This window comes from Diospyros lotus, chromosome 9, assembly GCF_014633365.1.
Source record: "Diospyros lotus cultivar Yz01 chromosome 9, ASM1463336v1, whole genome shotgun sequence".
Lineage (NCBI taxonomy): Eukaryota > Viridiplantae > Streptophyta > Magnoliopsida > Ericales > Ebenaceae > Diospyros > Diospyros lotus.
The window spans coordinates 22,752,711-22,824,799 of NC_068346.1; the positions used below are offsets into that span (position 1 = coordinate 22,752,711).

Genomic DNA, 72,089 nt, shown 5'->3' on the forward strand with positions numbered 1-72,089 from the left:
AATGGTGCCTTCCTTAGCCTGAAAACATCACCGGAAGGCTTCTAACCCACCGATTAAAGTCTCGATTCTTTGATGAACTTACATTTTCCAGCCATCCCTCGAAACACCCTTAAACCATCACGAAACCTCACCAAACTTACTAGAATTGATCCATAACACTTCTAGAATCAAAGCCCTCTAGCAATTCTCCCCAAAACACTACAAAACATGGGAAATTTAATGCCCAAAACTCGAAAACCCTCAGCCCCTATTTATAGCAAAACCCCGTAACCCTCCGGTCAATCAACGGCCAAGCTTGGTCCCCAAGCTTCGGCATAGGCCTTGCTGGCCCTAGGTGGTCCCCACTGGAAGAGATAAGGCCTCCCTCGATGGTGGCAGTGCGACCAGTCGGCCATGGTAGGTTTCATAACTGCAGTTCTGAAAATTGGACTTTAACCCTCTTTTATTTTCCAATCTCATTTTGGACCTTTCCTCGAAACCTTTGAGTTTTCTAACTATCCCATTAAGACCCATAAGTTCTAAACTTTTCATTTCACCCCCGAAGATTCAGAAAAAAAAAAAAAAATCTTTTTTACCTGCCTCGCGTAAGATTAAGAAATTACACTTAGGTCCGAATGTATGTTTTGATCACGAATCCTTTTGTTTATCCCAAAACCAATTCAGGGTTGTTCCTTATGCAAAACTTAAATCCTTTCAGGGATTCCATTGGCTTTTCGAAAGTCCCTTTCAATCATTTAATTTTTTAGGCTGGGTCATAATTGTACCAAAAATTGTTTCTATTTTGATTGCTTTTAGTGTCATAAATATCGTCTCGAAATGCTCGTCAACGACATACATTTTTGCTTAGATATTTATGTTCCTGAGCATTCCTGTAACGCTCTACTCCCATTTACGGGTGTTACTCATGAACAATTACCCGAATTGTCCACCTGCCCGACCTTTGGCGAATGGTGGACCATGTTTCAAGACGAAACGCCCTAGGTGGGAACTAGGCTCGTCCTTCCCTTCCCTCAACCCCAGGATTCACTAGCAGAATTGGGCTTTAACCACACCGCATTGACTATAAAGAAAATCTCCTTAAGATGCCCAATTTCAATTTTTCCATTTATTTTTAATTCTTTTCCATCCAAGAATTTCACCGGGCTCCAAAATCCTCCATTTCAATCCATACATTGATTAATTACCAATTTTGGAGGAAAAACTCAAAATTTTTCATTTTTTGAATTTCGGCATTTATCTCCAAAATGCCCAAAAAAATCCCTTTATTTTGAAAATTCCTCCGGGGCCCAAAATCAACTTAGAAATTCCCCAAATTTCAGAATTTTTAAAAAAATTCGGCAGACGGGGCTCGCGGCGCGCGCGGGGCCCCGCTGGGCACTGGCTGTGCGGGCTGGCCAAGCACTGCGCACGCTGGCCACGCATGCCGCGCGCAGCTGCGCGGGCTGGCCAAGCACCGCGTGCGCTGGCCACGCGCCTACGCAGCCCAGCACGCCCCCAGGGCCTGCTGCTGCTGCTTGCTGCCCCTGCTACTCCTTCACTTCTTTTTCTTTTTTTTTTCTTGGTCTTTTAAATCCCAAATTTTTCAGAAATTTGAACACCCCAAATTTGCATCAAAATCTCCACTTTTCTCATTCCAAAGCCTCATTTCACAAACAAACCATCTTATTTTTATTTGTTACAACATACCTCAAACATATCAAAATTTTTCCCTCTCTTAGCTACCATACATAACATGGAAGCTTCATACACATGAAACCAAAATGAAATATAATTTATTTACATTACCAACCAAAATACATAGGTTACACAACTTTAGCCTTCAACACTCATAGCCATTTCTCTCCCATTTTCACATTTTCCATGAGGCTTTCAACACCTACAAAGAGGTCCAACAAACCTCATGAGCTCAAAAGCTCAATAAGGGTGCATATGCAAAGTAAATACAAGCATAACAAGTCTATGTAATGGCAAATGCATGCAAGCATGGTTAAGTCATTCTATCCTCACAACCCAACATGGTTTGAGGCATCAACATACCATTTCTTTCCCACCCCCATGGCCATAGGTCTCATGTACAAGTAAAGCATGCAAAGAGATACATAAAAATTTATGCAATCTACTTACAATGCAATGCAAGGCCTCCTCCACATGGGGCCATCCCTTACCTCTTCTTGAATCTTTAAATCTTCATTTCAAGAGAGCTTTCATCTTCATTTTCTCCCATTTAAGATGGCATCCCAAAAGAAACTTACTTTGCATACAAAGCACACTAAAATAAAGAGAAGAAGGAACAAAGCTTACCTTGATTCCCTTCTCTTCTTCTTCCTTTCCTCTCATCTCTTCTTTCTTTCATTCTTTCTACAAATGGCCAAAGGGAGACAAGTCTTCCACACTTGCCATTTTATACTAGGCCTCCATATTTCAAGAATGAATCTAGGCATTTGGATCTTTATGGATTTGAGAGAACAAATCATAGCCTTCCAACAAAAGCACAATCCATGTGCTTTAGCCTTCTAAAATCCCAACCATTGGATTTCTTTCCATTTTTCAAGGCCAAATCTCAACCATTGAATCTCTCTTGAAAATTCCATTTCTTTCTCATTTACTTTAATGAGACAATTTTATGCCATTTTCAAGACTTAATACAAGCCATTGGATATATTTCACCTTTTCAAGACTTGATTCTAACCCTTGGATCAATTTAGTCTTCCAATACCAAAATTAGCCATTTTCTCGACTAATTTCAACACATCAACTTGAGTGACTAATTTCACTCATTTTCATTTAAATAATCCTCCCATTTTCACTCATAAATGAGTGACTAATTTCCATTTCTTTTTGCATTTTTCTTTAAGCAACCTAATGATTACACTCACATGGGCAAAAAATGACCCCTTTTCCATTTTCTTTTTGATTTATATAAATCATTCTCCAACTCATAAATCCACATATATATATATATGCCCCCATATTTCTAATATATAATTTCTCTCAAATTTTCAAGATTATGCCAAGAGTCACTCTATGACACAAACTAGGCTTCCAAGATCTCATCTCATCCCTCCATGTGGCACCACCACATTTATTCACCAATTTTAGGGAAAATTAATTATTTTCTCAAATAATTGCATATTCTTCATTTTCCCTATTTTTCATAATTAAATTCCTCTATGGAATTAATTCCAAAATACCAAAATACCCTTTCATGAATTATTAATCCCTTATCTCCACATAAATACAAAATTGGGATTTAATTCACTTGCTCACCTAATTCCACATAAGAACTATTTTTAATTTATCAAAATACCCTTTATTGGACTTCATTGTCCAAATTATCAAAATGCCCCTCTCATAGGGCACCAATACTCTCAAGGATCTAACACCTTCTCAAGGGTATTTTTGAAAGTTTTCCTACTTCCTTTCTCATTCTCATAACACTAGGATTACTGGGTGTTACAATTCCCTGCAATTGATTTAGTCACCCACAACTCTAAGAAATTACACTTTAACCCTAAAGCTTTTGAAAATTCAACTTACACCCCAAGATAAATTATATTAAAGACCTCAAGAAATTCTTAGGTGTTATAGGTATGCTCACAACGAAGCACTTGAATGATTTCAACCCATGTTTCTCAAGGGCTTTCCTTAAACTAATTCGGATAACGAGGATTCTGAGGAGTTGGACGTGATCCTCTTATTGGAAATGCAAGTTGGAGGCCTTTAACGATCACGTTATGTTCTGAATGTGTTTTAGTCTTTCCTTGATCCATCATATTTGGTGGGAAAAACTATTGGCAACAATTTAACAAGGACCTTGGGGCGAACATAGCCACTTAAGGATCTCATGTTTGGGTTGTCGAGGGTTAATGGAAACTCGTATGCGACCTTTGATAGCATACTAGGAGACCCTATCAACGCACAAGCCCCCTAGACGAGGCGTGTTGGTTGGTGTCCCTTTTTGTACCCAATTGAGTTCTGACAGGAGCAGACCTAGTTGTTCTCATCATCAAACTTAGCTTCTTGTCAGTTTCTCACAGATAGCGCCAAATTATTGTTACTAAAAATACAACAATCGAAATTTGTAATGCGAGAATGTTGAAGTTGTTGTAGGGCGAGGCGAACAGCTGGCAGGTGTTTGCTTATGAAAATGTACGTTGGGTAGCTTCAGTCTCTGATTATCTGGTTGAGGTCTCGAATAAGCCCTCGGGGGCATTTTTGGTAGCGGATCGATCCATTGGAAAGTACCATCCGGTGTGTTCGGGACATAACTATACTCGCATGAACAAGTTAGAAGGCACGTAGGGATTCCTCACCTATGTAGGCCCTCAAATGCTTAAGTCAATACATGTAGGAAAATAGTTGCAATAAACGACGGATGCAATTGATGAATATGAAAATGTACCTTTCCCGGCAAGAGGGGGTTTAATCATAGTACATTTACCAGGTGTTGGGGACGAGCACACATGTCATGAACACTCGAATAGGCTTGAGAGGAATCCCCCCCGAAGGACTGAATAGCCTAGGGAGTCCTCCAGAAGAAGGTGGGCCTTACGGCGAGCTGCAGAAGCAGGTTCTTGACCTCTAGGGCGCCTATCTGAATAAAACTCTGGGTTATCAAAAGATGTCGCTAGACCTCACCGAGGTCTTTCCCAGGAAGACACGGCCGACGAAAAGAGTTGGATGCAAAAAGATGGACCTTATTGAGAAAAGAACTGCGATGCGAAGAGCTACCGTCAGAAGGAACTCAAGTGGTTGTTGAGGGGCCAGCGGCCAACGCCTAGAGATTTGTAGCCACCGTCGAGAGTTGGGACTACTGCTGTCAAGAAAGGCGTAGCTACTGCCGAAAGCTTCTCATCCCTTGCCGAGAGAGAGAGAGGTCGCGACAGCCGAGAGGCTTGTTACCCCTTGCCGAGAAGAGGAGTCCTCTCTCCAAGAGAGAGAGGGAAGTCTTTTCCCGAGAGACTTTGACAAAACACTCTAGAAGTTGCCGGCCCAAAAATCTCTTTTTGTCCTTTTCCCAACTCCTTTATAGCCCCTTTATACCTTAGACTATTTTGCCCTCCTAGCCCTTATCAATATTCTTTAGCCCCTTTATTCATAGTTCCTCCTTGGGAAAACGTTTTGCCCCAAGATTACTCATGAACTCGCCCACTTTGGCTTTATTAGCTAAAAATATACTCGGGTGGACGCTCGAAAATTTTATGGCACAACAATACTTAGGAACTCGAGGGCGATTCGAGACCCTCATTGAGATTACAAATATGGCTTAATTGGATTTAATGTTTCAGGCCAAATAAATAAACCGGATTAGACTACTCAATATCGAAGATGATAGTGCAAGAAGAGCTTACGACAAGAGCTTACAACCAAAACCAAACTAAGGAATAACTCAGAATCTACAAGAGAGTTAGGAGCTTGCCTCTTAATAGCGGATCCGACAGTTTTCTATAGAAAACACGTATTTTCGTAAAATAAAACCCAAATATTTTTATAGAAACTTGTTGTAAATAATTTATACTATTTTTTTGGAAATTTGTAGGTAAAAAGGAGGTCCCATGGGCCCTCACGTGCCCCAAGAAAACTGGTCACGCGCCTATATGCGCAGCCTTCTCAGACGCATGTAGTACACGTGATGCTCCTTCTCTAGCGACAACGAATAGTTGCCTCCATTTTTCGGCCATGACTTCCTCATTTTAACTCCGATTAAACCTCCATTTGAACCTACGACTCCCTCCCCTCCCCCTCTATATAAATATAACAAAAAATCGAGCTTACCTCGTTGTTTTCCTACAATTTTGGCCCAAATTTCAGTGAAGCTTCAAACTTTCCGACGAAGCCCATTTCTCCCTCATTTCTGCTCATTTTTGCAGAATTTCCCCCTTGCTCTCAAGAAGATCCTCACTTTTGATTCCCTCAATTTGGCATAAAATTGCCTCAAACTCACTTGGTATGCTTTGTGAACAACCTAAGGCCCTTATTTATAAAAGGCCACTCTTGTTACGCCACTTATCATACCACCTCAGGGTCATTAGCCAATCATTTTATGCCACCTCAGGGGTCATTAATAAAGGGTCATCATGACTCAGCACTTATCCCAAACTATATTGAAATAAGTTTTGAAATCCAAAGCTATATTTAGATGAGATTTGAAATCCAAATTATTTAAGTCCCTATGTTATCCTTGAATCTCCCAAATGCCCCTAGGAAAAAGGTTTCTTACACCAATTCCCAAGTCTTTTGGTAAATTACACTTGTTCTCGGGTTTTTCAAAAACTACACTTTTACTCGAACTTCAATAATTATGATTTTATCCCCGAACTTCCATGATTCCTTGGAGATATTCTATTTCCTTGAACATGAAAAATCTCGGGTATTACAAGTTCACTCAGGGTATTTGGGTGGTAGATTTAAATCTCAAGGGCATGAATCCAAGGGGTATTTATAGGCTTTGAGGATTAGGCCACGTCGTCAAACATGACACATGGCATATGCGGGTGGCCCGACCCTTTGGGAGAGAAGTCTGCAAATGTGGCTAGAAGGCCTAAATGTATCTTCGAGTCTTTGGGGTTATCGGATAAACTTACCCAAAAGACTTTTCGAGGTCTTCTAGGTCTTAGGACTTCTTTGATGACTCTTAGGGCATGATTGGCTAAGGTCTACTCAGTTATCCCACAACAAGATGGTGGTGATTGCTAATGAGATCAATTAACCTCCGACGTAAGGTGAACATCCCATGCGATCAATTATGGTTTGTGATTGCTTAAACCCCTAGCTAGGGTGCACGTGATCAAAAAAGAGTTTTCGATATCATAAAGAGTTCTGATGTGTCATCTTAATCACACCATGCTAGATCTTGACATAGCTATCGAGTCTTATGAGTTTTATTAGTCCATGGCTCTAACTCAATTGGGAAGTTATTCGATGGAATGATTGTATGAAACGATAATCAAAAGCCATAATAAGCTCACTTGAAATTATTACTTTATTATTGATAGGATCATCTTGACATAATGCTAGTTGTCATTCAAGACCTTTCAAGATGCATTGAGGAAATAAAGAGATCTTTATTGTAGATCAAATCGTCTTATCAGCATTAAGGTTGTTGGCGTATCTCAATTGCTACTCATAGTGAACCTAGAAGATTATACGCAAATTCGAGCATGGCATTGGATTTATGATGTATTGCTGTAATGAGTTCTTAATCATCATTAAGGGTTAACAAAATTGATTTGATCAATGAAACCAATGTTAAGAGTCAATGTTCATGCCATTAAGAGTTAACAGGAGGTCTCAGTTCCATTAAAAGTTAGTGGAAGGGCTATTAAAAGTTAATGGCAGGCCTAGATGCAATTAAATAAAAGTTGGAACAAGAGAATTAAAACTATGGACTTGTGTCTGAAATGGTCAACTGTTATTTGCTGAATGATTCTGACACGATCAACTTCTTTATGAAATAGTTGACCATTTCTTGTTGATTCACTCTGAAATAGTCGACCATTTCTTGTAATTATTAACCGTTTTTAATAGCGAGATTTAAACTCACAAACATTCTTTTGTCGTTTTCTGCAACAGAGCAATTAATGCTCTTTTGCAGCCTTCAAATAGATGACAAAAGAGGGATGAGCGAGAGATAGAAGGCATGTGAGAATCATTTTCCCCTTTGCATGCCACTCATCTTTCTCACTTTTTCTCTCGTCAAAAGTTAGTTTAACCGAGCACAAGAAGAAAATGAAGGAGTTTATATTAGCAAAGATAGAAAGAAGAGAAGCAAGCTACTCTTTTGCTCTTTCTCTCTCTCTCTGGTTGTCTTCTTCTTCTTTTTCCTTTGAAAACCCTCCCTTCTTCTTGCTCCTTTTTGCTTATGGATTTCTTGCATCCTGCACCAAATAGTGAGATTGTTGGTTCTTTCGTTCAAGAATCTAACCACAGCATCTTATCACCTACATAGAAGCTTGACTAGCATAGAAGCTTCTAGTAGGATTCCAACGTCGCTTGGAGCATGAACTAACTTGGTCCCTCATGTTAGTAGGGGTGGACTAGTCATCCAAGGAAGCAAGCTTGGAGTTATTCGTGATTTCTCATGAGACTATTTCGGGAGCTTGCAGTAAGGACGAGAGCCACACATCCGAGGAGTTTTAGCACAACCAACATCCCCTTATTAATTCAGTGAGGTATACCTTTCTTACCCCCTATGGATGGTTTTGTTAGTTGCATATGGATGTTATATACCAAGTCTTGCAAGGTGATCTTGTTTTCCTTTCCACTGCCATGTATCATTGTTTTTGAAAAAGTTTCAAAAACCGGCTAAAACTATTACATGACCACCAAGTCGTGGCATTGTCTTTCATTCGCAGCCTACTTCGTGGGGCATCAAAACATAATGTAGTGATGCAGGCATTAACCATGCTAATGATGATGATGATGACGACAACGATGATAATGATGATGATGATGTTGATGAGTATCTTCTAAGACCGTTGGACGCATCCTTGGAGAAAAATGGAACTTGACCGAAAGAAAGATGTCCTAAAGAGGCAATGCAGAAGAAGTCTTCGAGAGAGTTTAAAGCGCATCTAGAGAAGATTCTTCGAGTTCCAAGGGTTGATTGTAGAGGTTCAAAGAACCTCCTCTAGATGGGCTTTAAAGTCTCTCGAAGACTTCTTCTGCACTGCCTCTTCAGGACATCTTTCTTTCGGTCAAGTTCCAGTGCACCTTGCATACACAATTGAGTTTTACTTTTTGTTCATTTCCCACAAACAACACTAAATTTTTGTTTTTAGACTACAACAATTAACATTTATTTTGGAAAAACTCAACAAACAGTCGGTACATCCAAGTGCAAGTTTAAGAGCCTAACCAAGGGAGGCCAATACAGTTGTAAATGGTGCTCAATCCGCTGTTCAGGAGAGCATAGAGATGTCCCAAAGGAGATAGCCCGAAAATGTTGCTCTGAAAAGTTGGTATGCAAGGCAGAAAGCACACAGGAATTTCTCTCATGTGAGTCCTCCGATGCTCAAGTCAAACATTGCTATGGTGGAGAAAGCATGTAGATGCAGTGTGTATGATGGATGCAGTAGGTGGTCTAGTTCTATAAGTTATGTCTTGGAGGAATTACTTAAGCTACCCGAAGGGTCAGGCAATCAAAGCTAGAAGTGAAAGATTTGAATTAGATGTAAGGGATTCAAATTAGAAGTGAAGTCCCAACCATGAGAGGTCGAAAGGTATTTTTTAGGCATTGTCTAGTGATTGGGACATGTGGTGCACATGCAGGAAAGGCTAACTCCTCGAATTCTGGGTTGTGTAACTTTTTTGACCATACACGATTGTCCCAAGGTTAAGCTTGGAGGACCCTAGTGAAGACCCCCCCCCCTCACCCGGCGCGCGCGCGCGCGCGAGAAAATGATCTCCTGAAGAAAGAAGGCTCGAGGACAGGCAAGCCACGTTGTGTGACACACATAGGGTCAATCAGTGCAGGAGACAAGTCTCCCCAAAGGTTTGCCCAAAAGAATTGCTTGACCAAGTCAACATATGCAAGATAAATTCTAAGCATCTCTTCCTGGGATTACCGCCCCCCCCCCCCCCCCCCCAAAAAAAAAAAAAAAGACTTCCCCAGGGGAATTGCCCCATAGGATAGGTTACAATAAGAATAAAATCTATCTTTTGCATAAAATATTTTCACATGAAAAGCATTTTTCACTAGAAAACATTTTACTTGCAAACAAAATGAACCAACATGAAAAATTTTACCAGGACATATTTTTGTTAAGAGAACCGTAGATTCCTTTATGCTATGATGTCACATATCACCTTATTGACAAATTGAACTAACAAATGAAGGACGTCCAGAGTATACATACCATATCCAGTCTGAGATACAGCAATAGTGCAATCCAAATACCCTTGTCTTTTACACGCATATACGCAATTTCCAAGACTAAAGAAGAATGAAAGATGACGACTACATACAAAGATATATGTGTGTATATATATATACACCCATTTATGGGTATAATATTTACAAGCCCCAATCTATATTCTTGTTCTTTAACTTAGACACAACTACCTTGATCCTCAAACTTGGATTGCCATCAGCTCTCGACTTGTTGAGACACCCAGCGCACTTGATAACTTTGTACATAACTGCACACCAAATCACATGTTAGAAACCGCCGGCAAAGGTGACCCAAGGCATTAACTTTGCCGGTGACACCACTTGTACTAAGACTTGGAGATCAAAAGCCCGAGTCCAGTGGCCAGCGATTGTTTGGGTAGTTGTTCACTATACAGTTCACGAATTTAAGAATAAATTAATAAGGATTTTCAACAGCCCCCCCCCCCCCCCCCCCCCCCCCAATCACCTAAGTCCCCTTTTCTCCAAGTGGAATAAGGAAAAAAAAAAAAAAGATATCGTAGAAAGAGAGAGAGAGAGCACTAACCTGTCTATAAACCGTAGAATCTCCGTATGATTTTCTCAATTCAACAACATATAATGATGGGCTTATCTCCAACACCTGCCAGATTCACAGATAGGGCAGTGAATACATATACTACTGGAAATTCGAATTACATAAAATCTCTAGCAATAACTTATTTATGCATTTCAGTAAAAAAGAAAAAAAAAATATGTAGTAAAAATTGCTCACTTCTGCCGCAACTGAGAGGCTGCCCAACCTCTTCTGACCTTTGTGCTCTTGCATCACCTTAAGCTGGAAAGACGACCACCATATATCGTTAAATTCTCAGCAAGATTGGCACAAAGAATATATATTATATTAGTAATAGCTGATTGATTCTTCAAAAAAAACAGCATTTATAGCCTTTTCTTGGTGTGTTGAAAACCAGATTTTAGCATATTTTTATTTCTGCTCTATGAAAGGAAAGATTATGAGGATTACTTCCAATAAAATGGTCATATGGAGAGAAACTTGATGATCTTGCGCAGGCCTAGAGCCATACCTTTCCGTATTTCTTCTGGACAACAAATCCCATCTGAGTTACAATATCCTCAATCCTCTCATACAATTCTTTTGGGGAATAGTTGGAGGTAAATCTGATCTTTCTTTCAGAAACATCCTAAAATAACCCAAACATTATTTGTATATTTGACTAACAGATTTCATTGATAGGTAATGGAAACCATACACAATGATGAAGTGTTATATATAGCTGATAGTGCTGTTATTCACCTCATTTTCAAAGAAACCAGAGAGATCTAGGCATGAGGACATTCCTATCAGCTGAAAGGCATTGATAAGGTTAGGTGATTGGGGACTTTTCTCTGCTTCCAATGGCTACAACATACAGGCAAAACAAAGCACTGAAATATATATAATCAACCAACACTAAGGAATAAAGGGTATATATCCAAATATACCTCCTCATGCATTCTCAAGGCCTCATCATCTATGTATATACTCTCTTCTTCATCATCAGGATTTGCAGGACTATAGTCTTGTTCGAACCATTCATGAGTCTTAATATCTGACATTGTTATCCGTGTTGCAGGGTTGGGATCTAGAATCCTTCTTATAAGGTTTTGAGCTCCTGGGGATAGCCATTTCGGTATTTGAGCATCACCCTTGAAAATCTGAAATCACCAGAGAGAATCAAAGAAAGGAACGACTTGAAAAATCATCTATCTTAAGTGGATGTCTCATTTGAAAAGTTGTTAGTACCTTCTGATAAAGAACAGCAAGATTTCTCTCATCAAATGGCAGATAGCCTGTGAGAATTACATACAAGATGACACCACATGACCACGTATCAGATGTAGCTCCATCGTAACCCTTATTGGCAAGGATCTCCGGGGCAACGTAGTTGGGACTTCCACAGGTTGTATGCAGTAAACCGTCCTCCTAATGGTTAGACATGAATGGATGGAATTAAACTGAACCATAAACATGTGTATAGGAGGAAGCTCGTTTTGTAGGTTCCATACCCTTAGATGTTGGGGCAATGCACTGAGGCCAAAATCAGAGATCTTTATGTTTCCTTTAGCATCAACCAGTACGTTCTCTAGCTGCATGTCAATACAGCTGGAACATTTGAAGGGGTGATAGGCAAGAAAATTTTCAAAACAAATGCATGTGTAAAACCAGCTTTTGTAAATCAAGATTGACGGGGATTCTCAAGTTTTGTGCTATAATGTTCCTTAAGAGTGTAATAGATAACCTTGAGATCCCGGTGGTAAATGCCCTTATCGTGGCAGTAGCTAACTCCGTCAAGTAACTGCTGGAAGAGCTTCCTTCCTTCAGCCTCTGGGAGCTTGCCCCTGGATGACTGGAATGCACCCAGAAGAGCAGAAAAATCATAACATTGCCAAAGTAAACATGAAAGCCCAAAAAGTGCAGCAGATTAATGGAATTTGTATTAATTTATGGAATAATATCCTTACAATTTTGTCAAACAATTCACCACCAGTCACGTATTCTAGGACCATGTAGATTTTGGTTTTGCTCGCCAAGACCTGGATATTTATCATTACAAATGAGAAGCCTAATAAAAATAATTGCAAGGAATATGCCTATCTTTTGTCAGTAAGTATTTATACAATGCCGCAGCACCTCATGAAGCCAAACCCTTAACATGAACCATTTACCACTTTATTGAAGGCTATGATGGAGGATAAACAAACTTGACTGAGAACCCTGAACTATTTGCAAGATGCGTTCAATAGAAGCTATTTTGGGTATTCCTTTATCTTGTTTTATTTTATTTCTTCGGGGTTCTTCAGAGAGAAAGAGAAGAAAATAACAGAATATTAAACTCAAGAAGTAAGTGAAGTTCTGCATATCATCGACAAACTGCTTGGTCAATGGAGTCCTGTAAAAATTGGGTCACAACAAGAAATTGTATCGAGTTTGTACAGGAATTACTAGGGAGAGTCAATACCATGCCACATATACCACCAGTTAATAAATATCTTTTATATGAATTTCCACTAAGTGAACATATAAATTTCATTATTTTTCTCATATAAATCACGGAAAATGCTATTTCGCCCGAATTAATTGACCCACACGATGACTAAAAAACATCAAATAACAAATATATCATCACCTTGAAATTGCAACTTCGTCTTGAACATACCGCACGCACATCAAATAAAATCTGGGCGGACTTCACTTCAAGTGAAGTCCGCCCAGCAGCTTGGCGGACTTCATCCATGATGAAGCCCGCCCGCACACACTGCTGGGCAGCTTTGTCAGTGATGAAGCTCGCCCGGCAGTCTTAGCAGACTTCAATTGATTTTTTTGATAAATTTGTGCGTCAATTTTTTCGGGCACTGTAGCACGACTCATAAATCACTAGCCCATAATTTGTATGCGTACATGCCACAAGCTGCTTACCTATTAATTTCTGGAGTTTCGAAGTATTTTTTGTCATTTTTTTTTTTCTTTCCTTCACCTATTTTGGGTCTTTATGTTCTGTTTCCATGTTTTGTTTTGTATATGTACATTTATTTGTCCTTCCCGTAATTAATTAGACGACTTGGATAAGATTGTATATGGACCACTCCATTTTGCAGATTTATATTTGTTTGGTGGAGAGGAGAGTAAGGTGATTAGGCGTACAACAAAAGCGATATTATCACCATTCACCACATGTATGTGGGTGGAGCAAATGGAAAAGAGCAAAAAGACGCAAAAAAAAAAAAAAAGAAAGGGCTGGCCTGGTGGGATAGCGACTCTGGTCAACCTCATCCGATCGACCCCACTCTGCATGATTGTATTTACGGCCGGCCCCTCATGCGTATGGACAAATCAACTACACATATATCACTGGTTGGTTGTTTCCATTGGCGATGCACCACATAACACTGGCCGTGAGGGTCGACCTGCACCTCCCCCATGTGCATCTCACGTTTACAACACAATGACCAAATGCATGACGAAAACTTTTCGGTTATGATTATGCAGTTTTCATTTTTTATTTTCATTAGTTTTAGGACTACAAATTTTGAAAACATCTTGGACTTCATACAAACAGTTTTTTGACCAACAGAGAGAGTTTTAAGTATTTCTTAAATTATTTTGACATACCAAACAGTTTTTGAGTTTTTTTTTTTTTTTATTGTTGTTGCTCGGACATACCAATGAATTTATTTGTTAGAGAAAACTCATCTCCAAATGTCAAGTAATATACAAGGGAGAAAACAATCAAAGGGCACAAAATATTTGCTCTGCAAACACTCTGATGCTTAAGTTAGATTTTTTAAAACTACAAAAGAGATTGTAGAGTTTTTGACTCAATAAAAGTGACAAACCTTGAGGAATGAGAGCTCAGCTATTTATAGTTGAGCTAAGAGAGTTATGATAATTATCCCTGATTTTTCAAGATTAATATTGATCTAGCCAATCATTATCTCACACAATTTTCAAAGAAGATAATGGAGCATATTTACACATCTCTATCATAGGAAATGCCCTGCGAGAAGGTCTTTGGGAGACTCTCAAGACTCTCCCGAAGGCTTCAATCCTTCCCTAGGGAGGTGTCTCGTCTTTTCTTGTTGGTGCCTTCCAAGAGGCTTTCTCGAGGACCCTTTATTTGGGAGGGTCTCTCAAAGACTCCTTTTTTAGGGGGCTTAAGCCCATGTGTACCTCAATACCTCTCCACTTTTTCCCAAAGATACAATCAGATTTTTCAATGGCACTTCCTTTGCGGACTTCGGTGCAATTACTCATCCAAGGAAAAAAACTATCATACAAGTTTTATTTCTCTCTCTTTTGGTGATCTTACGACTATAGTCTTTTGGAGGCTCCTCATCAGACAATCCAAATTGCTTCCTTTGTGACCTTTAGCGTTTCATCTTTCGAGGCCTCCCTCTATATAAAGGGACCTCAGTCATTTTCTTTTTTCACTATCGTTAGAGTGGAAAACCTCCAAGTTTCTCCAAGGCTTCTCAAAAGAATCTCTTGCTCTCCCATAAGTCTCCCACAAACTCTCTCAATCGCTACTAGTCTCTCGAAAGTTTTCTCGATCACATCTAGTCTCTTGAAGATTATCATGTTCCTTCTACCAAAACTTATTTGCTAAGTCAAATTTCTCTACCTCCTATTAATGGTGAGAGTGAAACAAACAAAGAGACCTCCCACTCCTAGGGAAATAGAGATAATTCTAAGCAATAGGTCTCGTTTCTTAGTGGTAGACCTTTCTAGGGTTCATATGTTGTACCACTTCCCCGAGGATTATTAGTTAAGACTCCTTGAGGAGATAAATGGGTGTATTGCATATGCCAACGAACACTGCATAGAAGTCCATGAGGCTTCGTTAGTAGCCAATCTTCGATTCCTCCTTTCTAAATTTGGAATGAACTTTTTAAGGGAGAGTTGTCTAGTTCCTGCCCAACTTCACCCAAATGGATGGGCCTAACTGGTGGCATTTTTAATCTTATGTCATCAGAGAGATGTGGTGCCTACTCTTGAACTCTTCAGTTGTTTCTACCCAATAAGGGGGATAGATCACGGACTTGGGTTTTTTTACCCTACAAAGGTCATTGGGGATTGGGAAATTATTTGTTGGTCTCCCAAGTAAGGTTAACAACTCCAAGGCTGGATGGTTTGTAGTGAAGCCACTAGGGAGTTAGAACATGCCTCTTCAACAATGTTGGGACAAAGAGCGAGAGGTGTAGGTAGCTCTAGCGCCTCCTCTCAAGGATGTATGTGCACATTATCACGAACTTATTGAGAAGCTAGTCCCCTCTCCAACTTCGCTAATTGTTGATCCACAAAAACATAGTCTCCATAGGATAAGGGCTTCCAGTAACACAACCAGTAGGGTCTTTAAGCCTTTTGAGCGAGGGAGAGGCTTCCCCTAGTTAACCCTCCAATTGAGGGGTGACTCTCCTCAAGTTGAAGAAGAAGTGGAATTCTTTTTTTAGGATACATTTGAGGATGATGTTCCGTTAGAATCCTCTTGTTCTTCTTTTGCTGGTGCCCCCTCTTCTAATGATGAGTGAAGGGAGAGGAGGAGAAAAAGAAGGGAAAAGGGTTAATCAGCCACCTCCACAACCTTACAAGAGCAAACTTCTCCATTTCCCCTTTCTTCTGTAGTTTTCTTTATTTTTTAGATGCTCTAATGTTGGTGTCTCCTTGTTTCATTTTCTTTGCAAAGATGGGTCATTTTAAAGGTGCCAAGCACAAGAGGAGATGGGCTGTTAAGGCAAGGAAGCATAAGGTTGTTCAAACTACTGAGGTGAACAAACATCGTCTTTCCCATGACACTTCAGCTCTAACTACTTGAGCCGAGGTAGTTAAGGGATCTTCACCTCCCCCTCCTCCCTTGAGTGTTCGTACTTCCACATCTACTCAAGTGGCGATTATGGGAAGCTCCCTAGAAATAGCCTAATTCCTCCCCTTGGCGCCAATTTAGCACGGATAAGGCCAAGGGGGTCTTGGCTTCTAATCTCACTCCTAATCAAGCTGCCTAGACGAGTGTCACTACTTTAGGAGTGCAGAATGAAATCATCCCTAGTCCCTTTATGCCAAGGACTAAAAGACATGGGCGGCTGAGAGTCATTTGCGTACCCCGCCTATGCTTCCAAACGACAACTCTTTTAGCTCGCATTCGATCCATCTTATAATGGGTAAAGGTTAAAAGGGAACCACTTCCAAGTTTACCTTAGAGTGGTAGACACCAAATTTGTCAAAGACCCAACTATTGGTGCTCGCTTGATATATTCCACAATTTTACCCTGGGATGAGAAAAGGATCTTTGGCAACTTCCCCTTCATGCTGGGCGAGCCTGAGCAGGAGCTTATCAAGGTAAGGATTTTTACACTTTAATTTTACGCCTTTTAGTGTTTGGCGGGAGTTCTTTTTTCTAATGTTTTTCTTTCTTACTTAAGTCAAGGTGTTCAAAGGATGGTAGCTACGCTGCAAATGCTTAAGGCCAAGGGTACTATCATTGCATCTAGAAAGAACTGGACGGCTGGAGGAAAAAGAAAGAGAAGTGGGATCAAGAGGCCCAACTCCACAAGTCTCTCCAACATTCTTATTGATAGCTGGAGAGAGATCACGAGTTGTTACAAAGAGAGTGTGAGGCTCTCTAAGATCAATTGGCTGATATCAACACTGATCACACTACCAAGATTAATGTTCTTAAATACAAGATCCAGAGCTTGAAGAAGGCGAATAAGGAGCCCAAGGAGGATAACAATGAGCTTAAGTTATTCCACCATTTTTAATAAAGGGATCAAAAGGTAGAGGAATTAGCCTCTTGTCGTGTTTATCACTTGGAGCTTTAGGAAGACCTCAAGGGTATGAAGCGGTGACTAGAGCAGGATTGCGCGATGATTCAGGGTAAGGTTATTTGCAAATGTAGGTTGTCCCAAGATTGTTATGATAGGATGGGAACTACATGTGGGCAATTTTGCTAAGTATGGTTTCTACTCAGCCTGCTCTTTCCTTGAGTCTAAGAGGTCGGATCAATCTTTCAATGAATAGTCTTCATTCTTAAAGTTGAAAACTTTAACACTCAATGCACATCTATGATCCCAAATCTGAGAGCCTGGACACTTATCTCAATTCGTGTTTAGTGGAAGCCTTAGAGAATCTCTCAAGACCTTGGAAGCTATATTCATGTGGCTAGAGAAATCCTGAGATGATTGAAGCTCTCGTGGATATGGATATTGATGCTCAGGACACAACAGAGGATCCCAGGCCTACTATAGGGATCTCGGCTCTAGCTACCCCTTTGTCTTGATGGTCCTTTTTAACGCTCCTCCCCAACTTTTGGTGCCTTGAGTGGAGATTCCTCCAAGCTCAACAATGCCATAGGACTTTTAAGTTTTGCTTTTTCTGATGTATTTTTTCTTTTTTGTTGTTTGTATATTCTTCTTTCTCGGAATAAAATAAGAGTGCCTGCCTTTCTCTTTATCTCATTGCTTCATTCTAGCATACTGCATTATATTGTCGTGTCTTTCCAACATACTGCATAACATGTTAGCATTTTTAGAATAACATTTCAAGTGTTTAATTCAGAAACAAAATTTCAAGTGTTTAACTCAAAATTCAAAAACACAACTAGTAAAGGTACTTAGTGTCGAATCATAAACTGTTTGACTTGAAAACATTTAAGGATTACTTGCCTCGACACTTACACTTCACTTTTTCTTAAGAGAGGGGTATTAGGGTTGCTCCCCACTCCTTTGAGAGAACTTGCTCTGTCAAAGGATTCTTGTTTCGTCTTGTTTGTTAAATAACAGCGTACATCCAGAGCAAGTCCTTGATTTCTATAACCCATTGGTTCAATAGAAACTCGAGTTTTTAAAACTCCGATATATCTTAATAATTCCTCAACGCTTTTCCCTACGACTGAGACTGAAGCGATCCTAAGCCGTGTTAAACTCGATCAGTGTTTAAGTCCAAGTTTCAAGGTTTTTCACTGTTGATCTCTCAATTCTTCAAGCTTTTTACTGCAGGCATCTACCATGAGCTCTAGTGTTTCCCCTTCGAAACCTTGGCTTAAGATTGTCAAGTAAAACCATGAATCGCCCACCGTGTGTCAGGTCCATCATGGCGAAGGACACGTGAATCTTGAAGCCAGAATATGAAGAGAACCAGCAAATAAACGAAAAGACTGGCTAATAAATATCTCTATATAAAAATTATAGAAGATTATTTTATTATAAAAGAAAAAAGATTATCTGTAATATTTTCAGAGGAAGGAGTTCCTCTTGTCACGGCACGAAATCGCAATAGTCCCACAATCTAGAAGAAACAGAGAGAATAGAGGAAAATTCTTACCTCGTGTAATCTGACCACGTTTGGATGTTTGAGGAGCTTCAATGTCCCAATCTCTCTCTTTATCTGCAGTTCCCAAACGCGCAAATCATTCTCTATTGTAGGCGTTTTGTCTTTTTCGTTTCTGATCATGATTAGTTAAAAAATAACGAAGGAAATGGAAAATCACTCATCGCTTTGTTGTTATGAATGTATGATGGTAAGGAAAGACGTCTGGATTCAGAATATGAAACAAACCAGAAGAGCAGAACAAAAGAAAAGCACAAATTTTGTGGTATAATCAATCTGTCAAATTGAGAGGAAGAAAAGTATTCTTCGAGACGAGTCATCCATACATATTAACTATTTCATTCGCTCCAAGCCGATTCCGAAACTCTTTCAATTTTTCCGTTTTGCAAGGAGCATCAACGTAAGAAACGGGATAAGAGAAGATGCTCGAAAGAAGAGTTTTCGTTTCGAAACAAACAAATCAAAACAGAACCTGAATTAAAACTCAAGGAGACCTGATCGGTGATGTTGAGGTCGAGAATTTTGGACTTGTCGAGGATCTTGAGGGCGAATGATTGACCGGAATCCAAGTTCTTGGCGTACTTCACCTTGCCGAAATTGCCTTCTCCGAGCGTCCTCCCGATCTCATACTTGCCGCCTAGTCGCATTCCCAGTACTTAATACAATAATAATGTTGACTTCACCTTCCTCTTTCTCTCCGATCTGTTGATGCGGCGTGATGAGGAAATCGAAGCAGGTATCTGCTGCTTCTGCTTATGAAACCGTTGAAACTATCGGAGGAGAAGGGAGCAAATGAGAGGGAAGAGACGCCAATCTAATTGGAATTGGAAGCGTTTTTGCCTGTTTCCGCATATGCAATACGTGTGTGTGTATATATATATATATATATGTGTGTGTGTGTGTGTGAATTGGTATTCCATCTGGACCCTGTCCATGATTCCTTGGACCACCCACCTCTCCATTTCGTAGCCATAATATCCACGTCACCCAGGTGTCACTTTTGGATGTTTAATTTAAAAAAATTCTTTTTATAATTTTGTGATAATGGCGAGGTTCCCTCTCTACAACACAATGACACATGGACTTAGTTGCCGTAAAATTGACACAACAAAACACAAGCAGCCGCTAGATCTATCCCGTTGGCCCATTGTCCATCATGCCTCGGCGAAAATTCTGCGATTGATGAAGCTTACGATTTGGCTGTGCCCACCAACCAAGAGAACACTACAACAAAAAACACTTATTGAGGCATTTTTTTTAAGATATTTTTTAAAAAATGCCCTATAAAATACTATTTTGAGGCATAATTTAAAAAAATGCCTTAATAAAATAATTCTAATGAGGCATAGCGATAAAGTGCCCTAATAGAAAACCCTATTAGGGCATAATTTTTGAAGTGCCTCAATAAAATAACTCTAATGAAACACTTTTAATGAAATGCCCTAATAAAAAAATCTAATGGGGCAAAATTTTTAGAGTGCCTCTATAAAATAATTCTAATGAGACACTTTAATAAAGTGCCCTAATAGAAAAATCTAATAGGGCAAAATTTTTAAAGTGTCTCTATAAAATAATTCTAATGAGACACTTTAATGAAGTGCCCTAATAGAAAAATCTAATAGGGCAAAATTTTTAAAGTGCCTCTATAAAATAATTCTAATGAGACACTTTAATGAAGTGCCCTAATAAAAAAATCTAATAGGGCAAAATTTTTAAAGTGACTCTATAAAATAATTCTAATGAGACACTTTAATAAAGTGTCCTAATAGAAAAATCTAATAGGGCAGAATTTTTAAAGTGCCCCTATAAAATAATTGTAATGAGACTTTGATGAAGTGCCCTAATAGAAAAATAATGAGACACTTTGATAAAATACCCTAAAGGAAAAATCTAATAGGACAAAATTTTTAAAATGCCCAATAAAATAATTCTAATGAGACACTTTTATGAAGTGCCCTAGTAAAGAAATCTAATAAAATAATTCTAATAAGCTAAAATTTGAAGTGTGGAACTAGTAAATTGAACTAATTGAACCGACCGACCAGCCGGTTTGGTTTAGTTAAATTAGGTGTCGATTAGTGGTTCAATTATTTTTGTCAAAAATTTTGGGTTAATTTTTATTGATTCGGTCTTCGTTGGTCGGTTAATAAAACAAATCGAATTGCTAACCATTAGAATATGAACCACTGTGGTTAGGGGCACTTCGTTCGTCTCCGATTCGCTCGTCCTTTCGTCTTCGTCTCCGTCTAACCATTAGATCATTTTGATTTTTGGATATATGAACCACTGTGGTTAGGGGAAATCCACTGATCAGTTCTAATCATTGGAATCACCACCCCGTTAGGTGGCCGACAACAACAATAAGGCTGAACTTTAGGTCAGTTTGTTTGGTTATTATGTGAGAAAGTTCAATTCTTGGTCCGGTTCAGTTTTTATAAATTTTGTTTAGTTAATTATTCGATTTTGGTTAGTTTGATTATTTGGGGTTTGTCGGTTGATTTGATTTGATTAATTATTACATACAGTTCAGTTATTTTCATTATTACTTTTCAATCGATTCAGTAATCAAACCGATCGTTTGCGCACCCTTATGTGAAACAAAGCTATATATATGGATTCAAAATTTTTAAATAAATATTAATTTAATACAATAATTTAAATTATTTTATTAACATATTTTAAATTATTATCATAAATTATTATTTAAATTATTTAATAATTGTGATAATTTAAACTATTTTAACAGTTATCATGAAATCATTTTATTTTTATCAATCAAATAATTATTAATATTATTTTCATAATTTATTTTATTTTATTTAACAACTAAATAAAAAAACAAAAAATATATATATAACAACTAAATAAAAAAACAAAAAAATATAAAAAAAATGAAAAAACCAGTGGCGGGAGATTCCCCCGCCTCTTCCCTTTCCCCTTGCAAAATCCCTAAATCCCTATTGCCCATCTTCCTCAAGCATATTGCAGCTTTCATCGACTCCCTCAACATTGCTGTCGTCGCCCGCTTGCTCCCTCAAAGTCATCGTCGTCGCATCCTTACTGCCTCAACGTCCGCCGTCGCTGCGTCTTTACTGTCTCAACGCCGACATCGCCTTGTCCTTGCTATCTCAACGCCACTATCGCAGCCTCCTGCTGCCTCAACGCGGCCGCTGCTTCCTCCGGGTAGTTCGCAGCCTCTCTGCAACACAATCAGTTTATGTTTTGCAGTTATATATGTTTATATATATATATATATGTATTGTGCGTGTGTGTGTGTGGGCAGCCTTCAATTTATGATCTAAATGTTTTTTAAGCCTTCATGTATCTTTTTTAACGTTTCCTGAAGCATTGGTAGTCAAGTATTGTGGCTCCCACTTTCAATTACTTTAGAAACCTATTCCTTGTCATGGGGCAGTGGGAAGGGGATATTTATAAAATAATATAAAATTCAACCAATTCATGCCAGGAAAATGGCAAAGAAAAATGAAAATATATATTAGATATAAAATAATATAAAATTCAATTATAAGAGAGAAAAGATGGCTGGAAGTAAAGCAACAAACTGAAAATATATATTAGATATATAACTTGGAGATTGAAAAAGTGTGTGAAAATATCATGTATTGGTTGATATAATTTGGATGAAAAATAGTTTGACAGTAAAATGGCAAAGAAAAAGTATATTTAGAAGAGAGAGAGACACTGCCACACGCTCTGCCAATGGTCTCTCCAACTAATATATATACATATACATATATATATATATTTATATAGAGAGAAAGAAGGCTGCTAGCTGAGAGCAGCCTTTCTTTTTACTTGCAAAATTGTTGCTAATATATATACATATCTCTATATATATATGTATTTTGTGTGTATCTAAATGCTTTTCTAGCCTTTCTTTTTGGTATTTTTTTATGTTTCCTGAAGCATTAGTAATGAACCTATTTAATTTCTTTGTCTTTTTTTGTAGATATCTTTTTTTGGAAATCCTTTTATTTGAAAGGGAAAATGATGGATAGAAATTGGATGAATGAACATAGAGTTAGTAGAAGGTACATTGATGGAGTGGAAGAATTCTTAAGTTTGGCATTTGCTAAAGCAAGTATCAATGGAAAAATAACATGCCCATGTAAGAAGTGTGGGAATGGACTGTGGGCAACTAGGGAAGAGGCAAAAGATCATTTGATATGCTTTGGGTTTATTAAAGGATATACAAAATGGACAGCCCATGGAGAAGGTTCATCATTTGTGGGATTTGAAACACATGCTCCTAATGACCTATTTATGAATAATGAGATGCATGAGTTATTATATGATGCATTTGGCATCCCAAATGAACATGTAAATGAAGATGACCCAATGAATATTGTAGATGAACCTAATGAAACGGCTGAGACATTTTATAAGTTACTTCATGAAGCTAAACAAGAACTTTTTCCCGGGAGTAAGTTTTCATTATTATCATTCCTTGTTCGCCTATTTCACATTAAATGTCTTGGAAATTGGTCGAACAAGTCTTTTTCAATGTTATTGGAGTTGTTAAAGGATGCATTTCCTGAGGGGGGTAAATTACCAAAATCTTACTACGAGACAAAGAAAGTGTTTAAGGGACTTGGCCTTGAGTGTAGAAAAATTCACGCATGTCCAAATGATTGCATACTTTATCACAAGGAATATGAGACAGCCACAGAATGTTATCAATGTCACACTCCTAGATACAAAATACCTACAAATAGGTTGCAAAATGATGGAGAAACGATCATAGATACAAGTGAGACAAAAATCCCTGCTAAGGTATTATTCTATTTCCCATTGAAACCAAGATTGCAAAGGCTATTCATGTCTTCAAAAATTACCTCCTTTATGAAATGGCATAAGGAGGATCGAATTAAAGATGGATACATGCGGCACCCGGCAGATTCTCCAGCTTGGCAGACTTTTGACTTCAAGCATCCTGAGTTTGCTAAAGATCCACGTAATGTTAGACTTGGATTAGCATGTGATGGATTTAACCCATTTAGGACAATGAGTAGTACTCATAGTACTTGGCCAGTTATCCTAATGCCATACAACCTCCCTCCTTGGATGTGTATGAAACAACCTTTTTTCATGTTATCATTGCTCATCCCTGGCCCTTCACCACCTGGAAATAACCTTGATGTATACTTACAACCTTTGATAGAGGAGTTAAAGGAATTATGGGATGGGGTAAACACATATGATGTATCTACTAAGGAAAATTTTAAAATGCGTGCAGCTATTATGTGGACTATTAGTGATTTGCCTGCCTATGCTAACTTATCTGGATGGAGCACAAAAGGAAAGCTTGCTTGCCCCTCATGTCATAAGTATACATGTTCTGAATGATTGCAAAAAAGTGGGAAATCATGTTACATGGGTCATCGAAGATTCTTGGATGTTGATCATGCCTTTCGTAAAGATAAGAAAAATTTTGATGGTGAGGAAGAACATAGAAAGGCACCTCCACGCTTAACTGGCTCTATGGTGTTAAATGAATTGAACGGATTCAACATAAAATTCGGAAAACAAGTGAGTGATAATCCAAAATTGCCTTACAATTGGAAAAAGAGAAGCATTTTCTTTGAGTTGCCCTATTGGAAGGACAATTTAGTGCGCCACAATCTTGATGTAATGCATATTGAGAAAAATGTGTGCGATAGTATTCTTGGGACCTTGTTGAATCTAGATGGGAAGACAAAGGATCACAAAAATGCACGTCTTGATTTACAAGCGAAGAATATTAGAAGTGAACTTCACCCGAGAGAAGATGGTTCTTTACCGCCTGCTTGTTTTTCAATGAATAAAAAAGAAAAAGAGATATTTGGCAAAGTGTTAAAGAAAGTGAAAGTTCCTGATGGGTATGCTAGAAATATTTCAAGGTGTGTACAGTTTAAACCATTCAAAATATTAGGTCTTAAGAGTCATGACAATCACATTTTGATGCAAGAATTACTTCCATTAGCATTGCGAAAGGTCTTACCCCAGCATGTTCGAAAGCCCTTGATTGAGTTATGCCAGTACTTCAAAAATCTTTGTTCGAAATCACTCAACTCTGTTGATTTGGTTCAAATGGAATACCAAATTGCATTAATACTTTTTCACCTAGAAAGGATTTTCCCTCCATCATTCTTTGATGTTATGGTGCATTTACCAATTCACTTAGCAACAGAAGCTAAACTTGCTGGGCCTGTGCATTATCGTTGGATGTATCCTATTGAGAGGTAAGTAATATTGATTGCTTCTATTTTGTCAAATTTTATTTAGATATCATTCATTTGAAAGCAAACATAATTACTTTTTCATCATTGGGCATCTTATAGGTATTTGTCCACATTGAAGTCATATGTAAGAAATAGATCTCATCCAGAGGGTTCCATTGCTGAAGGTTATTTAGCAAATGAATGTTTAACCTTTTATTCTAGATATTTTGATGACATTGAAACCAAATTCAATCGGCCAAGTAGAAATTCTGATGAAGGAAATGTTAGCAATGTTGAGTTACCAATATTTGCAATGCAAGGACGATCATTTGGAAAAGAAGATATGGTTGTTTTAAATAGAGAAACATTAGAAATGGCACATAAATATGTGTTGTTTAATTGTGACGCAGTTCAAGAATTTATTCAGTAAGTCAATAATTATTTTCCATTAATTTTAATAGAGTATAAATAGCTCTTTTGTATCCTTATATTCTACTATATGCACAGACAACATGAGACTATAATAAACAATCAATATCCTCGACTTTCTAAACGACAAAGGGCTATTAAACACACCGAGGAATTTACTTCATGGTTTAGTGACACGGTAAGTTTTTATTCAGTAACCTTGGTTTCAATTTTTTAATTTATTTATTTATTTTTGTTTTCATAATCTTATCCTTCATTTATTTAGGTTGGAGAAATGTTTGCTGCTGGAAATGAGGATATATCTGAAGAGCTTCGAGCTCTTGCTCAAGGTCCTAATTGTGTTGCAAGAAAGTACAAGGGTTTTATTATTAATGGTTTTAGATTTCGTGTGAAAGAAGTTGAGGAAAAGAGAAAAACTCAAAATAGTGGGGTTATTGTTACTGCCAAGACAGAAAGTTATGCTAGCGTGAGGGATAACAACCCCATATCAGGAGATGTCACATATTATGGAGTTCTAAATGATATTTTAGAGTTAGATTATCTCAGTGGTAAAAAAGTGACGCTATTCAATTGTGATTGGGTTTCTCAAAGAAGTGGAAAGAAAGAAGATGATGATGGTTTCACCTTAGTCAATTTCACTAGACTCATGCCCACAACTGAGCCATTTATTTTAGCTTCTCAAGCACAACAAGTGTTTTATGTGGAAGACCCTACAGAAAAAGACTGGCATGTTGTAATAAGAACCACACCTAGAGACCAATTTGATCAAAAAGTCAATTCACGTGAGGATGATATAGAGACTCAGCTGCAAAGCCATGCATGCAATCCTCAAATTCAAGATGGTGACATCAATGTTGATATTACATGGGCTAGGGAGCATGATGAATTTGATGCTTATGGTTGATATGGTTCATTATTATTTTTTTATGTTATAACTTTGTACGACTTTCAATTCTATGCTTTTCTAAATTGAGTTTGTAGTTTTTAATGCTTTCTCCTTTGGGTTTTATTTTCAATTAATTCATTTTTCGTTGTAGAAAACTATATATCAAGATTGTGTTGTCTAAATTAGCTATTTCAATTATCTAAATACTATTTGTGTGTTGTTCCATTAGTTTGGTACATAGAATCATTGTTATATAACAGTGAGTATTGCTACATTCACACAAATTCAGCTTGATGGCACCAAGAACTAGAATTGGACGTATGTCTGATGGGTTGGACTCAAACCAGTCAAGAAGAGATTTAAGCAACACTCAAACCAATATAGTCTCAGGTAATCTATCAACTTTTCTAATTCAGCTTTGCTCATTTCACTTTATACTTCTATAATGTTTTGGAATAGACAATGGTATCAAGAAGAATGTACGAGGGCCAACATTTATGCGAAAAATTTGGGCTCGAGATAAGCAAGAGGCTATTCAAGTTGAATTTAATGACCTAGGGCAACCTATTGATGAAAAGTCATCAAGTGAATTAGCTCACTTCTTGGGGGCTATAGCACGCAATGGAAGATACGCACCATTACATTATAAGAATTGGATCAAAGTACCTCAAACTTATAAAAAAGAGATGTTGACCCAAGTTCAGGTATTGGTGTAGTTCATTCTTTATATTATAACAATATTGTATAATATCATTGTTCATGCTTATTCTTCTATCAAATTGATTTGTTTTTTTTTTAGGAAAAGTTTCAGCTTCCTCCTGGTCAAGAGGATTGGATATTGAAATCTATCGCCAAAAAGTGGAGAAATTGGAAATCTTTTGTGAAAACAAACTATTATGATCCAAATGTATCTCTTGTTGAACAAATGAAAAATGTTCCTAAAAGAGTTCATGAAGACCAATGGAAGGAGTTGGTAACTTTTTGGAATTCTGATGCATCAAAGGTGTGTGTAAAGTTATACTTTAACTTGTGGTATTTTTCAATTAATTACTCTTACAAAATTTGCCATGTATTCTAGAGAGTTAGTGATAGAAATAAAGTGAGTCGAGGACATCAAAAAATGGTACACCGAAAGGGTAAGATGAATTTCGCTAGAGTGGCAGAGAAAAAGGTAACTTCTACTTCCTTTCAAAATGCTATGTATAATTGAATTTTAATGAAATAAATATTATTTTTGTTTCTCATTAATTATATTTGTCATGATTGGAAGTATTCAATTTTATATCTTTGTTTAACTATTATATAATATATAAATATTTACATTGTATGCAGAAAAAGGAACTTGGCTATTACCCATCACGCTCTACCTTGTTCATTGAGTGTTACTCAAAAGGTGAAACTCCGGGAAATGAGGCAGCTAGTCAAGCAATGGTAATAGTTAAATAAAAATAATAATAATTTATTTGTCCATTTGTTTATATTTATTCTTTGAATATAATTTTTTTTTTTGTAGGAAGCAATGCGTGAGTTAACTATTAATGCTCCAGAAGGTCCACGAAATGACCAAAATGAAAATGATATTTACTCTCAAGTTATGGGAAAGGAGAAAGCTGGGCATGTACGTATGTATGGCTTAGGTGTTTGTCCTTCAGATCTTTATGGTCCAATACCTAGTCGTGCAACGTCTCATAGACTTGCTATGAGTTATAAGAATGAATTGGAGATGATGAAGGAACAATACATGAATATGAATGAGCAGCTACAAGAATTGAGAGCTATGTGCATGGAAAATAGAGAAACACCTAGTAATAGTCATCCTACGCCATCTTCGAACCCTTCTAATCTTGTGTCATCTCTTCAGAGCAATATGGGTTTTTCTTCACCAACTTCAACTCGCCAACCAATTCAAGTAATTTTCTTACTATCTTCTTCATTGTAGTAGTTATGCACATTCGAGTACTACGACTTAAAATTGTTGTTTGGGACATTGTAACTTTAGGCTTTGACCCATTCGACGGTCTTTTCTATCTATTTAGTTTCATCTCTCTTTTTCTTTCCTTTTGTTTTCCATTATTCTATTTATGATGAGTTTTACAAGTAGTGTGATGCTGCTTAAATTTTTGTTTTATATATGTTACTTTTTTGTTGAGGATGTTGTTGGATATTGAACTTGTATTATCCATTGTTATTTTTTTGATAGGTTCAAAATAGAGTTTGTTTGAAAAGTATAAATGACCCAACTCAAATTGTAGCAAAGGGAATTGTCCGGAGTATTGATCCATCCACAGAAGTTGGTGGATCACGACTAAGACCTAATTGGTGTGAGGTACATATTCAAGTGGCAGTAGAGTGGGATGAAGAATTGATAAGAAGATATGGAATGTTCGAAACCATTGGAGATGCCCTTGGAGCACATGTTGCATGGCCATTGTTCTTGGTACATTTATACTTTTATATTGTTGATTTCATCTTTCTTTAGAAAAACTTTGTTTCTATTTTACTAAGATATTTTTACTTTCTTTGTGTAGGTTGAACGTGATGAAAGTGATGATTAGAGTTCAATAGATCATGGAGATTAGTTGTTTTGTTAATTTTTTTTTTTTTGGTGTTATAATGGATGACAAATGATGATAATTGTTAGATTTATGGATTTTTGGAGTAATTCTTTTTTTGACAAATCAATCATAGACCATGGAGTATTGGTTTTGTATATGTATATGTGAAGTGGTTTTATTATGTGGTTTGGATTACTAAATTAGATGAAGAGATTTGTGTCTATGTTGGTTGATATCAGGTTTTAGAATTCAAAAATTTGTTCACCAGATCAATCTATTTTGAAAAAAAAGTGCTTAAATTTATAGTTGTTTTAGAGGCATTTTTGAATGCCATTACATGCTTAAATTTACAGTTGTTTTTGAGGCATTTTTGAATGCCATTACATGTTTAAATTTACAGTTATTTTCGAGGCATTTTTAAACGCCATTACATGCTTAAATTTACAATTGTTTTCAAGGCATTTTTGAATGCCATTACATGCATAAATTTATAATTATTTTTGAGGCATTTTTAAATGTCATTGCATGCATAAATTTACAATTGTTTTCGAGGCATTTTTAAATGCCATTACATGTAAAATGCAGGGAGATATCTTGGTGGATTTACACAGCATTTGTTAGTGTCTCAATAAGCTTTTAGGGCACGATTACATGCGACACTTTTGTTAGCGCCCTAATAGCTAAAATGCCCCAATAAACTACATATTAAGGCATTTTTAAATGCCTCGTAAACCCAAAATTGTTGTAGTGGAAGGTGCTGATGAGGCACTGGGTAAAGGAAACACTTTCATCATGATGAAAACTAATGAAATAGTGAGACCGTCTTAAGATTGATTGATTGAGAAAGTCATTTTATGCTATTTTTTATTTTTATTTTTTTATAACCCAAGTTTCGAGTTTTGCTCGATTAATCCTAGAGACGAACAGTCTTTCTTCCCAGTTCTTTCGTCGAGTAAATTTGGATAGGGTCACAATCAATACACACATAGAGCAAAACATTTATTTCACACCTCCACATAAAATAAATGTCACCACAAGAATTTAATCCTTGATACTCAGTTATAAAATTTCACATATTTTATCACTAAACCAAGCTAATGGAAGCAATCATTTTATTCTTTACTCAAATGAGAAACGAGAGAAGGGGCAAAATGACTAAGGATAGAACAATATTAGGAGGGTGTTGAATGCTTACTCAAAACGAGTGTTCCTCTTTTTTAGTCTTGTGGAGATAATCTTTACCTTTTATAGCCGTTGATAGTTGATAGTTGATAGTTGATATATAGTTGTAGTTTAATTTTTATTTTTTATAAAAAAAAATTAAAATGGAGATGTTAGTGCAATGGTAAACTTAAATTTGTTATAATTTAAAGATCGTAGTTTAAATTTCGTTAATAGTATTCATTTTTGTTTTTTAAAATGAATTATAAGAGGGTATTTTCAGAATTCACCTTATTGAGATGGTTTCATGGTACCAAATTATTCTGTTTGATTATATAATAAGAGTAGATCTTTAAATTTTGGTATTTAATATATTAAATATTATATTATATACAATAGGTAATATATTATTGTAATATATAACATATATATTTTTTTATAAATAAATTGTGTTGTTTTAATTATTAATACTTGATAAATATCTCTTAAGAACATAAAATTTAAATTTTAAGTTATAATGGTATTCTTGGAATTTTCAAATATTTATTTAAAAAAGTACCAAAAATACCAAACACAATAATATTACATTCCCAAGATGTTTTTGTTTTTTCAATTAATACTTTCCGAAATCAAAATACTAGAATTTTAAGTAAAAAAACCTCTTTTAAAAGAGAAAAACCAGAAGATCTTGTCCAAATAAAATCTTCCAAGTTTCACTAGATCAAACTAGAGGCAAAACTAACAACAATCATCAAGAACATAAAATTCTTGGCATTCAAATTGATCTTAAACAAAACAAGAAGAAAAAGATAGAGGAAATATTATCACCAAAAGGTTGTTATCCCATACACGATTCAGGAGCTATAGTGCACCAATTCAAATCTTCACCTTTCAAAATGATATAAATGTATTGGGAACTAAGTGTTAAAATTTGAGGTCAATTGAACCACAAATTGACTCCAAACCGACAATTTGATAAAGATTGTGCAAATGTTCTTCTCCTTCCATTTTCTTATTTTTTACCATGCAAAAATATTTGATTTTTTTTTTTATTTCAAAGACCCTAATTGCCCACTCACATATTTAGTTAGCCTATTTTCGGCTTTTCTTCTTGGGCTCTCAAACTATGAGAGACCCAATATAACGAACTCCCCCCATCAACTTAGTTGGAGGAACTCACAACTCTGGTATCAAGAAACAAGTTTCAAGCTTCTCCTTTGGCAAAGTCTTTATTAACATATCAACTCCATTATCATCAATGTGAACTTTCTTAAGATGCAACAACATAGCATTGAGAACATCTCTAATCTAATGATATTGAATATCAACATGTTTAGATCTTGCATGCAATGTAAAGAGGAACGCCAACTATTAGAGTATCAATGCAAGGGTTTAATCGAAATTTTAAAACTTTTTCGAAAAATCAATAAAATGGCAGCGAAAACATAAACCAAAAACATATGTGCAAGACTCGTTTCGATGTCCATTTGCTATCCAAAAACTAAACCATGCCATAAGGGGTTTAGTTAGTATACCTTTCAACACTTGAAGGCCGATGTAAAGGTTGAAATCCTTTCCGAAAGAAGCAACTCCTTGCTCCAAACAGCTCCCGAACTTGTTTCAATTAGATTGAATTGTGCCCCAAAAGTATGAGGGGCCTATCGAGTCCACGCTCCAGTGAAATGGTGAATCCCAGCACTCTTTCTTTGTGCTAGATAGAGAGAGTATGGGAGATTAAAGTTGAAAATGAAATGGGTTCAAATCGAAAAGGGCTTCTCAATCTTGATAGTCTCGCTATCAAGAGCAATAAGGTACAATAGCTATGAGGAAATAAGAGGAACAATGGAAGGAAAGTAATCAGAGAGTTTTTCGAGCTCTCAAGATGGAGAAGGATTCGAGTTAGGGTTTAGAAGAAGAACCAATGCAACAACATTCTCATTTCTTCTCCTATTTTGCTTATATATGAAACAAGCAAAACCCTAACCGCCCAAATCACTCAGAACCGACAAAGGATCAGCTAAATCAGGTTGGAGGCATGGAGAAGACCAAAAGTGTAATACCCCAAAATTTAATTTAAAGGTTGGATGTTGCAATAAAGTGTTTTAAATGGAAGTTTAGAATTAATGTGTAAACAAAAAATGGTTTTAGAACCCAAATGCAAATATCACAATTTGTAAAAGAAATAGCTTGTCTCCAACGAATAGGAATATTTACAATGATGAATTCTTATCTAAGAAGACTTGAGTTGGAGAGTTGGGATTGGAGAATTTTCCCTAAAGTCCTAAAGCCTTATGATGGTAATAATTGGATTCACCCTAAAAGTCAAAAGTAATATAACTTGTAAGTTTGCATTGTCTTACAAAGGAAGTAGATAAAGAAACTTATCTTAAAGGCCACATGAGGGGCATTTGGAAGCCTTGGATTGGAAGAATGGAAGACTTCCTTTGAAAGAGAGAATCAAATGAAGAAATTTCAAAGGTTGTCATAATTACTAGGGTAGAAAAAATGGCTAACTTAAGAGATAAGTGAAATCTTGGAGATTTAGGGTTGAAGGGCTATATAAAAGGAAGAAGGAAGGGCCACGTAAAGCTGAAAGTAAGGAAAGAAAGCAAGGGAAGAAAAAGATCCAAGGAAAAAAAGCAAAGGAATGAGAATAGAGAGACCTGATCGGAAAACCGCCAAAACAAAAAGGAAACCAAAAAGGTAATGTAATACCCTAAGTAATTATGAATAAAAATTAATACTATACTTAGTTATATTTTATATTAGCTTGGTATGATGTATAATTAAAGTGTGCTTACTATGTGTAAGTATGTCAATATGTAAAATATAAATAAATATATAAATATGTAAATGAAATAATATGAGTTATGACAAAAACTCTATATGCAAAAATAAGTATATGCATATCGTAGGTATATATATATAGTATATATATAATAAGTATATATAAATATATGCATGTATGTATGTATGTCGTAGTATATATATATATAAAAATCAAATCAAATTCGAAAAATCTGGATTTTGCAGAAGCAGCGCGCGGCCAGTGCATGGCCGTGCCTGCAAATTGATTTTTCAGGGCAAGGGAGGGGTTTTTAATGACGAAGTGACCTAGGTATGGCCTCTGGGACGCGTGGCCGACGGTGTGGAAGCAATGCACGTCAAAATCGGGCTATAAATAGCCAAGTCACGCAAGCCCCATGCATCCAAAAATTTTAATTCATAGATCAACCGATTGGGAGAGAGTTTGAGAGATTTGAGAGCGGGGTTTTGATCTTCAAATCGTGGGCATCATTTCTGGAAAATTTGGAGGCCAGCGAAGCAGCGAAGAGGGAGATCCAAGCGTCACAGGAATATCGCACAAGTCGCCGGAACCGAGACTTCATCACGTAAATCAAGGTATTTCGTGCCATTTTTTCTTGATTTTGATGCTGTATTTGAGTTCGGAAAGTCGAAAATAGGGGGGGAGAGCTTCGTTTCGAAGCTCGGAAGCCCGGAGGGGCCGCCGGAGGCGAATTGGCCGGCGGAGAAGATGGCTGCATCAGGCGCGTGGCTGCACGCGCCCGCGAGTGGGAAGAAGGTGCATGCAGCCCACGCGCCCGTTAGAAAAATAGAAAATAAGAAAAGAAAAAAAATGAAAGAAATAAAGAAAAAATAGAAATAGAAGAAAGAAAATTTTGTAAAAAATTTTCTTAAATCAGAAATTTTATTTATGACATATTTTGTGAAAAATATTTCTGGAAATGCTAAATTTATTAATTATTAAGTGGATTTTTCTATTATGGAAATAGAGAAAAATAAGATTTTTAATTCCAAAAATTCCAAGAAAATTTCAGGATATTAGAAGTATTATTTAAGAAATATTAGTAAAGAGAAATTGATTAAATGAAAGATTAGGTAATTATTATGTAATAATTACATATTTAGCTATTATGAAATAAGGGAAAAATAGGAATTTAAGTTGGAAAATTCCATGAAAATTTCAGAATACTAGAAATATTACTTAAGGAATATTAGTAAAAAGAGATTAAATTTTTATGAAGTCTAGATAATTATTATATAGTTTCGAAAAGATAAAGCTTAGAAACAAAAGAAAAATGGAAGAAATTATGAAAAATACAGTAAATGGTGTTCTAAAAATAAATGTATATTGTAGGAGTCCTTGCGAGCAAGGAGATTAAGGAATAGCTACTTGGCATGCTTTTCGAGGCAAAATAGCTGTAAGTGTACTGTTCCAAGCTTAAATATTTGAAAATGCTTACGTCATATTGACATACTATGAAATGTAACCATCACGTAGATTGCATCCATGACATGACTATGAAATGCATAAATGCACGTTGATATTATTGAACACACGCATATGAGGCCGTAGGGAGTACGAACTGGCACCGCTGCCTTACCAAGGGTGCACCCATACACCCCGGCTTCGAAAGAGGTGGCCCCTAAAATGGTAGGCAGTATGAGGGTGCAGTTGACACCTACGAGGTAAGACATTGCATACACACATGACATAGCATTATGTACCCTTACTTAGATGGTTCATCATCTAACTTGGGTTCGCCCCTGGAACATTCAACATTCCAATCGAGACTGGCAGTGATGACACCGAGGCTGGAGGTATGTAGTGACGCGAGACGTCAGGGAACGAGGAAATGTGTTATGTTATGTTCAAGAATCATGTACATTTATTAACTTTATATTAAACATTATGTCCAGATATTCGTGAATGTATGAGCATGTTCGATTCAGCTTCTGCTTGTATTTAATTTCTAGTGTAAACATCTCGTCAAGCACTAGATAAGGCCTTAGGGAATTTCGGGAATAATGTAACAAAAAAAAAAAGAGACCAAATTTCCTAAGATATAACACGTCCGAGAAGGCGGGCTATTACAGGTAAGCCACTTTTCTTTTCGTAGGGTCATAGTACACAGAAAGGGGAGTCCATAGGTTCAAACGAAAGGCGAATCGGAGTTAAAATGAAGGAGTTATAGCCATTTTAAACTTCTGGTGTAGAATCCGTAAGAAGCAGGGAGTCGACGCGTGCATCACACGCGCCAGGCACTGCTGAGCATGGCCGCGCGTGGCCACCCTTCTGGTGGCGCGTGAGGGCGCGTGGCAGGGGCTCTTGCTCTAAAATTTTGCAGTAATGTCCCTTAAATTATTTCCTATCATGCTATATAAAAATATTTTGGTTTGGTGACCCAAACTGTATGAAACTGCAGCTAAATTGGACTAAAATTCGTATAAACGGTGAACCGTCAAGACCTACAGCAAGTATGAGTGGTTTTCTACATCATTTGTGCTTCATATTGATCATTCTTTGAATCATTTGTGTTAAATGTGGACATACTCACTTGCTCTCTTTGTTTAGCATCTTATTTCACTTGTTTCATCACTTCATGGCATGTGGTTGTTTGTGGCAAGTTAGTGGCAGCCATGAGTGGCTCTTGGAGTCACATATGCGTGTTTGAGGTGAGCATGGCGTGCGCGGGTGTGATTGCAACACCCTGGCATGGCTTCCACAAAGGGGATTCCAGGTTGCATAACTGCATTTCATACATGAACTGTTCTTTTCTTGAAACCATCTCACTTAGATTCATGTAATCTAACTTGGGTTGATGCCCCTGGAACGTTCCGCATTCCAAGTAAGTTTGGTATGCCAAGATCCAAGGAGGCGAGCGAGGCAAACGGGAAAGAAACTGTGGACGTTTAGTACTTTCTGTTGTTTAATGTAATCCTATTCAAAAGTGTTGTAACTATTCAGAGATTGTACTTCTTTTTCTTATGCTAGACTTAAACTCTATCCTAATGAAAGGCTTACGCATATTTAGCTTGTATAGGAACCCTACAAACATTCTGGCATGTTCGATCCATTGTTTTCACTGCTTAGGGTTTCCTAACACCTCTTAGGCAATTAGGTGTATACCTACCATGATACTTGAGACGATGAGGTGTTACAAAAAGGACGCATGTCATCCTCTTCTCGTCTGTCCTAGCCATGTGCCCAAATCTTTTCAACCTCACGAATTGACAATCGATCGTGCGATTTGCCATCCAGATTGACAAAAACTGTCGACAGTTTCCAAAGGGGCTATTGACAATTTTAGCTCCCTTATCCAAAACTTCTAGAAATTGCATCTAGACCCGCTATTAACTCTTAATAGCACTTTCATTATCTCATAATGACACTAAGGCCCATGTTAACTCTTAACGGCATGCTCGTTAACTCTTGACGATTGCTCCTTATTAATTTGATCATTAAACCCGATCTGTTAACTCTTAACGGTGACATCATTAACTCTTAATGATGGTTTTAGGCTTAATCGCTTAGTCAACCATCACACCCATATATGCGTGTGACCAGCTAGGTTCACTACTAAGTAGCAATCAGAACACGTCAAACTATTTGACATTGACCAAACATTTTTGGTCTATAACGAGGATCTCTCCATCTCCTCTAAATACCCCAAAAGATCCTAAGTGACAACTAGCATTATGTCAGGGTGACCCTATCAGTAATGAAATCTTACTTCAGAATAGAACCTATTTGGACTTTCGATTCCCGTGTACTATAATCTCTCCATCAGTTATCATCACGACCGAGTGAGAGTCATGGACTGATCAAACTCACTAACACGATGACCATGCCAAAATTAGTGTGATGAGATTAAGATAACACATTGAAACTCTTTTCGACATTGAAACACTTTTCAATCAAGTGTACCCTGATCAAGGGTTTCTACAATCAAGACCATCATTGATTGCATAGGATGTTCACCTCACATCGGAGGTCGAGGGATCTCATTAGCAATCACCTGCCTCTATATGTCACTGCACAAGGATCACACAATGCATCTCCCACCCGGTAATCGAATGGTTCTTATTACAACAAATCCCTAGCACTGGCACACAACACAACTGTGCTGCCTCTGGTCAAAAGACCAGTAACACAATCCAAGCCTGTGATAGATCATAGATCCTCTCATCCATGTAATCTATCACATGCTTCACATTCAGTAAGTGTTCCACCAACACTTACCCCCATGTATACTATATCCATCTTATGGATTATGGAATGCGAATCATCATCCTTTATCATTAGTATCTCATACTAATAAAAGATAATATCCCATGTGCTAGTCCGTACTAAACTAATCATAGTCTGCTTCTGAAAAATCTAAGGACTGGGAATTATCATTAAGATATCCTTATTACAAAAGTCAATTGTCACATATTCTTAATACTTAAGAATAAGACCTTCAACAGGAAATATAAGGACTCATTCATATATAACGATTGGAGAGCTATGAATGAAGATATGACCTCAAAATATAAATACACATTTTGTTATATATATTGCAAGAATTACATTATTAGTCCCATAATTATAAATGTCAGATGCCATCTAAATCTAACATTAGGGCACTAACACTAACACAATGTAGAGTTCTTACCATGATGAATTGCACGTTAATTGTCACAAAGTAACACATATTGATCTTGTTTGAAACTAAGTTCCTAAACAAACTTTTTCATCCATAGTAGCTTTATGCAGGCTTCAATGGTTGCAATAAATTTTGCCTTAATGGTGGAAATTGCTACACACTTTAATCTACATTGTCATGCCATATCTCCTTCTGCAAAAGTAATTATGTAACTTGAAGTAGATATATGAGAATCAATGTCTCCAACCATATCTGTATTTGTGTATAACATCGATTTTCCAATGCCAACACTAAGTCCTATCCTAGACTTGCCTTGAAGATATCTCATGATCCATTTTACTATATTCCAATGCACTCTTCCATGATTTGAAAGAAAACGATTAACAATACCAAATGCATGAGTTATGTTTGACCTTGTACACACCATAGCATACATTAAACTTCCCACAATTAAGGAATAAGGAACTCTTTGCATTTCCTTTTTCTTTGTATCCGTTAAGAGACTTTGCTTAATGCTCAACTTAAATTGAGTAGCAAATGGAGAGCTAACTACTTGAGCCTTATCCATATTAAATTTGTAAAGTACCTTTTCAATGTATTTTCCTGTGATAAATACAACTTCTTATTTTTTTTCTCTCAATCAATTCTCATACCGAGGATCTGTTTTGCTACCCCTAAGTCTTTCATGGAAAAAGATCTATTTAACTACTTCTTTAGTTTGTTAATGCTGGATTCATCCTTGCCAACAATCAACATGTCATTAACATGAGTAGAAGTATAATAAAATCATTAGAGAATTTATGTACAAACACACAAGGATCAGAAGTACTCTTCTTATAACCTTGCTCCCCATAATAGAGTCAAACTTCTTGGTGCTTGTTTTAAGCCATAAATACTTTTCTTCAATTTGCATACATAATCCTCTTTATCTTTCATTTGATAATTCTATAGTTGCTCTATGTATATATCTTCATCAAGATCGCCATAAAGAAAAATAGTTTTTACATCCATCTACTCAATCTCTAAGTCAAGAGTAGTCGTTACACCAAGAACTATAGGGATGCACAACATTTTCACAATTGGAGAGAAAATTTCTCCGAAATCAATGCCCTTCCTTTGACAAAATCCTTTTACAACTAACCTAACTTTGTATTATGGATTTGAGGAGTGTTCTTATGTTTTAACTCTAAACACCCACCTATTTTTCAAAGTCGTCTTATCTTTAGTTAATTTTACCAATCAAATGTGTGATTCTCATTCAAGGATTTCATCTCATCTTTCATGGATTCAATCCACTCTTTTTCTTCTTCTTTTTTTTTTTTTTTTGTATTCATTTTCCATAGCTTTTTCAAAGCTCTTTGGTTCTCCTACATTAGTTAATAATATCTATTCATATGGGGAGTACCATGTGGAGGATTGTTTTTCTCTAATGGATCTCAATATAGTTAGAGTTGGAACATAGGCTGGAACCTTTGGTATGGGTTGATTATAATCATCATCATCTGTCTCTATAGATCTTTATCTCCAATATGAAGGATGCCTTACCCATATCTTTCATGGAGAAGTGTTTGGACAACCACACCTTGACCGATTGTAGCATCCATATGTCATTACTAATCAAAAGTATGTCATCCACATATAAAACCAAGAAAATGATCTTGCTCCCACTAACCTTCTTGTACACACAAGGCACATCTGGATTCTTGATGAAGTTAAACGTTTTGACCGCCTCATCAAACTGGATGTTCCAACTACGAGAGGCCTGTTTTAATTTATAAATGGATCTATTAAGCTTACACACCTGATTTGGAAAACTCTTGAAAATAAAACCCTCAAGTTGTGTCACATACACATCCTCAGTCAGATTTCTATTAAGGAAAGTTGTTTTCACATCCATTTACCAAATATCTATTAGTGTTAGTGTCCAAATGCTAGATTTACACTACATGAGATGTAAGTGGCACTAATGATGTAATCTTTTTCATAAATAAAAAGGCCATAACTTTATTCATACTCTCTTTTTTCTTTATAAATGATTCCCTAAATTTCTTAGTAGAGATCTCATTCTTAAGTGTTGAGAATTATGTGATAAAATTCTTTAGTTCAGGGTTTCTTAAAAGAATTCCTGGTCCTTAGATTTATTAGAAGTGGAATATGATTTATCAATCATAGACCGACACATGGGCTACTACCATTGATTAGCATGAGAAGTTAATGAGTATGGGTGGTAAGTCACATGCCACATTGCATAAGATACAAATAGTAAACATGTGGGTAGGTGTCAGTTGACCATCTACTAAATGTGACGCTTGTAACATATCACATGGTTGTAAGGATTAAAGATTATGTATCTGGTTCTTTGATTAAAAGTGATAGAGTTATCTTGTGCACTAATGTCGGGGATTTACCATTAAGTGAAACCATCTAGTGTAAGAGGTAGGGATGCTCTCTGTGCGATCTCTGTGAAGTGGTGTATGAAGGCAGATGTTAGTTGATAGGATCCATTGTCCTTCATAAGATGGGAGTGAACATCTTATATGATCTCAATTGGTTATGATTGGAAATCCCCTAGCTAGGGTAAGCGTGATCAGAAAGAGTTTTCGATGTCAAAAGAGTTCTGAAATGCTACCTTGATAACACTATACTAGATTTAACATAGTGATCAAGTCTTATGAGTTTAATCAATTCATGACTCTCCCTTAGTCGGGATGTTAGTTAGTGAAATAATTATAATGCATGGTAATCGAAGAGACTTAATAGGTTTATTTGAAGTTTAGACTTCATTGCCATTAGGATCGTCCTACGTTCTAGCTAGAGGATACTCAGGATTTTTTAGGATGCTCTAGGGATTTGGAGAGATCCTCTTAGTATGTCAAAGTATTTGACTAGCGTCAAAGAGTTGATGTGTCTCTATTACTACATAGTGATGTTTTGCCTTTGATATGATTTTGATGATGAAAAATAATTGTATTTTGATGATGAAATAAAGTTAAGAGAGTTCAATGTTAAAGAATTTTATGATTCAAATATTCTTTTTTCATGTTATCATTTATCGATTCAGTTTTTATAAAAAGAATAATCGACTATGTGTTTGTGTTCTGTTGACTATGTCTATGGATAATTGACTATGTGGTTCTGTGCTGTCGACTATGCTTGAATGATATGTCGACTATTTAAGGCTTCTTTCGACTATTTTTGCATCTATCGACTATCATGTAAGGATAGTCGACTATGGCTTTTCTTTTGTCGACTATATTTGTTCGTGAATTTCAAAATCCTCTTCATATTTTTGCATCTGTCGACTATGTCTATGTGTCTGTCGACTATGAAAAATTTGTGTTATAAGATAGTCGACTATGCTTTCTTGTCTGTCGACTATGTCTTGTTTTACTTGAAAATATAGTCAACTATGCATTTTCTTCTGTCGACTATATCTTTTGCAAAAAGCTTCCAACGGCTAGTTTTTCAAACTCCAACAGTCACAAACAGCAACATTTCTCTTCAATCTTTTGGGAAGCCTATATATACAACTCATGGATGATCTTGAGGAGGCTAATGGATGGGAACGAGTTGATCTAAAGAGTTCAAATCATTTTTACTCGAGCTTATAATATTTGCACTTTCACTGTTGTATTTTTTTCTCCAAGACTTCGTTGTTCTATCATTGTAAATTTATTATTAAGCCTTATTTTCATTGTGAGAGAACTTGTAACTAAGAGTGTTAACTCTTAGCTTCTCTCTTTCATTTGTATTGTTGTTATTTTTCTAGCTTGTGTAGCTAGAGGGCCCATTTGAGTAGGAGGTTGTATTTCCTAGTCTAGGACTAGAGGACCTACTCGGGTTGAGTAGGGGGTTGATAGTGGATGGTTTGAAAAATTCTTAGTGAGGAGGTAAGGTAGTGGATTAGATTTGGGTTAAGCCGAACAACTATAAATCTTTGTGTTCTCTCTTACTTATGTTTTTTGATTTGTTTATCATTGCTAGCATTTCATTATCCTCACTTGCATTGAATTTTTATTTTCAATCAAAAGGATTTCAAAGTTTTATATCAAATTTTAAAATAACCAATTCACCCCCCTCTTGGTGTGTGCCATAGCACCTACCCGTTCTAACACATGGTTGTGAACCTAGAAGGTCACATGCTTACCAAGTAATGTATCAGATTAGTAAACTGTTGTTGTTAGTGTGTTCCACTTCACTAAGAGTTAATGGCACCTGATACGCGCCAAATGCACCAAATAATAAAATTACTCTACTTATATAGTGACTCGTTAATAGGTTCAGGTTAAATTTGATATTTTACCGTATGTGTTGTAGTTTGTCATAGTTGACTTAAAGGTTTAAATTGTTTAATGTTTTGCAAGATGGGTTAAATGAGTGAAAATTTATGAGTTAAAAATGGCTAAGTAGAAAGTAGCCAAAAATTTTAAGGGTTGAAAAGTTAAATGGTGTAGGTTTGGCTTAGTGGAAAATTCAAAGTGAATTAAGTTGAAAAGTCAAAATAAGTGGGGTAAAATGAAATGAGATTGTCGGTTATATGTATGTATGTGTGGATTTTATAACTTTGGTAAGGGGCAATTTTGAAAATGTCAAAGAAGAGGAAAATAAAAATGGAAAAGCAAATATATCTATGGGTATAATGGGGAAATCTCTCATTTTCTCTCTTCGCATCTCTCGTTCTTCTTCTTTTGCTTTCTCAACCTTTCTCTTAAGATTTGAGGGTCTTGGAAGTGGAAGTTAGTGGTTTGGGGGGTTTTGTGCTTCAATTCAATCATCAAGAGGTCTTTTAAAGGCAAATTCTTTCATCTTTTTCTCTCTTGGTGCAAATTCCTTTGATTATGGGGTTTTCTTGGAGTCGATTTCTTTCTTGTTTTCCTCTTGGAAGTAATAGCTGATTTGCTCCCTTGGTATTGGTGTCTTGAATGGCCGTTTTTTAAGGCCGAACCTTGGAGAAATCCCTTCTTCGGTAGAAGGGTTTCCATTTTTGGTTGATTGTGTTTCCTTTCGTTTTCTTATATTTTCATATACCCATCCGTATCATCTTGTCAGGGAATTGTTATCCCCAATTCTTTGAAAGAAATGGCTTAATTATTTTTAGGATGCAGTTGCATGCGAGTTTTTGGCGTTATTTGCATGTATTTATGAGGGTTGGATATGTTGGAGTTGGGTTGAAGCTTCTATCTATCGACAGAAGGAGTTGAGGTTGTCAACAAATGGCCTTCCAGCATTCTATCGTTGACAGATTGGGCATTTGAGTGGGATTGGTCAACATATGTGGTTTAATCTGTCAACAAATTGGGTTCTAGGTTTCTGGCGATCAACAGATACCCTTTCATTTGTCAACAGATGTGGGTTCGAGCTTCGAAAAATTGACAGTTCCCCTTCCATTTGTTGATCGATTTGCTTCTAGTTTTCCCTGATTTGTCTTTTGTTGCCTTAAATATGTTATTGGCCCTTACTTAAACCTTTAACAAGCCCTCCACCAATATTAACCTTGATTATCATCCTTTAAGGGTTGTTCTTGTGTGGATACTCTTAATGGGTTTGTTTTTATGAAGGGATTTTTAAGTGCCATAAATGGGGGGGGGGGAGAAATATCTTCATAAAACTATTGGAACACGTTATTGAGATAAAATGGGTATGGCGTATAAAGTGCAAGATGAGATTAAGTAGAGATATTTTTCACATGCATTGGCATATGTATGCTGCTTATATTGAATGTGTGGCGGTAAATCCATGTGATAGAAAGGATATCCTACCAAGCCGACAAGCCTGATCGTGGGAGCTACGGCTCGTATTGCCGCCAAGCATGATTTAGGTGTGCGTAGAAGGGGTGGATAACGGTCCACCAAATTTTTATATACATACCATATGCATATAATGCATCATTGTTTGTTAAGATTCTTTGATAAGTAGCATGGTTGACACAAAGTTATTGATAACTTATCATAATTGGATGCAATGGTTAACTCTATTCATGGTGAGACATTAAGCCATTTTGGGAAATAGGCTTCATAATTGTGTCTCATTGTACCTTTCTCCCTTACCTTTTATTATCGTTGTATATGCTTGCTGAGCCTTATGGCTCATATTGTTTCCTTACATCATTTCGAAAAAAAAGAAAGGTAAAACTAAGGAAAATGGCGAATATAGTGGAGTTTGAGTCAGTGTGGCACGTTTACAAAGTCACCCTATGCTAAGGATCTTGGGAGGATGTTTCAATGGGGCGAAAGGAGTGTGAAAGTCTTTTGTAATTTTGTCTATTTTTTCCTTGACTTTGTGTTGTATAAAAGTAAAATGATAGCAATTGCTTTTGTATAAAGTTGAAGGATTTGTTGATTTGTGAAGTTTTTAAGTTATGTGAATGTCTAAGGATGTGTTAGTTACATTTGTTCTACTCCATATTTTAGCGACCCTCTCACAGATCTCCTATGCTAGTAGGTGCTCTGGAAGGCAGGTCGTTACAACTTACAATTAATAGTAATAGCAAATAAAGGTCGATTCACAAAGACTAGTCAATCAAATTTAATATCACAATAAATCAATAAAAATAAAAAGAAATAGAAGGGGTTTAATGCTATAAATTAATTGACAAAAAAATAATTTAATAGAAACATAATTGAGTAATAGAATTTAATTGAAGACAATATCGATTCAAGGACAATTACTCACTGTTGCAAATTGATCGCTGATCTCTAATATATGTATTTTTCTATGGTTAAATATTTAACCAAAGATTATCAATAAACTAGACAAGCTTTAGAATTTTTTTTTTATTTATAGAAAAAAAAAAACTAGACAAGCTTTATCTTCTCTAATTTAATTAAGTTGGGCCCAACACCCAAATTAATCCTTATCAATAAATTAATTGATATTAAGCAATCCTCGTGAATTACGAACTAAAAATGAGTTAAAAATGAATAATAATCAACAAAAGTCAGATTATTTAATTCATTTTATATATCTCTTAAGTAAGCAACAAAAACTAGAATCATAATTGTTTTACTTAATTGCTACTTCAACTAAACATCATAACAATTAAAGTTTATGGATTCAGTTTATCCGTAGACCACACAATTCAATCAACTAATAGGCCTTCTTAATTAATCAAATCAGACAATTATTAACATGTAAAATAAAGAAATATAGATATTTAAATAGAAAAATAAATAAAATTAAAAACAAATCTTACAATTTTACTAACCATTTTTAAATTCCTTAAATCTACTAAAAATTTTATCTGAATATAATGAAATGAAAATAACAAAAAGAAATCTAAAACTCGCTTCCTTTTATGTTCTTCAATTTCGCCGCTTCTTTCTCTGTGCGTTTCGTGAATTTGCTCTTAATTCCGCTGCTGCTCTCCGTCCCCAGCCAATCCCTTAATGTCTTCTTAAGCATGTGCGGCGCCCTGGCCTTCTCCCATATCAACTTCAATTGTAATTTTCAATTTAAATGCGTGCGGGCCCCAATTCCATCTCCAAGTTATTATTATGCCATGGGCATTCAATTCCTTCTGTTGGCCCCACTCAATTCCAATTGCCATTTGGAACTCAATTTCTCACTTCATAAATGCATGGCTGCTTTCCAACTGCTTGAATATATATATATATATATATATTATAATATAATATATATATTCATATAAATACATCAAGTATGTTCATTATTTTTTTTAATTTAATAATAAATGGGTCACGTCCTTTAACCTTCAAATTTCATTTTGCAATTGCAATTTTCAAATCATCTCAAATTGTGCCAATTAATTTTCTTTGCCTTTCCTACAAAAAATATTCAATATATAAAATTCATATAAGCACATATTTTAAGTAGAAGAAATAACAAAAAAAATAAATAAAAATATGTAAAATAAAGATGGAATTTGTTTTATTTATAAACATAATTTATTAAACTTTGCTACTATTGTCTTATACATAAAAGAAAAAGATCATCACAAATAAGCACCATAAGACATAAAACATGTTAAATAGACTAAATGTAAGTAAAATAAAAATATAAAATTATGAATTTATCAAATTCTCCCGTACTTAGCTTTTAAATGTTCTCGAGAAAAACTACAAGAAATGACACATCCACACTAATTCCCCAGTGACACCAAAAATATCTCATATCATAATCAAAGATAATTCAAATAATCAAACACTATAATATGTCATGAACTAAAAACACTCAACAAGTTCAAACTAAAATAAACACGAAATTTTCATTCAAAAAGCAATCAACAAGTATGGTTAACCTTGACACGTCACTCATAATTCACTCAAGTATTTAAAGGTTGGAAAAATTCACTTTAAGTTCAATTCATACTTAATTACTACCATAAACTTGCTTGCCTGTCCAATCTTTGTTGCCGATATCACATGCCATACACAAATCAAATGGTCTTTAACAAGGTTGTAATGGGCTAAAATAATAGTAGGATATAAAAGAGAAAAATGTTAAGGCCTAAGAAACTAATAGAGCATTTAGAAACAACTTGAGTTAATTAAGCATTAAGGACTCAAAACCACAACCAATAACCAAACACTCTTCGTTTCTTCCTACTTATTCCTTGCTTTATTCAATTCAAAAGTCATATATTATATCTTTGCAATTTTTTTTTCTTTTTCTTTCTTTTTTTTTGAACACATATTTATATATATATATATATATATTTCTCTTTTTTTCTTTTTTTTTTCTCAACTCTTTCTTTTTTTCATGACATAATATCATAATCATTCCCTGAATACATTCCATTCCATCAATAACATAGCCAAAACAAATCAACAATAGCATCTCCATACTCATTCAATTCACCGTCCTTTTCAAAACCCATCGAAAAACTCTCATCCAAAGACACCTATTTGGAACATCATAGCATACACATACATTCATACTTCTGTTTCATGGCATCATCTGACTTAGGCATCAAAGGCCTTGCATGGGGGAGCTCCCCAGGTGCCTTATGACTGTTCTTGTGTCGTAGACCCTTCCGGTGCCTACTCATCCGAAGACTCTCCGGACCCATCGAAAGATTAGCTAGCCGAAGACTAGAAACCCCTTGGGGAGCAAGGCTCCCAAAGACTCCCAAAAGCCATCCAAAGACCCCAAGCATCCTCTTTTCTCTCCTGGACAATAAATTGAGCCAAGCACCCGTTAACCCCCCTTGTTGTTACGAACCTTACTCCCTCTCTTGGACTTTGCCAAGTTGTTTCCTAAGATAAATAAATTTAATTGTTATATTCAAGAAACAACACTATAAATAAAGCTAATCTAATGTTTAAATGCATTCAAGAAGAGAGAGAAGAAAGAGATTAAGCTTACAAGGTTTTTTATTTTAGTGTTGCATTGAATTCTTGTTATTTTATTTCTCAAAATTTTGTCAAGGTTTGATCATTTATTGTATACTTCATTTCATCTTTGTTCTAGCAAAAGATCAGAGAGATATTTTCTTTCTTGTAATTTGTATTTATTGTTTTTCCTAAAGAGTTGTGCTAGAGAGCTAGCTTAGGAGCTAGTTGGTTGTATTAGGTAGTGGTTTGCTACTTGAATTCTATTTTTAGTGGATTTGAAAATCTCTTACCGAGTACTAAAGTAGTGAATGTATGCTGAAAAGGCCCAATGACTATAAATCTTTTGTGTCCTTTGCATTTTTAATCTCTTTCAAGTATTGCATAGCATACTCATTGCAAAACACTTTTACGTAAAATCATTTCTTGTTCATTATTTTGAAAATAATTTTTAAAATCATCTAAATTTTACTCATGCAATTTATCCTTGTCTTGGGTGTGTGATGCCATATACATAAAAAATTATCGAACAAATTGCCCAAATATTCTTCTCCAATTTTCTTTCTCTTTGTCACATAAAAATATTTGAATTTTTTTTTTAATCATTTCAAAGACCTTAACTTCCCCATCACATGTTCAGTTAGCCCCTTTTGGGAATTTTCATGTTGAGCTCTCTAACTAAGAGGAACCCAATATAACAATACCCAACACAACAATCCTACTTTTTCAACACAATAATCTTACTATAATTTACTTTTATTTTTTCTAGTTTAGACTTTTAACATTTTGTAGGAGGATGGAAAGGAGGTAATACTATCTTACATGGTTATATTATATTTGGTGGATTACTTAGTTTTGGAATTGTTTTATCTAGTCAAAGAGTAATAAAATTATCACACCTCCCTTAAAGAATAAGATAATTCTATTTTCGTTGGATAGAATAAGACAATTTCATGTTGAAGTCAAAAAAGGGCAGCCCTTTTTGACTTTTGTGGAAGAAAAAAGACAAAGAAGAATTGGATGCACTAAAGCAGAAATTGACACAGTGGAAGAGGAAGCCGACAGCCACAACCACAATTAATTTGCAGCGGTCGCAATTCAAACAGTGGCTGCAAACTTGACTTTTGGGCATAAGAATTTTCTACAATAGAGGATTGCGGCCCCAAACACATTTTTAACAGTAATGGAGGTCTATAAAATGGCCTCCCCAGCTCATTTGTTTAGCATCCCAAATTAATCCCAAGTATTTCATTCTGAAAGAGAAAAATAGAGAATTAGAAATATTTTGAGTGTTTCCCCTATTTTCAAGAGAGATTATTGTTGTTATCTCCTTGTGATTTAGAGAGAATATTGTAACTCCTATTATTTTTTTTTTTATAGTGAATTCTTCTATCTTCGCTTGTGATTTTTTACCTTACTCTAATTCGATGTTATTTTACAACAAGTGGTATCAGAGCTTACATTGGCATGTTTATATATTTACTTATCATATGCTCTGTGGTTGCCACTATAAAAGTGAATCCTTCACATCAAAAAATAAGTTAGATTATTAATCACTCTTTTGGAATGTACTGGCTACTATGCACTTATATGGGGGTACTATTCATAAATACGATTACTATTCATGTGAAATAGTGGGAGCTAATTTTGTGCTCAAAGAAGTTCGTGATAGAAGCAATGGTAACAAAGTTTGAGATAGAGAAATTTAACGGGAATAATTTCTCGTTATGGAAAATGAAGATAAAGACAATCTTAACAAAAGAAGATTACATAAAGGTGATTGGAGAAAGATCGGTGGAGATCACTGACGATAGCAAGTGGAAGAAAATAAATGACACTGTTGTCACCAATTTACACTTGAGTCTAGCTGATGAACTCTTGTCAAGTATGGAAGAGAAGAAGACTACAGAGGAGATTTGGGATACTTTCCAAGTGTTGTATGAGGCCAAGTCACTACACAACAAAATCTTCTTAAGAAGAAGACTCTACACTATTTAGATGTCAGAATCTATTTTAGTAACAGATCATATCAACACTATCAATACACTATTTTCTAAACTCTCAAAGTTGGGTTACAAAATAGATGTAAATGAGCATGTAGAACTACTGCTTCAAAGCATGCCAGATTCTTATAACCAACTCATCATCAACCTGGCCAATAATATTCTCACTTACTATTTAGTCTTTGAGGACATTGTAGCCGTAAATTTGGAAGAGGAACAAAGACATATAAATAAGGAGGATAGGTTGGCAAATTCGCAACAAGCGGAGGTATTATCGATAACGAAAGGGAGGTCAACAAAACATTGTCCTAGTGGGAGCCATAATCATGGTAGATCGAAATCAAGAAGTAAGAAAAATATAAAATGCCACCATTGTGGAAAAAAATGGCACACCAAGAAGGAGTGTTGGCATCTTCAAAAGAGTGGAAGGGAAATGTTGCAAGTACTTTAGATGATAGTGAAGTTCTATATAATGAGGCAACAACGATTGCTGAAGGCAGAAAAAAACTCATTGATGTTTGGATAATGGATTCAGGAGCCTCATGTCATATGACCCCTCGAAAAGAATGGTTCCATAAATATGAAACTATCTCAGGAGGATCTGTGTTCATGGGAAACGATCATGCCTTGGAGATCGCTGGTATTGGTACTATCAAAATAAATAGCATGATAATATGATTCGCACTATCTAAAAAGTACGACATGTCAAAGGCTTGAAGAAAAATCTATTGTCTTTGTGACAACTAGATGATGTTGGGTGTAAAACCCGCATTAAGAATGTGATCATGAAGATAGTCAAAGGCGCACTTGTGGTGATGAAAGCAAAAAAGATAGCTACAAATCTATACATACTTAAAGGAGAGACACTACAAGAGGGAGAAATGAATGTTGTTTCACGAGCTTTGCAAAAGAATCAACGATGATGTGCCACGGCAAACTTTCCCACATGTCAGAATAAGGTTTGAAGACTCTCTCATAACAAATGCTTCCCCCAGGGCTCAACAAGGTATCATTACCTTTTTGTGAGCATTGTGTTATGAGTAAGCAATATAGATTAAAATTCAACAGTGCCACTGTTAGAAATAAAGTTGTATTGGAACTAGTTCATTCTGATGTTTAGCAAGCACCGATTTTGTCCCTAGGAGGTGCAAGATACTTTGTATCTTTCATTGATGATTACTCCAAGAGATGTTAGGTGTACCCAATAAAAAGGAAGGTAAATGTATTCCCAATTTTCAAAGTGCGGGTAGAGCTTGAATCCGGAACGAAGATCAAGTGTTTGAGGATAGATAATAGAGAAGAATTTACTAGCGATGAGTTTAATGAATTCTGTCTAGAGGAAGGTATCAAGAGACAGTTCGCTACAACATACACTCCACAACAAAATGGAGTGACAGAGTGGATGAACAAAACCTTGTTGGAGAGAACAAGAGCAATGTTGAAGACTGCAAATCTAGCTAAGTCATTTTGGGCAAAAGCAGTCAAAACCACCTATTATGTGATCAATCAATCTCCATTGACTATGATGAATCTGAAAACACCAATGAAAATGTGGACTGGTAAGCCAACTGACTATTCTCACCTCCATACATTTGGAAGTCCTATGTACGTAATGTACAATGCCAAAGAAACAACGAAGATAGATTCAAAATCCAGAAAGTGTATCTTCTTGGGATATGCTGATAGAGTCAAGGGGTATCGCTTGTGGGATCCCACTACCCACAAAGTTGTCATCAACAGAGATGTGATATTTACAGAAGATAAACTGCAAGGAAATGAAAATAATGGCACTAAAAAAGAGAAACCAAAGACTAGTACAGTTTAAATAGAAAATAGAAAAGAAGAAGAAGATACAGATTCTTCTGAAGCGGTACCAAAACATGATGTACAAGAACCAATTCAACCTGAGGCTTCTGAGGTTCAAAGGTCAACTCGTGAAAGAAGGCCCTCGACTTGGGACTCAAAATATGTTATTGAGATCAACATCGCGTACTATCTTTTAACAAAGGATGGAGAGTTGTCAACTTTCCATAAGACTACTGAGAGCCTAGATGTAATCCTATGGATGACAATAATGTAAGAAGAGATAGAAGCCCTACATAAGAACAAGACATGGGACCTTTCTCTACTACCACAAGGAAGAAAAGCCATCGAAAAAAAATGGGTTTACAAGATCAAGTGTGATAGCAATGACCAAGTGGAGTGGTATCTTGCAAGACTAGTAGTAAAAGGATATGCTTAGAAAGAAGGTATTAACTTCAATGAAATATTTTCTCTAGTGGTACAACTTACAATAATCAGAGTAGTCCTATCAATACGTGCTACATTTGACCTACATTTAGAACAACTAGATGTGAAAACTGCATTTCTTCATGGAGCGCTTGAAAAGAAATTTACATGCTCCAACCAGAAGGTTTTAAAGAAAAAGGAAAACAAAACTTGGTTTGCAGGTTGAAAAAATCTCTATACGGTCTCAAAAAGACACTAAGATGTTGGTATAAGAGATTTGATTCCTTCATCATGAGACTTGAATACAACAGACTTAATGCAGATCCTTGTGTATATTTCAAGAGGTTTAGTGAAAGTGATTACACTATTTTGCTATTGTATGTAGAAGACATGTTGGTAGCAGGTCCCAACAAAGATCGTATTAAAGAATTAAAGGCACAGTTGGCTAGGAGTTTGAAGTGAAGGATTTGAGATTGGAAACAAGATTCTAGGAATGCAAATTCATTAAGACAGAAATAATAGGAAGATATGGATTTCTTAGAAAAATTATTTGAAGAAAGTCTTACGGCACTTCAACATGCAAGACTACAAGCCAATTTTTACCCCACTTCTTGTTAATTTCAAGTTATCCTCCAGCATGAGTCCTAGTAGTGAAGTAGAGAGGATAGAGATGTCTCAAGTACCGTATGTATCAGTAGTGGGAAGTTTAATGGTCGTTATGATTTGTACAAGACCAAACATTACACATGCAATGAGAGTGGTTAGAAGGTATATGGCGAATCCTGGTAAAGAGCATTGGAATATTGTGAAAATGGTTCTAAGATACATTAAAGGGACCATAGATGTTGCATTATGTTATGGGGAATCAGACTTTATTTTCAGTGGATATGTTAACTTAGATTATGCAGGTGATCTTGACAAAAATGAATCCACCACAGGATATCTGTTTGCACTTGCTGGCAGAGCTATAAGCTGGGTTTCAAAACTGCAGTCAGTTGTGTCCGCATTAACAATAGAAGCAAAATATGTAGTAGCTACACAAACTAGTAAAGAAGCAGTATGGTTGAAGATGGTATTGGAGGAACTTGGACACGAACAAGAGAAAATTTCTCTGTTCTATGATAGTTAGAGTGTCTTGCATCTTGCGAGGAATCCAACCTTTCATTCAAAGACAAACACACATTCGAGTTCAGTACCACTTCGTTTGTGAGAAAGTGGAGGAAGGAACCGTGAATATGCAAAAAAATCATACCAAAGACAACCTAGCAGATTTCTTAACAAAAGTAGTCAATACTGACAAGTTTGTTTAGTGTGGATCCTTTAGTGGCCTAGTAAAGACATAAGCAATAGGGAATGCCAAGGAAGAAAGGATGGTGTGAAGATTGATTGATCCTCAATCAAATCTTCAATTGGGAGATTGTTGAAGTCAAAAAAAGGGCAGCCCCTTTTGACATTTGTGGAAGAAGAAAACAAAGAAAAAAAAAGACAAAGAAGAATTGAATGCACTAAAGCAGAAATTGACACAGTGGAAGAGGAAGCTGGCAGCCACAGCCGCAATTAATTTGCAGCAACCACAATTCAAATAGTGGTCATAAATTTACTTTTGGGCATAAGAAAATTTTATAACAGAAGACTGCGGTGCCAAACACATTTTTAATGCGTAAGAGAGGCCGATAAATTGGCCTCCCCAGCTCATTTGTTTAGCATCCCAAATTAATCCCAAGTATTTCATTATGAGAGAGAAAAATAGAGAGTTAGGAATATTTTGAGTGTTTGTCCTATTTTCAAGAGAGATTATTGTTGTTATCTCCTTGTGATTTAGATGGAAGATTACAACTCCTATTATTTTTCTGTAGTGAGTGAATTCTTCTATTTTGCCCTTATTTTTTTACCCTGATTTGTTTAGGGGTTTTCCACATAAAATCTATGTGTCCAATTTTCGACATTCTTATTATTTTTTCTCAAATTATTGGTTGTAACCTTGCTCTAATCTGATATTATTATACAACATTTCACACTGATGAAACTAAACTATTTTCCATTATAAACAATTTCGCTCCTTACATTAGAAGGCCAAAATAATGTCTCATAATACATGTTTAACATTCCTCTAAGCTACTTGACTACCTTTCCAATACCCAATATTTTAAAGGGGAAACCAATAGAGAATTAGGGCATGCTAGCAAAGGAAGCATGCATCGTATAGCAAAGGACCATAATACGGTGTCGTGGGGAGCACGAACATGATTCACAAGATACAACTGCTCTTTCGATAGTAAATTCAATATTATCTGGCATGACCCCACTTGTATTTTCTTTATGTATTCTATTTTGTTATGTTATAAGTCAAGGCTCATTAAAAGTCCAAGAGCCCAAAATGATATTTTGGACTGAAAGGCATAAATTTTTCATATGCGGGGGTCCCACACAAATGCGCAAGCAAGATGACTCTGGCATCCAAAAATTTCTTCGGAAAGATAGTTAATTATCCATAAAAAATTCTAATTCTGAAATGATTTTGAAATATTGGAATAAACATCATCTGTAAGAGACAGACGCCATCCATAACAATCTTAGTTTTAGTCAAACTAGAATTAATCAAAATAAAATATCATCTATAAAAAATAGATGTCATCTATAACAAATCTAGTCTCAGTTAGAGTAGAATTAATCAAGATCAATGTTATCTATAAGAATTTTAATTCTGTTACACTTTAAATCACTCTATATTTTTTTTATAAATAAGCAAACACTCATTCCTAAAAATGTACGACGTCTTTAATACTAGTTTTAATACAGTTTCTCTCATCATACTCAGTGTCTAACTTAAGGATCGAAGTGTTTACGCGAGGACCTCCCTACACCCTCTGATTATTTTCTTATTTTTGTAAATTCAAACGGCTTAACAATGACATTTCCAATCAACTAAATTCATTATTGTATCCATGCAATAACATATTTAATAGTTGTTTGGTCTTGTGTGAGCTCATTTTCGTTCATTAGAATGTTATTAAATTTCAAACAAGAGAGTTCTAAAAAGGTATATTTAAAATATTTTATTTTTAAATAAAGTTTAAAAAGTATAATAATTGTATATTATGTTTTGCACTCAAATATTCTTATTATTTAAAAAAATTATTTTAACATACAATATATTTGTCATTAATTAATAATGATTTTTGAATAATAAAAATATTATACAATTATTACATTTTATCTGAAATTAAAATTCATTAAACGTAACTTAATAAGTGTCTAAGAGTACTACTTAACATATCCTTTTTCAAAAATATAGTTTATCATAAAATTAATAAATTATTGAAAAAAAATGTAATAATAATAATTTTAAAAACAGGGACCATTATTGTCGAGTATCCATTTTAAAGTAAGAAGAGAAGATGTGAAATTGTCACATTATTCTGATATTAAATTTTGATTAAATTACTTACATTGAAATTATCTTATTTTTTGAATAAAGAAAAATTAAAAAAAATAATAAATTTGAGGAAAGATGCTTAACCAGAACCAGAGGCGGATGCCTCCGCGTAAGGGTTAAAAGCATGCGCCCGTGGGTCAGCTGTCCAAGTTTGAATGATTCTCCACATGATGTGATCAATTTTATCAATGCGGGCATCTTATACATAATCAATGTTTCTTAAAATAAGAATTTCATGGCTCTTGCCAAAATGGTCCAAAGTCAACCAAAAGGAAGATAGCCATGTTTCGGTCATAAATGGGAGATAGCGACAAAACTTCCCAATTTGTTTTGAATTTTTCGAGACTGAAATCTAAAAGTTGAATCTATTTAACTTATTCAAATTAAAATTGGATGGGAGGACATATGCCACTGCATTGGCTTAGGGATAGGAACGTGTGGCTGGAAGACATTCATTATTCTTTTAAGTGTAGTTTAGTAATTTCACCCTTTGGGTGTTCCCTTATCATTTGCATCCATCCTAGATCTCAAGTATCTCTTTAGTTGGAGGAGTAATTATAAACACTCTCGTCTGGATATCTTAACCACCCGGACTATCTAAACGAGAGCGCCTACAAGAGGAGAAAAGAATGAAACATAAGACAGGAATTACCCTAATATGCATACACAAGAATTAACACAACAGAAACGAAACTATATAAATGCATGCACTACGGGAATACCGCCAGCACAGCGATCACAAGATAAATAAATGAATACAGACTCTTGTGCCAACATACACGAGACTCGAGGAATGATTTGGCACAGTAAAAATAATAGAGTAAATCCTACTCAACCATCAGAGGTGAAAGGGACTGACGGGACTGCCTGTACATCATACCGACTTTGTTGCTAGAAGCTGACTCCCTTACCCTTGACCCACGCTGCTACTACTTGAAATGATGGAAAGCAAAGTGAGTCGAGAGACTCAACAAGCATACAGAAATGAAGGCTGAAGGCTGAGCATATCCAATAAACTCTCTCCGGATCACCAACCCCAAACACACACAAGCAATGAGACACTACAACACAATAGCATAACATAATGAAAACACATACCGGTCCTTGGGCCCATACAAGACACATGACACCTAAGTCCCATACAAATCTGCCACTACCCTGAAAGGCAACAAATACCTTCAACAAACCTGTGCGCACCGTCCTAGGTCGGTGCTCCCGTCACCCGAATGCTCGCGTCAGTCCTCTTAACACCCGAGCTGTAAAATAGCCGAGCCATAGGCTCCCTTGGAATGGTCCTCTTGTCCGAGACTTGTGTACAACCAGTAACCATGCAATGCACATAAAATGCAATGGCGTAGTGAACATCAACGTGATACACTGGCGCCCATACATCCAAGCATCAAGCCATGCTCTGCCCACATAGTAAACCACACGCGATGCATATGCCCGTATCAGATGCAAACTAATCAAGCTAGTATGTCTGTGACCAAGCATACTCAATAAATGAATACACCAACATGCATTCCGTACCCATGTGCATATCAAACCATGAACAGTAATACAACATATCACATCATGCAATAAATCACATACTGGCGGAGCTAATTAACAGTGTTCGACACCAGTCAACGGTCAATGACTAGGAGTGTCCGCCCGACGGTCCACATCAGGGCCGTACGATAGTCTACTCCAACGTCACCAGACAACTGACCATTGCCCCACTGCTCGATAGCCCTAGCTGAACCATCATAAACCCGAGAAATCCATAAGTAAACCCGCACCTCTAAGAACCTAGTCCTCAACCTGGGTTCGACATTATTCCGAAAGGAGTAGGGGCAGTACAAACCCCCGTAGGTTCACAACAAATAAAGTACTAGAAGTCCCGAATTTAATTTAAATTAAATTAAATGAATAATAACATAATAAATAATGCTAGGCGCCGAATTAGAGTAAGTGAGGAGATAAAATATAAGAAACCACGGAGTCTCTCACGGGAATTAAAGAATAAGAGGAGATGGTTAGGTGCTTACCTTTTAATAGCAGATTCCCACCTCCTTACTCAACCGCTGCGCAAATTAATAAATTCTACTAATCACACAAAGCTTTAATTCAAAGCCTATACGCGTATCTCTAATAATCCAGTTAAATCAATATAAAATCAAGGCTATTACAGGTATACAAAGTCACTAAAAATTAGAAAGTGAAGAGAACTTGCCTTATTTCGTAGATTTTTTGCCCTAAATGCCCCCGCATTGCAAAATAATAATAATACCAAATTAAGCCAAATTATAGCCTAAAAATAAGATTTAATCCATAGAAAATGTTTAATACTAGCTGATTAACCTACTTTTCCCTTCAGATCTTCAATTACACGGAGTAAAATTAATTTTCCTGAATTTTCTTTTTATTTTTCTCCTTTCTTCACCTTTCTTCACACTTGTTTCTTCTCCCGAATGCTCTCTGTTCTGCTCCCAATTAAGCTTGAATTTTAGCTTCAATTGAAGCTTCAAATAGTAATCTAATCCCACGGAAAAATTGGCCAAAAACATGGCCAATTTGGCCTTAAAATTCGTGCAAAATAGAAGGCATAGGAAGTTGTTGCACAGACGCACCAGCGCGCGCCACGTGGCCGCGCATTGGCTAGCACTGGCGCCCTGAAACGACGCCGTTTTTGGCAGCCCCTTGCTGCTCAAAATTAATTCCTTCTTCCCAGCGCACGGAGAGCCCCCAGCAAATCAAACACGTGACCTAGCCTCCATCCTCGCGCGCTTGAACCACCAGGCCAGCCATCACCTTCGTTATTATATACACACATAATTAAATTTAAAATCTTGGTCATTTCCCGAATTTACACTTAAACCCACAACTTCCAAAAACTTTCACATACACCCTAAACTCCATTTTCCCATATTACACTTGTACCCCAAAAATTCTTAAAAATTCACCTAATTAATTCCATCATCAATTCCATAAATATTCCCAAATAATTTAATTAATTACCCTTAATTTCCTCCACGAAACAACATAAATTATTATTTTTCCTTAAATCTCCAAATACCCAATAATAACCTTAACACTATTTTTTTTCTAATTATTATTAATCTCTCAATTTTCAAGATGTTACAGTAATTGAGTTATGCATTCGCACTATGCTTGATGATACACACTCTGACAGCTACTCCCATTATTAATGCTTCACAGATCATTCTGTTGGTGTTAGTGAAGGATCATGAACGAGGAAACATAGCATGCAACGGAAGCGGTTTAGAAACAAAACCGTTCCTCGTATTGATTAGAATCTAGGAGACTTACTTTTACGACGGATTACCGGTCGGAATGGAGCGATGGGAGCAGGATGAGCGGGAGCTACGACGCGTTGTGGAAACGACGGCTGTCCTGCGATCCTTCGGCTCCTTCGCATCAGAACTTGGAGGCTCTCTTTTCGGTCTTCCGAAATATGACTCAAACTCGTGGCCTCCCTTCGGTGAAGAAGAGCAAAAACGACATTGGATAAAAAAACAACCAAAGAGAGATATATATAGAGAGAACCCTAGGGTTAAAACCCTAGTGGGCCAAACCCTAATGGGCCAAGTCCATTTAATTAATTTTCTAATTGGGTTAGCCCAATTTAATTAATTAAACTAATGAACTATTATTTTATTCTAGCCCAATTAATTATGGACCATCCTGAATAAAATAATTCTCTCTTAATGTAATTCACCCAACAAGCCAAATGTATTAAAAAATACATGAGTTACATCGAGCTACCCCGGGGACCAAAAGACAAATTATTCACGGCTACTAAAATGACCAAAATATCCCCGCTACCTAGTAGCTATATTTTGTCATTCTAAGTGTTCCAACTATCACCATATGGTAACACTGACCCCACGAATAATTTTGCATACGCCATGTCTTTGACCTACTAGTGTAATGACGAAAATAGCCCTCTGCGTAACACCCATCATTTAGAAAGGAATAATGTACTAACACCTCTCTAAATGATTTCTACCATCCTTATATCACTAGTCCAATAATCCGTGACTACTCGAATGTACTTGCTTATCACTAGGAGCTACCCAGAAACACACACTCTTAAGTCACGTTCCCAGGGCCCTGGATTATTTGATTATTCTTGGACAATCACAAGGGGGTGAATCACAGAAACTATCTTGTATTAGTCTGTCTTAGCTAATTAGAAACCATACTCCCAACTTAAAAGGATATTGATCTTTGATAGACCTCACCTACAATGAATCTAAGAATATAGCTCTTGGTTCACTAGACCACCAACTAATACTCAAGTATTAGAGTACTCGTCCACGTAGTAGCAGTGATAGACTAGCTCCATGATAATTAGTACTTTGTCATTAGCTTCTATCACAGGTCCACTCTACGCATTCCAAATGCGCTTGTACAATTAGAGTAAACGGACTGTTTACTAGCTAAGGCAAGCCATCCTCCATTAGGATCTATTGCACAATGATCTTATCATGATAGAATGCCCAGTTCTATCAAAAGATCAAGAGTAATATTTTTCTTGCTTATTAAGTACCCATGATTCATGCCTAACTGTGAAGAACAACCCATCACATGAATCACTTACTTAATAGCATGGACACTTTTTCCAACAATTAAATGCAAATAATATATGTGCCATGAACTGAATAAAAGAAACATCATTACCATAAATTAAACAAAACATGTCTTTAGGGCATACATTTCCAACAGTTAGGATACAACAATTAAATTTGTGTATCTTAGGAAACAACTTGATAGAAACTAATGGAAAAATATGGAGCAAGGTCTGTGTTGGTACTGACAAATGTTTGGTTAAAGAATGGCTCAATCCGCTGTCTGGGAAAGCAGAGCCTCATAAGGTGAGGTGTTAGTGATGCATGCCATAATATTGAATTTTTGATGACATCTAGTATGTAATAAAGATACATGTATTATATTTTTGCGATTAATAAAATGGTCATTTCATCATTCATTGCTCTCCAAATATGTTTGAATGAGTCCCTAGATTTCCTAATGGTCTTATTCTTAAGTTGTTGAGAATATGTGACAATAATCTATAACACATGATTTCTTAAAGAGTTAACAGGGACCTTTGTTAGATCGAGAGGTGCTATGGCACACACCAAGAGGGGGGGTGAATTGGATATTTTAAAAATCTTGATAGAACTTGAAAACTTTTTGACCCAATTGAGGTTTTAGTGATTTAAAACATAGAACATATGAAATGACAAATGTAAGCAAGAAGAATAAATGACACAAAAGATTTACAGTGGTTCGGCTTAAACCAAGCCTAATTCACTACCTTAGCTCCCACTAAGGATTTTAAACCAATTCACTAAAACCTCCTACTTACATAAGTAGGCCCTCTAGCTACACAAGCTAGGAAATACAACCTCCTACTTAAACCAAGTAGGCCCTCTAGCTACACAAGCTAGGAAATACAAGAAGTGTACAATTGGAGAGAATCTAAGAGATGAATCTCTTAGTTACAATGTCTCTCAAGATTAAACAAGACTTAAATGAATGTATCAACAATAATAGAACAAAGCCTTGGAAAGAAAAGTATGACAATGAAAACACAGAACACTGTAAGCTTTGAATAAAATGATTTGTAATATTTAGATCATCTCGTTTCATCCATTAGCATTCTCTTGATCATCCATGACTTGTATTTATAAGCTTCCCAAGAGATTGAAAATAAATGTAGCCGTTTGTGACCGTTGGAGTTTGAAAAACTAGCCGTTGGAAGCTTTCTGCAAAAGATATAGTCGACAGAAAAAAATGCATAGTTGACTATTTTTACAAATAAAACAAGACATAGTCGACAGACAAGAAAGCATAGTCAACTATCTTATAACACAAATTTTTCATAGTCGACAGACACATAAACATAGTCGATAGATGCAAAAATATGAAGAGGATTTTAAATTTTATGAACAAAAATAGTCGACAGATGAAAAACCATAGTCGACTATCCTTACTTGATAGTCGACAGATGCAAAAATAGTCGACAGAAGCCTTAAATAGTCGACGGATTAAACCAGCATAGTCGACTATTTTTATACATAGTCGACAACACTAAACCACATAGTCGACTATCCACAGACATAGTCAACAGAACATAAACACATAGTCGACTATTCTTTTTATAAAAACTGAAACGATAAATGATAACATGAAAAAGAATATTTTGAATCATAAAATTCTTTAACATTAAAATCTCATAACTTTATTTCATCATCAAAATACAATTGTTTTTCATCATCAAAATTATATCAAATGCAAAACATCAACCTTGATTCCATTAAGAGTTAGTAGAAAGGTCATTAAGAGTTAATGACAGGCCTAAATGCAATTTAGTGAAACTTTGAGAGAAGAACACAAAATGGTCGACAGTTGTTCTTGGATCGATTGACAGTTTAGGAACTTTCAATGGTTTATCTTGAACGGTCGTCAGTTTCGTTCAGTTGGATTAGATCCCGCGTGCTTTTCTTCACTCGTTTTAATCAGTAGAGCAATAAATGCTCTACTAAAGCAATCATGTGTCTTGGAGACACAAAAATAGAGAAGAAATTGAAGGAATAAGAAAATAGAGAAAAGTAGCATATGAGATACGCCATTCCATTCTCTCCATCTTTTTCATCCGTTTCTTTGAGAGAAAAGAAATAGAGGCAAGCCCCGCCACTGTTCATCATTTTCTCATTTGTTCCATTGCTCTCCTATCTCTTTCTCATTGTTTTCTATTGGTCCAAAGGTTGTGAGATGAACGGGTCATTGGAGGAGAACCTAAATCAGCTTGGAGTCACTTTCGTTCTTGCATTGTCTAGCACATGGGTATGACGAATGGTTTCAGTGTAGCCTAGGTGTGGACTGACTTGGTCCTTTGCATTTGTGAGGGTGGCTTGGTTAGCCAAGGAGCTAGGTATCAGAGCAGATTAACTTAGAGAAGTTGTTCATAACCGAAGGAGTTCAGGTCCAGGTGTATCACAGAAGCAATCAACAACAATATATCAATGGAATGAGATAAAAGTTACTTTTGTATTTTGTTTTATTACTTGTGTATTTGCATAATGCTATCTATACCTAGTCTTGCAAGGGTTATTTTGTATCATTTCCATTGTGTGTGTGTATTTTTGAAAAGTTTTGAAAACTATAGTGTCTTACTTGCATGATGCACTAAGCGTTGGTGCATTTCTTTCAGTGGTATCAAAGCCTTGGCTCAATATATTTAGCCTATGCAGTATATTTGTGAGATATATTGGGTGATTCACACATGGAATTGCTCACTGTTTTTGTGAAATTTACAAAGATCGATTACCAGGAACTATCGACTAATTCTTGTGTGTGCCTGGAAATAGTTGACCATTTTTGAAACGGGTCAATCATTTTGGGAGACCTAGAAAAGAAGTCAACTTGTGTTGAAATTGTAGAACGGCCCTAAAAATACACACAAAACAGTAAACTATTTTCTAAGGGCAGTCGATCGTTTGAAGGCAGTAGGAGAATAGTCTACCTTTTTCGATTTCTTCCTAAAACCTTCAGCACTTGTGAAAACTATTGTGTAACGCCCCGCTTTCTCAGGCGCGTTATAAATTGGGACAATTCCGGGACAATAAAATTTTTCTTTTCAAACTTAATTCTAAATCACATCATACCTCTAATGTAATACCCTGAGAGCCCAGAGGAGTTAGTATATATCGAGGATAGTGTAAGAAAGGAAACAATATCAGCTGGATACCTTTTAGGCTGAATGTTGGCAAAGAACTCTCAAGTTAAGCGTGCTTAATCTGGGATAATCCAAGGATGGGTGACCCTCCTGGGAAGTTCGCGTAGGCCCATTAGGGTAAGTTGTTCCGGTTCTTCCTATCGCTCGATACGGGATGTTACAGGTGGTATCAGAGCCGACCCCCGAGCCTCTGAGCGCGGTGGTGGGGCAAACCTCAGCGAGGAGGCTGAGTCCCGAGAGGGGTGTGTAGGCCCCTATGGGGGGTGCGTGTAGGCACCTTAGGCGAATCCCACATCGGCCATACAAGGGGGGAGAGATCTGGGACCGGTTGTAAGGTCGCATGACGAGGATGTCATGTGCTTAAGGAGGGGAGAATGTAATACCCCGAGAGCCCAGAGGAGTTAGTATATATCGAGGATAGTGTAAGAAAGGAAACAACACTAGCTGGATACCTTTTGGGCTGAATGTTGGCAAAGAACTCCCAAGTTAAGCGTGCTTAATCTGGGGTAATCCAGGGATGGGTGACCCTCCTGGGAAGTTCGAGTAGGCCCATTAGGGTAAGTTGTTCTGGTCCTTCCTATCGCTCGATACGGGATGTTACATCTAATCCGTCCCAGAATTCCCAATCATTTTTCTCGAAAGAGAATCATTATATACGTCAAATGCGGAAACAAAGATCGAAACCTGATATCTTAACATTAATCATAAATAAATTCTTACATCTTCAACATTCCTCAAAACGTTCAGAACCTAAAGTAGTACAGGGGCTACGTAACATACATTTCACTCTTCATGCACTCTGATAAGTGTCATTTCATGCCTTATCTATCCTCGTATCTGCTACAATCTCCACCTGGAACATTTGAATATTCTAGGGGCAAAGCCCAAGTTAAATGATGAATCATCTAAGTAAGGGTACATAATGCTATGTCATGTGTATATGCAATGTCTTTCATCGTAGGTATCAACTGCACCCCTCATGCTACCTGTCATTTTTGCGGCCCCCTCTTTCGAAGCCGAGACATATGGGTGCACCCTTGGTAAAGCAGCGGTGCCAGTTCGTACTCCCTACAGCCACAAATGCGCGTGATCGATGATATCAACGTGTATTTATGCATTTCATAGTCATGTATGCAGTCTATGTGATGGATACATATCAGGACATGTCAATATGATGAAAACATTTTTCATAAAACTAAATTTAATTGGGGAGTACCACTTACCTTCTTAAGCTTATCGGGCTACCTCGATATCCGTGCCTTGCCTTGTGTATTGCCTCAGTTTGTGTGCCAACCTCAAAATTTGACAAGTCACTTCAACTTAAGCCTCAAGGCATCCTAACCACCATAATTATTTAAATAAATATTAAAACCTATTTTTTCATAATTTCTGGTATTTTCTTTAATTTTCTCTCTATTTCTTCCCAATTTTCCTCAATAAATCCAAACTAAATATTTCTAAAATATTTTTTCAAATATTTCTCTACAAAAATTCATAAAATAATATTCTTGAATTTCTGAAATTTTCTAAAAAATTTTACTTACCTTGACTTAGCCTCTCCGGCTTCCTCGGTATGCATGTCATATTCCCGAAATGTGTGCCCAGGCCGTTTTTCTCACAAAAAACTCCGGAATATTAATAAACCACTATTTCCTATTTTTTCGATATTTTTTCCTATTTTTCTTCTTTTCTTTTCTTTTCTTTTTCTTTTCTTTTTTTCTTTTCTTTTCTTACCTCCCTCCTTCTTCTTCTTCCTCTTCTCCTGTGCGACCTGCACCTCCCGCGCGCCTGCACCTTGCTCCAGCTGCCGCATGGCCCTTTGTCGACCGTCGCTCGGCCCTTTTTCGGCTGCCTCGGCCCCGCCGGACCCCGTAGCCGCCACCCGCACGCCTTCCTCCACCGCGGCCAGCCTCCCTACGACGCACCCACCTGCTGGAGCTTGCGACCATGGCTACCATGGACGCGGCTCAGCTTCTTCCGGTCGCTTCTTGAGCTTCTGCAGCCTCCGCCGACCGCCGCGCCACCATCAGCTCCCCGCACCTCGCCGCGAACCACCACAATGCTTGCTGCTCGTCGACAATGGCTGCCGAACAGCAGCTTCGTTGCTACTGCCATGGCCGACTTCGACCATTCCAGGCAGCCTTCTCGGCTCTAGCGCTTTCCCTCACGATCTCTTTCCCTCGATCTTGCAATCCCTCCCTATCTCTCTCTCGGTAGAAGCTCTCATCCGATCTCTCTCCCTTGGTGCTTTTCAAGCGGCCAGTTCTTTGCCTATTTATAGGCAACTCGCCCATCTCCTCTCTATTTGTCCATACTCCTTTGCGTGTAAGGCCTTCCAAACTTGTAGAGGCGCGACTGATTTTTAGGGCATGGGGAGAAGGTTGCAGGGTATGGGTTGAAGTGCAAGGCGTGGCTGGGTTACAAAGGTATGGTTGCGTTTTACAGAGGCATGGCCTCTGCCATGCTTGTACACATGTATATATATATTTATATATCATATAGTACATTAATATATAAAATTATGCATTAAATTCCAATTTTCTCATAATATCACTTGAGCAATTCCCTAATAACAAATACGCCCTCAAACACTGAATTAAATTGCATTTCAATACTGAAAATCCATTATTAATAACTTTAAGGTTACTCGATTTGGATGATTTTGTCCCAGTGTCCTCACCGGGCAGTCATTTCATCCCAAAACAATTAAAGGGTTGCTTGTTATGCAAAATCGGAGCCCCCCTAGAGTTTCGTTGATTTTTCGAGAGTCTCCTACGATAATTCGGTTTTATAGCCTAAATGACAACTATATTTTAGCTATACCGAAAATTGTTCCCGATCTGATTTCTTTCGATACCATAAATCTTAACTCGGAACACATATCGAGACCATATCATTTTTCTTAGACAATTTCACTCCGAGGCATTCCATGCAGTTGATTCGGTACCTGAAATTGCTATAAAATTAATTTTTCGGTATTCTAAACTCATCGAAATTACGTGGCAACTTCATACGAACATGGGGTATTACATATTGGGTAACCAGTTGCGATGTATGGTGGATGTTCAAATGTGATGAGATTGCATTGTGTGACTTAACCAAAATATCTAACATGAGATGTTATTGGTCCAAAAAGTGGCATACATTACATAAATACGGATTTATTTTATTGTTAGAAAGGGAATTCGAGATAGAAAAATTTCATCTATGATTTCAGAGATGTTATTGGTCCAAAATATCTAACATGAGATGTTATTGGTCCAAAAAGTGGCATACATTACATAAATACGGATTTATTTTATTGTTAGAAAGGGAATTCGAGATAGAAAAATTTCATCTATGATTTCAGAGATCGAAAATTTTCGTTTTCTGGTGGTTATTTCAACTAGAGATGGAAATCTATGGAAAATTTTGTATCTAATTTGAATAGAGATGGAAAAAATTCTGTCTCTAAATCTCCTTATATATTTCGTTATGTTCTCATGCTTCTCATCTTCTCCTCCACCTTCTTTTGCCTATTCATCTCCCTCTTGTTGTGTCTCCTTTCTCTCTTCTTCCCCAACTAGCGGCCGCCAAGCATCAGCTCGATTTTTCTTTGTATTTCCTCCAACCACTGATTGTCGTCCCAGACACTAACAACTGGAGTTTCTTCGATTCATGATAAGAACTTATTGTTCTCTAATTTTAATTTTTAGAACTAGTAAGATTCAACCATTGAATCGTTTTGGTTTTTAGGTTTGTTGGTCACCAGACCAAGATGATTCCAACAATTGGTTCTAATCCTCAGAATCTGCCATGGACAGTGGTCAACCATGCCTTTCTAGAAACATGTAGCATTTTTTAAAAAAATTAATTTTTAGATCTATTGAGATTCGATTGTTGGATCGTTTTAATTTTTCGGTAGGTTAGTCATTAGACCAAGGCCAATCCGATTATCAGTTCCAATTGTTGAAATCTGCAATGGGCAATGGCTAGAAATGCCCTTCCAAAAATGAGCATATTTTTAAAAAAAATAATTTTTAGATCTATTGAGATTGGACTATTGAATTATATATTTTGATTTTTAGATATATGTTAGTCATTAGACTAAGGCAATACCGATGATTGATTCCAATCATCGAAATCTTCCATGGATAGTAGGTAACAATGCCCTTCCAGAAAAGAGTATATTTTTTTTTCAAAAAAATTAATTTACAAATTTATTAAGATTTAACCATTGAATCATTTTCGTTTTTGGGTATCTTGGTCACCATACCAAGACAATTTCGATATCGATTCCAATAATCAAAATTTGACGTGGACGATGGTCGGTGACTAGTAATTTTTTTTAAGTCCATCTTTAATTCAAATTAGAGATGAAAAAAATTTCGTCTCTAACATTAGAGAAAAAAATTTGTCTTTAAATGTAAAATTTAACTGATTTTGAGATCGATTACATGACCAAATTAGATACGATTTTTTTTTTTAGATGGAAAAAATTTGTCTCTAAAGTTAGAGACGTAATTTTTTCTGCATCTAATAGTGACGGAACAAAAAAATCCATCACTAAGGCTACGTTCTCTTTACTGTTTTTAAGTCATTTTTAGTATTTGATTTTCTAAAATAATGAAAATGCGTTCTCTTTGTTGTTTTTAAAACTGCATTTTTTAAAACAAAAAAAAATTATAAAAAAAACTCAAAACAAAAAAAAATTATTTTGAGTGTTTTCATTCAAAATAAATTTTAAACTCAAAACACATTTATTTATTTACTCATATTTTATTATTATAATGAAAAAAAATATTACAAAATTCATTAACTCCAAAATTTATATATTTTTTAATAATATATTAACATCAAATATTTCTAATTTACTGAATAATCAAATTTATTGAATAAAATATCATTAAAAATTTATTTTTAAAATTTCAAAGAGAACGTGTTTTCTAATTTTCTGTTTTGAAAAATAGTTTTTCAAAATGACAAAGAGAATATGTTTTCAATTTTCTAAAAACAAACTACCAAAATAGAAAACTGAAAATGAATTCAAAACTCAAAATTAAATATTGAAAAGTAAAGAGAATACAACCTAATTATTTAGCGACGAGTCAGTTAGAAACGATCAAAATTCATCTCTAATTCCTTCTCTAGAATATTAGAGTCCGCCTCTAAATTTGATTGTTTTTGTAGTGGGTCTGTGAGAGAGAACACTCATCTACTATCCCTAATTGACTTCTTTCTCATAAAGTCACTCGTTAAAAAAAAAAAAAAAAGTCACTCCTCATTAGAGTACTCATTCATCACTTCAAGACTCTATCATTATCTTGAAATTCTTTTGTTAGTGGGTCGTTCTATTCACATCTCACTTTTCTATATTATAAATTTATTATTATAATTGAACAACAATATATGTAATATACGACAACTTCTAGTAACTCACAATAAAGAATAGCCAGTTTTTGTTATAAATATTTTTTACTTCTGTAAAAAGACTCTTTTGTTTTCAGATACTAATTATGGCTATAAACTCGACCCAGCGGAACCCATCACGTGGATGAACCTACATTGATTTTATAATTCTTACTTGTGGGGATGGAGATTTTAGGTTTATTATTATTATTATTATTATTATTATTATTATTATTATTATTTAATGACCAGTACTGTTTTCATTGTCGTTGTCAATGTGGACCCAATAAATTGATAGATATATACAACAGTTTATTAAGCATATGCACGAGTATGACAGATTAAGTAAATTACACTAAAGACTTTATGAGATTTGACATAAAATTATAGCATCGTTTCTAATTTGAGGAATTATAACAACCATTTCTGTTTTTATCTCTATATTTTTTCTCCTCCTCTCTCCTCCCTCCCCTTCTCTCTCCTCTCTTATTAAAATATAAAAAAAATAAAGAAGAAAGGTAACTATTGTTGTTACAATTGTCGAAAAAAAAAAAGAAATCTAGAAAGCAAAAAAGAGAGATTTTAGGAAATAGTTGGGGTGAGATATTTAAAAAGGATAGAATTTTTTTTTAATTTTTTTAAAAATTTAATTACCTTTGTATGATGACAGAGATATTAGTTGATATAAATTTTTAATCTAAGGGGTGGTCATTATAATTTTCCAAACTAGATGAATGGTCTCTATGTAAATTTATCAAATCTCAAAAGCAATTGATGTAATTTATCCTAAAATTTATGCTGTCCATGTTAAAAAAAATAAATGATAATTTATAAAAATAATAGCTATAACTTTTTATTATTGAACTAACTCGATAGTTATAATAATAGTTATGAATTACAATAATGTATTTATGGTGCTTGAATATATTCATATAAAAAATATAGTTTAATAGTAGATGATAACATTAATGAGTTATCAATTTTGAGCGTAAGATTTAAGAATTTCAGCTTTTGTTACAGGCGCAAAAATGAAGTCTTATTTATCAAAATTTTTATAAAAATAGGTTATTTAAAAATATATCATTTAAAATAACACTTACACATAATAGACCGTTGAATTTGGTGTGAAAGAAATATAATAGAATTTGGGTAAGTACGTAGATTACAAGTTAATAAAGCATTGCTTGGTCAATGATCCATCACATGATGGGATTTTCTAAAGCATTCCCTCTTATTGCGGAAGTAGGGATTATGCGGAATAGTAAAAATAAAATATAGTTATTTTTTTTAATTACGGAGGTAAGTGTTATGTCAAATTATAAAAATAAAATATAATTACTTTTTCTAATTATGAATATAAGTATTACGTCGAATTGTGAAAATAAAATATAATTGTTCTTTAATTGCAGACATAGGCGTCACGTTGAACCGTGAAAATAAAAGATTGATATTCTTTGTAATTGCAGACGTTGCCCACAATTTCTATTTTTATAACTATATTTTTTTCTTTTTTTCTTTTCTCCCTTCCCTTTTCTCTCTCTTCTTTTATTAAAATATAAATAAAAAAATAAAGAAGAAAGGTAACCAATTGTCAAAAAAAAAAAGAAACCGAGAAAGAAAAAAAAAAGATTTTAGAAAATAAATGGGGTGAGATATTTAAAAAGGAGAGAATTCTTTTGATACTTTTAAAAATTTAATTACCTTTATATAATGACAAAGTTATTAGTTGATATACATTTTTAATCTAAGGGGTGGTCATTATAATTTTCCAAACTAAATGAATGGTCTCTATAAATTTATCAAATTTCAAAAGCAATTGATGTAATTTATCTTAAAATTTATGCTACCCATCTTAAAAAAATTAAATAATAATTATAAAAATGATAGCTATGACTTTTTATTATTGAACCAACTCGATAGATATAATAATCTTTATATCTTTATATATAAAAAAGTAAGATAGTCTGGAAAAAAAATTTCTCCCAAAAAATTCCATTAATAATTTGCATCCAGTGCTTATTGAATTAATAATTTAAAATTTTTAATTTTTTTAAAATAATAAATACTAATTACTGTAAAATTAATAATAGATTTTAAATACATTAGTTTTTCAATGCTAATCATGGGTTTTCTAATATATTATTATGTGAATATTAAATATTTAATTAATTCGTTAATCAATAAAAAATAAATACTATTTATAAGAAATATGAATACACACTTAAAGTATTAATTAAGTCATAGAAAATTATCCATTTAATAAAATCTATCTTTATATAATATAATAATATATAATATCTTTATATATAAAAGTATGATAGTCTGGAAAAAAAAATTCCTCCAAAACTTGCATTAATAATTTGTATTTAGTATTTATTGAATTAATAATTTAAAATTTTCAATTGTTTTGAAATAATAAGTACTAATTATTGTAAAATTAATAATGAATTTTAAATATATGAATTTTTCAATGCTAATCATGGGTTTTCTAATATATTATTATGTGAATATTAAATATTTAATTAATTCATCAATCAATCAAAAATAAATATTCTTTATGAGAAATATGAATATACACTTAAAGTATTAATTAAGTCATAAAAAATTATTCATTCAATAAAATCTATCTTTATATAATATAATAATATATAATATCTTTATATATATATAAGTATGATAATAGTCTAGAAAAAAAAAAAACATTTCCTCCAAAACTTGCATTAATAATTTGCGTTTAGTACTTATTGTATTAATAATTCAAAATTTTCAATTGTTTTGAAATAATAAGTACTAATTATTATAAAATTAATAATAAATTTTAAATACATGAGTTTTTCAATGCTAATCATGATCAGTTTTCTAATATATTATTATGTGAATATTAAATATTTAATTAATCCGTCAATCAATAAAAAATAAATACTATTTATGAGAAATATGAATAGACACTTAAAATATTAATTAAGTCACCGAAAATTGTACATTAAATAAAATCTTATCTTTATATAATATAATAATATATAATATCTTTATATATATATATATATATAAGTAGGATAGTCTGAAAAAAAAATTCCCCTAAAATTTGCATTAATAATTTGCATTTGGTACTTATTGGATTAATAATTTAAAATTTTCAATTGCTTTGAAATAATAAATACTAATTACTATAAAATTAATAATAGATTTTAAATACTTGAGTTTTTCAATACTAATCATGAGTTTTCTAATACATTATTATGTAAATATTAAATATTTAATTAATCGTCAATCAATCAAAAATAAATACTATTTATGAGGAATATGAATACACACTTAAAGTATTAATTAAGTCACAGAAAACTATCGATTAAATAAAATCTATCTTTATATAATATAATAACATATAATATCTTTATATATGTAAAAGTATGATAGTCTGAAAAAAAAAAAAATTCTCCCAAAACTTGCATTAATAATTTGTATTTAGTACTTATTACATTAATAATTTAAAATTTTCAATTGCTTTGAAATATTAAGTACTAATTATTGTAAAATTAATAATAAATTTTAAATACATGAGTTTTTCAATGCTAATCATGGGTTTTCCAATATATTATTATGTGAATATTAAAGATTTAATTAATCCATCAATCAATAAAAAATAAATACTATTTATGAGGAATATGAATAGAAACTTAAAGTATTAATTAAGTCACAGAAAATTATCCATTAAATAAAATCTATCTTTATATAATATAATAATATATAATATATTATATTAAAGTAAAATAGTTTGCAAATTTTTTTTCCTCCAAAAATCTGCCAAGCTGTTTTTGTCTCTAAATTTATATTAAATTTGCATAGATTTTCTAAAAAATATTAATAGACAACTTGAACTATTAATTAAGTCATAAAAAAAATTATTTATATAAAATCTTATCTTTATATTTTATTTTATATATATATATATAATATTAAAATAGTATAGTAGGCAAAGTATTTTGTCAAGTGTCAGTCAATGGTGAATTTTTTTCCTCAAAAACTTGCATTAAATCAAATGTAGTTATTAATTAATTATTAATTTTAATTTAATAATTATATCATTATCTTGAAAATGTGATATCTTAACAAATTCATAAAAAATATATAAGATTGTCAAATGCTTGAGTTTTTCAATACTAATTAATATTTAAGGTATTACATTTTTAAGACTATGGAAGAAATCAAAATTCATATGTTTAAAATTTTGTTATTATTGAAAAACTTATTCTTACTCACATTTAAGAATTTTAATTTATATTTATAATATAATAAATATAAAATAATGAACAGTGGATATATTATAATATTTATTTATAAATAAATATAATATAATAAATAAAAAAATTTATAAGTATTTTGTCAAGTGACCTATTTAATGTGTTAATTATTCTTTAATACATTGAATAGCAGTACATTGAATTAAGAGTGTTCTCCATTAGCATATTGAATAGAAAATAATTAATTAAATTTAAATTTTGATAAAAGACTGAGTACTAAAAGAAAAAAAATTATAATTA

At 35.2% G+C, this 72,089-nt stretch overlaps 3 protein-coding genes across 5 annotated transcripts; 2 read left to right on the top strand and 1 right to left on the bottom strand.

The window, feature by feature from the left end:
- Positions 1-9,825: 9,825 nt before the first annotated feature.
- Positions 9,826-19,614, bottom strand: LOC127810477 (CBL-interacting serine/threonine-protein kinase 1-like). Of its 2 annotated transcripts, none has more exons than XM_052349988.1 (12): positions 19,247-19,614; positions 18,747-18,809; positions 12,395-12,466; positions 12,172-12,279; positions 11,939-12,019; positions 11,676-11,855; positions 11,375-11,587; positions 11,187-11,291; positions 10,957-11,073; positions 10,644-10,706; positions 10,437-10,511; positions 9,826-10,140 (listed from the first exon to the last, which is right to left on the bottom strand). In XM_052349988.1, exons 1-12 carry the CDS (start codon positions 19,397-19,399, stop codon positions 10,072-10,074), a joined length of 1,299 nt encoding a protein of 432 aa, XP_052205948.1. In that variant the 5' UTR covers positions 19,400-19,614; the 3' UTR covers positions 9,826-10,071. The 2 variants fall into 2 exon arrangements, with proteins under 2 accessions (XP_052205948.1, XP_052205949.1); XM_052349989.1 differs by having other exon boundaries at positions 19,225-19,373.
- A 2,183-nt stretch (positions 19,615-21,797) lies between these two features.
- Positions 21,798-29,083, top strand: LOC127809519 (uncharacterized). The gene is made up of 9 exons (XM_052348367.1): positions 21,798-21,935; positions 26,578-26,678; positions 26,748-26,992; positions 27,088-27,291; positions 27,367-27,459; positions 27,621-27,719; positions 27,802-28,197; positions 28,489-28,725; positions 28,817-29,083. The coding sequence occupies exons 2-9, from the start codon at positions 26,582-26,584 to the stop codon at positions 28,841-28,843; spliced, it is 1,398 nt and encodes a 465-aa protein (XP_052204327.1). The 5' UTR covers positions 21,798-21,935; positions 26,578-26,581; the 3' UTR covers positions 28,844-29,083.
- Positions 22,702-26,566, top strand: LOC127809520 (uncharacterized). 2 transcript variants are annotated; one of them, XR_008025128.1, is made up of 2 exons: positions 22,702-25,580; positions 25,668-26,560. XR_008025128.1 is itself a non-coding variant. In XM_052348368.1 (2 exons), the coding sequence occupies exons 1-2, from the start codon at positions 25,473-25,475 to the stop codon at positions 26,304-26,306; spliced, it is 747 nt and encodes a 248-aa protein (XP_052204328.1). In that variant the 5' UTR covers positions 22,702-25,472; the 3' UTR covers positions 26,307-26,566. The 2 variants fall into 2 exon arrangements, 1 of the variants encoding a protein (XP_052204328.1); XM_052348368.1 differs by having other exon boundaries at positions 25,668-26,566.
- Positions 29,084-72,089: the final 43,006 nt, after the last annotated feature.

Coding starts and splice junctions, on each gene's coding strand:
- LOC127810477 (XM_052349988.1), bottom strand. CDS start 19,399: ATGCGACTAGGCGGCAAGTATGAGATCGGGAGGACGCTCGGAGAAGGC. Junction 12,280..12,394: donor GTGAATTGTTTGACAAAATT/GTAAGGATATTA, acceptor GGTGCATTCCAG/TCATCCAGGGGCAAGCTCCC. Junction 12,020..12,171: donor TTTACCACCGGGATCTCAAG/GTTATCTATTAC, acceptor ATTGACATGCAG/CTAGAGAACGTACTGGTTGA.
- LOC127809520 (XM_052348368.1), top strand. CDS start 25,473: ATGCACAGACAACATGAGACTATAATAAACAATCAATATCCTCGACTT. Junction 25,581..25,667: donor CTTCATGGTTTAGTGACACG/GTAAGTTTTTAT, acceptor TCATTTATTTAG/GTTGGAGAAATGTTTGCTGC.
- LOC127809519 (XM_052348367.1), top strand. CDS start 26,582: ATGGCACCAAGAACTAGAATTGGACGTATGTCTGATGGGTTGGACTCA. Junction 26,679..26,747: donor TCAAACCAATATAGTCTCAG/GTAATCTATCAA, acceptor GTTTTGGAATAG/ACAATGGTATCAAGAAGAAT. Junction 27,292..27,366: donor GGAATTCTGATGCATCAAAG/GTGTGTGTAAAG, acceptor CATGTATTCTAG/AGAGTTAGTGATAGAAATAA.